Here is a 72,089-nt window from a genome sequence, read left to right as displayed (position 1 = left end):
GCCCCTTTTAAGCCACCCAGTGATCTCAGATTACTTCATCCAGCTATACTAATCGTCAACAACAGGTGTGTTCGGAGAACCGGATTAGCGAGCTCAAAGTTACCGCGATGATTTGATCTTGGATGTGTCATTTGATCTTGGATGTAGTAAGCGAGGTACGAAGAACGGGCCCCATCTCCTCTGTTTATCAGTGATTGTTTGACCTTGAGGTCCTTTTATGATGCTATTTTCCTATGTTGCTGTTGTGCATTTGTAGTCGTCCCCCCCCCCAAAAGGTGTGGTGTGAGTAAACAAGGAATCGGTCATAATGTGTTTCAATGGTACAATGGTGTTTGTCACAGACTTACAAGAGCTCAGACTTTATATACATAAATAAAAAAAGCCAAAAGTATACTTCTTTAATTTTATTTATATTCAATTTTTAAGCATAGCAAAGCATCTCTTTTTGTGACAGATGGATGTCAATTGTTCCCTTCTTACTAATTTAACTGACATAAATTAGGTTCTTCTTAGATTTCACTACAAAAAGGCTGCCTAAGATATTTATAATTTAGAAATGATATTTCATTAAACAGGACATAAAAAAGATTCATTTTTCCATTGTGTTTCTGGCAGGCTTCATAGATCTGTTTCTTTCTAAGAAACATCATGAGATACTTGGTTCTTCAAATCCAATAAAATTGGAAGTATTATGACCTTACCCGCGACTTCCCAAACAGACACAACCACAGTGTCGGGCTTTTAACAGCGGGAGCCCGTTACACCAGGCCGAGCCTTCCGTCTGCCAATCACAGCCGAGCCCCTGCACAGGTGAATTGGCATATGCAAATTCAGAAACCACGCATAAACAACACACGCATGTAACAGAAGGCTTTTATTCAGTTTGAGGTTGTTGCTTCTGAGATGATTTGCCATACATCCAGATCAGTTATGATAGAGTATACAATTCGTGGTAGGAGGAGGGCTCTTTCATTTTCATTTCATTTTCATTTTTTCATTTTATTTATTTATTTCACACTTGGTACAATAGTTCAAACAAACCAACCACACTTTCTATCAATAAAACACTACAACCATGTGTGAAAAGGAGCAGGAAGAAGAAAAATATTCTTATTAAACCCTGCCCCCTATCTACAATCCAACTTATATTACAAGTGGGCACCAAAAATCAGAGAACAAACTAACATTAACATTTATCTCCGGTCCTACCACAAACCAAACAACAAATTTACCATCAAAATATACAAATTTACAATCAGAATATACCACTCCACATGGTAACAAGGAGAAAAATAAAATTAAAATAAATAAAACAAAAAATTATAATGGATCCTTCATCAATGAACTCCAATTTCATTCACATTCTTCATATTGAGTTATCGTTTTAAGCATATAACACTTTTTAAAACAATATAAATTTATACAATTCTTTAAATTATAATGAAGAGAGTTCCACAGTCGTATACCCCTAACCGTTGGACTCATTAACCTTTGTGTAGTCCTAGCTAACTGATGCTTAAAATAAAATTTCCTTCGGCTGTCTTCTCCCCCCGAACACAATAAAAATACTCTTTGTAACTTAAAGGGCAAAATATTATTTTTAGCCTTAAACATAATTAAGTGTCCGTAATTTCACTAAATCTCCTAATTTTAATAATTTCGATTTTATAAATAATTTATTTGTATGTTCTCTATATTTCACATTATGAATCATTTGTATCACTTTCTTCTGTAATAAGTTTAGAGGTTTTATAGTATTCTCATATGTATTTCCCCAGACTTCAATACAATAACTAAAATATGAGAAAAACAATGAAAAATATAAAATGCGCATTGTTTTATAGTCTAATAAATCTCTTACATTTCCCAAAATATAAATATTTTTAACCATCTTCTTTCTAATATACTCAATATGTGATTTCCACGTCAAATTTTCATCTACTATTACACCCAAAAAACGAAATTCAGTAACTCTTTCAATCAATTCTCCATCAATGGACATAATGACTTCATCCTCCTTTACACGATTGCCAAATATCATGAATTTCGTTTTTGTCAGATTCAAAGATAATTTATTTACATCAAACCATATTTTCAATCTTAACATCTCAGAAGTCATAATTTCAACCAAATCTTTCAAATTCTCTCCAGAGCAATAAAAATTTGTGTCATCTGCAAATAAAATAGAATTTAACCTTTTTGATACGTCACAAATATCATTAATATATAAATTAAAAAGTTTAGGTCCCAAAATAGAACCTTGAGGAACGCCACATACAATCTTCAATCTTTCAGAGGTGTTACCGAGATAATGCACATATTGCGACCTATTTTCTAAATAACTCCTTAACCAGGGCTCTTTAAATGTTTAGAGATGATCAACTATGTAATCAAAGTCACATTGAACTATATTAAACACTTGATTAAACACTCTGGATCATATCGGTTATACCAGCGGTCCCCAACCTTTTTTGCACCACGGACCGGTTTATGTCCGACAATATTTTTATGGACCGGCCTTTAAGGTGTCGCGACCTGTCTTTAGGTCTGTGTGTTTGTTTATACTAACCAACCCATGGAGCCTTTTGCTGTATCGCTGTTTTCAATTGTTTCCGTTCCCTCACTCCCAGCGGGTCGCATCAGGCTGCCCCTCCCTGACTATCAGATCCCATCTTATCATAATGACCTTACAGGGAGTGCAGAATTATTAGGCAAATGAGTATTTTGTCCACATCATCCTCTTCATGCATGTTGTCTTACTCCAAGCTGTATAGGCTCAAAAGCCTACTACCAATTAAGCATATTAGGTGATGTGCATCTCTGTAATGAGAAGGGGTGTGGTCTAATGACATCAACACCCTATATCAGGTGTGCATAATTATTAGGCAACTTCCTTTCCTTTGGCAAAATGGGTCAAAAGAAGGACTTGACAGGCTCAGAAAAGTCAAAAATAGTGAGATATCTTGCAGAGGGATGCAGCAGTCTTAAAATTGCAAAGCTTCTGAAGCGTGATCATCGAACAATCAAGCGTTTCATTCAAAATAGTCAACAGGGTCGCAAGAAGTGTGTGGAAAAACCAAGGCGCAAAATAACTGCCCATGAACTGAGAAAAGTCAAGCGTGCAGCTGCCAAGATGCCACTTGCCACCAGTTTGGCCATATTTCAGAGCTGCAACATCACTGGAGTGCCCAAAAGCACAAGGTGTGCAATACTCAGAGACATGGCCAAGGTAAGAAAGGCTGAAAGACGACCACCACTGAACAAGACACAAGCTGAAACGTCAAGACTGGGCCAAGAAATATCTCAAGACTGATTTTTCTAAGGTTTTATGGACTGATGAAATGAGAGTGAGTCTTGATGGGCCAGATGGATGGGCCCGTGGCTGGATTGGTAAAGGGCAGAGAGCTCCAGTCCGACTCAGACGCCAGCAAGGTAGAGGTGGAGTACTGGTTTGGGCTGGTATCATCAAAGATGAGCTTGTGGGGCCTTTTCGGGTTGAGGATGGAGTCAAGCTCAACTCCCAGTCCTACTGCCAGTTTCTGGAAGACACCTTCTTCAAGCAGTGGTACAGGAAGAAGTCTGCATCCTTCAAGAAAAACATGATTTTCATGCAGGACAATGCTCCATCACACGCGTCCAAGTACTCCACAGCGTGGCTGGCAAGAAAGGGTATAAAAGAAGAAAAACTAATGACATGGCCTCCTTGTTCACCTGATCTGAACCCCATTGAGAACCTGTGGTCCATCATCAAATGTGAGAGTTACAAGGAGGGAAAACAGTACACCTCTCTGAACAGTGTCTGGGAGGCTGTGGTTGCTGCTGCACGCAATGTTGATGGTGAACAGATCAAAACACTGACAGAATCCATGGATAGCAGGCTTTTGAGTGTCCTTGCAAAGAAAGGTGGCTATATTGGTCGCTGATTTGTTTTTGAATGTCAGAAATGTATATTTGTGAATGTGGAGATGTTATATTGGTTTCACTGGTAAAAATAAATAATTGAAATGGGTATATTTGTTTTTTGTTAAGTTGCCTAATAATTATGCACAGTAATAGTCACCTGCACACACAGATATCCCCCTAAAATAGCTAAAACTAAAAACTACTTCCAAAAACATTCAGCTTTGATATTAATGAGTTTTTTGGGTTCATTGAGAACATGGTTGTTCAATAACAAAATTATTCCTCAAAAATACAACTTGCCTAATAATTCTGCACTCCCTGTATAGTACTGCATCACACCATTTTAGCACTTTGCAGAGCCTTATGTTTTCACAACTTTTAAAATTTGGGTTCAAAATTTCCTTTTTGCTAAAACATAGTTAGGGCTGGATCAGGTGACCCTGAATCCTCCCTTAGTTATGCTGTAATAGGTCAAGGCTGCTGGGGATTCCCATAATGCACCATTTCTTCTTCAGTCACCTTTCCCACTCATTGTGTGTTAGACCTCTCGGCATTGAATCATTACTTGTTATTAATCTCAGTCTCTCTTCCATAGCAGGTCTTTTGTCCTGTCTTCCGTAGGGCTGGGTATCGTCGCTGATTTCTAGGTTTCTTCCTGTTAAAAGGAAGTTTTTCCTTCCCATTATCGCCAAAGTGTTTGCTCATAGAGGGGTCATATGATTATTGTTTATTATATTTATTGATTATTATCAACAAAAAGCACGTGCATCATTTGTTGCTGCAAGTGATTTTTAATGCAATTTTTGCAAAGTTATATGTGGAAGGAAACCGTGACCTAGGACAAGCTGAATGCAGAAGATGCGAGTACAATTCCTCCGGTTTCATATGCCAAAAAGAATTATTATGCTAGCCTATGTTTTTGCAATTCTACCAGCATTTAAAAATAGTTGTGTGTCCGCGTGACCAGTCATAAAGGGTTAAAAGCAAACACCTGAAACACTGGCAACAGATCAAGGGCTATTTGAGAAAGTACCAGAGTACACAATGCACTGCGCAAAACAGTTTGGAGGGGAGGAAATTGGTTGCACTACTGCTCTACTTTAGAGAAACCTTCCAGCAAGTAAGATGCCGATTTCATACAGACGTAGGCCTGAGATTCATCATAACCAAACAAGGGAGACCCTTGGCTAAAGGTGATGCTGCTGTTGATAACAAAGTTTAAACTCTGGACAAGCCACCAACTGTTGACTCACCAAAACAGACTGCCTGCTAGTGGTATTCTCCATTTGCGCTAGTATTACAGTACAGTTACCATCACCAACAAATGGGTCGCAGATTTTCATAATAAGCGACCAAGGGAAACTCATGACTGAACCTCAGCTGAACTTTCTCAAAACTGCATTGTATACATTTTATTTATTATTTAAATTGAATTTTTGTAATACTAAGGTTCCACATATCACTGTAGTAGTGGGCCATTAATCAGTGGGACACCACTAGGAAACCTGTATGTGTGGAGGTTTCCAGCCAGAGTTGCAACAAGACTTCCAGTAACATTTCTGTTGCAGACTACATTCTCAGGACACCGACAGGCTCAGTCACAATGACTGATGCCAGATGTTACTAGACCATGATCTAGTATCACTATTATTGGGCCATTTTTAGAAAGCCACAAACCTAAAGAATCAGTGATTGCATCCAAAAAAGTAGAAAGGTGCACAACTCTGCACTGTAATATTGGGTTCAAGTTGATAAAGTTGGTGGTGTGAGGCCCTGGCGGACCATTCCTTGTCTACCAAAACTAGTGATTGGGACATGTAATGTCACCTCTCTGGTAGGGAAGGAGCCAGAGTTAGTGCGTGAGGTTTAGATATGGCACCACCAAATGGTGGAAACTAGAGGTTAAGGGAGCAACCAGGCTGAAGGAGTCCTATTGGGACTGGAGAGATTCTCTCAGCTGGCTTGGGAATGCCTGTGTGTTCCCCTGGACAAGCTAGAGGTGGTAGCAGGGGAGAGGAAGGTCTGGGCTTCTCTGCTTAGGCTACTACCCCTGTGACCTGGCCAAAGATAAGCAGAAGAAGATGGTTGTAATTTAGTAACTGCAGCCAAGAGAAAACTAATGTCTTAACCCAAATTCTCTATCAGAATAAAAGTGACAACCTGGTTTGATCTATGGAGATAAACCACTTCAACATAGCAGGAGCTTGGCTCATAATGAAATGTACATAAAAACGACAAAACAAAAACTTAATAGGAAGAAACCTCCAGCAGAAGAAAAGTTTTAACTTTTAAACTACATTTTGAACACTGTTTAAACTACATCTTTCCACTGTTTTAATAGCTCACAAGTAAGTAAGAGTTATGAATAGCAAAGCATGTTTGTGAGGCTGTGGCTTGACATTTAATGTTTATAGAATACCACATGCGAATACCTAGTGTATTATCCAAGTGTTTTGGCAGCAGAACACTTGAAGCTGCAGACCTGTGACCACACAGCCATACTTGAGCAGTCACCTGAAACACTGGCAGTCAACCAAGAGATGTTCCAGGAGGCACCAGAGTGCATGTTGTACTGCTGGAAACAGTTTGTTGAGGCAGTGATTGTCAGTTCACCAAAACAGACTTTCCACCATAAATGCAGTATTACCACTAGCAACCAAACATCACATGTTGCCATGCTATTTTTTCAAGAACTGCCTAAAGAACACTTTACTGTACAAGTAACCTGCTAATTCTACAACAGAATAATGGCACTGACAGTGGAAAATGGAAACAAGGCCACATGTGTGCTTCAAAAATATTTTGCCTGCAAAACGCACTGAGCTGCAGGCATGCCTTCTGCCAGGACTGCGTGACTAAAATAATGGTGGTTGCCCAGAATCAAGGATCCATCGTTTGTCCTCGCTGCTGTTAAGCCACTATTCTTAATGAACAGAAGGAAGCTGATGAGACTCTGGCAGCAGATGAAGGCCAGACACAGGTGCCTCTTCCTCTCCCCATGGGAGATTTTCAGATAGCACCACACACCTCCACAGGTGCTGTGTAGCATGGAGGTAACTGGATGTCACCGTACGAGAGGAATTTCTCAGCAAGGCGCTGAAAAGACAAGGGGCCAGTAGGTAAAGTGGTTGCCCCATGATCGGAAGGTCAGGGGTTCGAATCCACTGATACCGTCCATACACTGCTCCCCGGGCGCTGCACTGGTGGCTGCCCACTGCTCAGTAACACATACACATTGTATTATAAGATAGTTACCACATGTGGATCACATATATTCACCAGAAACAGCCAAGGGAGACACACCACAGATGGCAAGACAACTGTCAATATAACCGAAGACGACGCTCAGGAGTGTACGACGCATCAGCTCACCTGCAGAGGATTTATCTTCCTACTAGTGCTGATATGTTTGGCATGCAGAGGCACCATCTTGTGATGGCGTCGAGAGCCCCCATAATCTGTTTAGGACTTGAGACTCTCAGTGAACAAACTGTCACCTACAAGAATGAGTCTCAGGTTTTTATAATCAGCGACCAACTGAAACCCACGACACACAACAATACTGCTGTCACTATTCCTGAGGCTGTCGTGTCACTAAATGAGACTGCATTTGCCTGGTAGTGGTGATTTATTCACGCTGGCATGGCTTCAGACAATTTAAGGTAATGTGAAAAACAAGATTACAAAATATCCAGTTTGTTGTGAATCCCTCTAGAATGAAGGATTCAACCATGTTTTACCAGACATCAGGCCAAATGATGACCTGTGTGCTCAGAATGCGTTTTGCTCTCCCTTACAACTCCCTGGTCAACATGCTGGTGAACATCAGTGGTCCATATGAAACAGTGAGCCCTCTCTTATTACAGCCATAAAGACACCAGAAGCACTCAAGTTTCTTACAGCAGACAGCTCACATGAAGAACTGACACAGGAGTATCACATTGTGGCACTGGTGCAGTTAATAAGTCCAGTATTGAAAAAAACCAAACAAAAAACTGAGAATGAAACCCTGCCAAACCCTCCGACTGCTCCATAGAACTGTTTGGTTTTCCAAGTTGGCTCCAAGTCTTAACAGTTTTGAATATTTAAAGCAATGTAGTTTTCAGGAAGTAGCCAGAACAAATTAAGGCTTAAAATAGTGATGTGACGTTCTGTATCGAAGCTTCATAGCTTGTGTCGCGTAATGGAGGGGGCGTTTCCACGACGCGCATAACGAGGCTTGCTTCATTTATGGGGGGGGGATATGAAAATGATGACCTCTGAAGCCTCGCTGTCCGGCTGGTTCAGGAAGTGGTTCGAACTTTGCCGCGAGCTATGACAGCGATATAAACCCCTCAGACTTCATTCAAAATGTGGGTGTTTGATGGAGAGTTGCGGTTAGTGAGAGTTTGGAGGTTTAGGAGAGTGAGGAGAGAAAGTCAGGAGAGAATGGAGCCAGCTAAGAAGAGGAGGATGTCCTCCCCTGTGTGGGAACATTTTGATCTTATTCCTCCCAACAAGGTATGTAAATTTCTACAGAAGATGTATTTTAATACTGATGGTGCAATACAATTTATGTTAAGCTGTCTTTACTTTTGTACAAGGTGAAGTGTTTGCTATGTGCCAGGGAGCTGGGATATAACAACAACACCTCATCCATGCTTAGGCACTACAGAGCTTTGCATGAGAATAAGGGGGACACCGATTGTGGAGCAAGACCAGGTGAGCCATCAAATGCTATAATATAGGATGCCGTAATGTTACTAAATGATATAACAATATTATACAACTGTAATAAGTTACGTGTGTGATATTTATATTTGTGCTTTGTTCTCCTGAGGAAAGACAATAAAAAAAACAATCTCAAATAGATGAAGACCTGGTTAGCATGGTGATTGAGGACTCCCAGCCATTTAGCATTGTGGAGGACAAAGGATTTAAAAGATTTGTTAAATCATTAAATCCTAGCTATGTTCTCCCCACTAAAAAGGTCATAAAAGCAGTGGAAATTTAGCTTTTACAAAATAAAATGTGAACAGGCAGGACTGAGGCGCAAAGCCTCAGTGTGTAGCTACACTACACACTGCTTCACAGCCACGTTGTACTTTTAAACAAGATGTTTTTTTCTTTCCTTTAGGCCCTGAAAGTCATGGTGGAGGCCAGGTACCAGGAGATGAAGGAGAAAGCTAAGGCCAGCATTGAGAAGGCAGCAGCTGTGAGTCTGACATCAGATATGTGGACCTCCATCAACACAGAGGCCTATCTTGCAGTCACCTGCCATTTTGTTGATGAGTCCAGCACATTAAACACCGTTGTTTTAGGAGTGCAATATTTTCCTAATGCAAACACTGCAGAAAATATTGCACAAGTGAAAGGCTCACTCATGACAGAGGGGCCGATGGCGCGATATGGCAGCCTCGCCTCTGTCAGTCTGCCCCAGGGCAGCTGTGGCTAAAACCGTAGCTTGCCTCCTCCAGTGTATGAATGTGAGCGTGAATGAATAATGGCATTATATAGCGCTTTTCAAGGCACCCAAAGCGCTTTACAAATCCAATCCATCATTATTATTATAAATATTGGAAGGCTGGAGGACCCCCTTAAATACTGGCAGAGACAAAAATATGTCTATCCTCACTTATATAAGTTAGCACTGACATACTTGTCCTGCCTCATCTGTGCCCTGTGAGGGAGTGTTTTCAAAAGCAGGGGAAATATTGTCCAAAAAAGGAAAAGAAATGGGCTACGACCTGCCACAGTGGAGAAACTGTTGTTTTTAAATAAAAACCAATGATGTGTCCCCTAAACACTAATCACTGTCCATACCCCAACCACACCTCACAGTAAATGATCATTTCCAAATAAACATTTTCCATACTGCCAGTATAAATATACACAGTATACTACCATCACTACAATATACACAGTATACTGCCATCACTACAATATACATGTTTTACACACTCCTTTTGTTGTTGACATTTACAGGCTGTGTGCAAAATGCCACACTCTTCAAATTCATGCCAACTAATATTTTTATATCCAGTAGATGTCCTACTAGAGCAAATGAAGCTTCAAGACGCTTTGCGCTGGGGTGAAGCGATTGGATGAAAAGCTTCAGTGCTTCATGAAGCTTCATCTGCCCATCACTAGTTTAAAAGCCCACTGAGCCCAAGCTCCATGACTAACAATCCCATTTCCTAACTAGTCTCAACCCTAGTCTTCAGACAGATACTTGTGGTGGGTACTTATGCACTGATTCCACCAGAGCCAAAAGGCAACCAGAAACTGGCAACCTTCTGGTAACCAGGGAAGTGCTCCCAAGACACTGTCTTTAGCCACGTTCTCCATCGCAATAAAGGGAAAACAAGCTGGTTGATCTCCTATTGCGGTCAACCACTTCAGCCTAGAAGAGGAGCTTGGCTCATGTATAATATAGTGTACTCACTAATAGAAAACGTCACAAGCCTTTTGACAAAGAGCTTTGCAAACCAATTAAAATAAGGACTACAGGCAGAGATGTCAAAAGCAGAAATATTGACAAACGCAAAAAAGTCAAGACACATTATGGTCAAAAGCGGTCAAGACCAGAGCAACTTTTCTTGATATTTCTAAAGGACAAACCAAAATGGTCGTTATAAGTAAATAAAACTCAAACCTTACTGAATGAATTGAAGATTGAAGTGGAGATACCAGACATACCAGTCCACACAAGAGCTTGACTGAAACAAACCAGAATCAATTCTAAACTAAACCACCAACCCCACCAAAGAAAGCTGAAGTCACACCAACTGAGAAGAGACAGCAGTGAAGACATGATCCAGCTTTTAAAGCCTGAAGGCTCAGGTGAACTGGATTAACTGATGACCATCCAATTTCAGCTAATTACCCTCCAGAGTTTGAAGAGTGGGAGGGGCTCCACACTGAGGTTCATTTATACATAAAACCAAAAGAATTAAGTTCTCCTCCCAGTGTATTAAAAAATTACATTTTTAATGAGCTCACTTGTTATTTTTTAATCAACTAATTTTCATAGTTTTGATTATTATTCATCTTATAATGGCAGTATTTCAATCTTTTAAACCTGTTTAAGTTTAAAAATATATATTTAAATCAAAAGACTAAATGTGTTTTGCTTCTTTATAAAAATTAACATTTATCACATTTTCACAGGTTAATTCTGACCAGTCATAACAGTCCATTTCACACACATCTTTATATCATCCTCTGCTGAGCAACTTCTGAACCATGAAGAAACTTTCCTTAACTTCAAACTGCTCTGGATGACAATTGTGAAGAAACAGGTCACCTGTATATAATAGGTGGGTTTTTCTAGCTTTTCTTTTTGCTGTATAAAGATTTTCCTCATTGCTGCACAAAATGTAACGATTATAGTGAGGATGACGTCACTTAATGTTGCAAATAATATTTTCAATTAAAAGTAGAAAAAAAACAAATTACAGAACAGATGGAGTCAGAGTTGAAAAATTTCTGCCTGTTTTATTTTCTGATTAAAAAGCAGAAGCAGTTTTTATTGAGATATTTGAATGGATTTACAGCAGAGTGTGCTGCTCTCTCTCTGCTGATAAGATTAAATGGAGCTCACCCACCAGTCTCCGTCTCTCACTTTCATCAATATGATCACAATCATTTGGATAATATATTTACAAATTATTTATATATGTATACATTTTATTTATTTGATTGCACTTTTGATTCCAGTGTTTCATTGATTGACGGGTTTAAGGGTATTGCTTTCTCTTACATATTCGCGTGTAATAGAAGCACAAGTATCGAAAACATTACAACTTTAAACAAGCAACATATAGAGTACAAAGTGCAGCAATACTTAGCTATAAGGCGGCTATTTGTTTACATATTTTGTTGGCTACATAATTCATAAAACAAAGAACGTTCAAAGGTTTTCTTTAATAAAAAAAAAAGCCTTTAATAAAAAAATGTAAAATTATAAGATGAAAACAAAAAATAAAATAAATACACTGTTAGTTTTTCTGACAGTTTCTTGTGGGCGCTTCTGTTTCATCTGCAGATCCTCTGGCAGGAGACTGTTTCTATCTGCAGATGCATCGATCCAATGTTAGAAACCTTACAGCTGCACATCTATTACACACCTGAATGTCTTGTTAATGTTGAGGCCTCTCTGTATATTTTGTTAAAGTTTACTGCTACAATGAAGTGGTCCAACAATAAAACTCAATGAAAATGTCCCTTTAAGGAAACAACCAAACTACACGTTAAAGGTAGCATGATGCAGAGAGAAGACACTCTTCATGGTCTCAACTGATTAAACCTCTCCTTCAACTGTGTACATCCAACACAACACACGGACTCTGGGAGCTGTTATAGGAAGTGATTCTACTCGAAAACAGAAAAAACTATGCAGCATATAAAATAATGCTAAATCTTACCGCTATCACAATGTGAGACAGTGTCTGTCCTCACAGTGGAACATAAAAAAAAACAACAAAAAAAAAAAAACATCAGGTCTGGAGATCTCTCCAGGTGCCTCGAAATCATCCATGCCAAAGATAGATAAACAATCAGCACTACCAGGCAAAAGAGGCCTCCACAGATGAGCTGATACGCCGTACACCCCGGAGCATGTTCTTTGGTTATTTTGACAGTAGTACTGTCGTCTGTGGTCTGTCTGCCTTGCCTGTTTCCAGTGGAAATATGTGACACACTTGCAGTAACTGTCTGTTCAGCGCCTTGCTGAGAAATCTCTCTCAGGTGCGGTGACACCCAGTTACCTCCATGGCACACATCACCTGTGGAGGTGTGCGGTGCTAACTGAAAACAATCCATAGGAAGAAGAAGAGGGGCCTCCGGTGTGTGGCCTTCATCTGCTGCCAGGTTCTCGCCATCTTCCTTCTGCTCATCACGATTAGTGGGGTGACGGCAGAGAGGACAAACGATGGATCCTTCACTCTGGGCGACCACCAGTATTTTACTCAGGCAGTACTGGCACAGGACATACCTGCAGACCAATGTGCTTTTTGCAGCGAAAATATTTTCAAAGCACATGGAGCACTCCTGTGAGGCCTCGTGTCTGTTTTCCTGTGTCAGAGCCATTTTGCTGTTCTAGAATTTGTAGGTCACCTGTACACTGCAGTGCTCTTCAAGTTCTTCTGTTCTCAGCACAAGACTTTCTGTCCTTTTAAAGTGTATAGGGAGCAGGGGCCTGTACAAAGTGTTGGGAAGGGGTGGCACCGCCCCCACCCACAACCACCCTCCCAAATCCGATGTCTTGACTTGGTGACCCCCTAAAATTCACTAAAATTCTAAAATCATAAATAACACAATGTTTTGCAATTCATTTTTCTAAATCAAATCTTTTAAAAAACATTACATATTTAGAAGAAGGTTCCCCCTGAAATGCTTGAAAATGGTTCAGTCCAACCTCTAACCCCAAACACAGGTGTATGAGTTGAGCAGGTATCTCTGGTAGTGAACCCTCAAAGGTTATCAATGTTTTTTGTACCTGAATCTGTTCGTACTTTAATCAATCAATCCTTTATTTGTCACATGCAAATATAGCAGTCCCTCTGAATATGGATATGAACAAATGACAGCCTAGCTGCCTATAGGACTTTAAACACAAGTCTTTAAAATAAATTCAGCAACTACTAGTGCTATTAATAACAATAACAGTTATAATTATCATTGCCTTTCGGTCATTATTTATGGTTTTCCAAAGCACCATAAGTCACAAAATGCTTAGAATTACATCGAACTGGGTTTTAGCTTCTGCTGCCAAAATCTATCAGCTTACACATATTCCATTATCCCTTATCTGATTTTGTCATATCTTAAATGTTCGTATGTTTTATTAGAAAAAAATACATATATTATTGCTGGATGTCATCACAGTATAATTTGTTGGTGTCATCTCAAGATGCAGGGTATCAGGATATTTTTTTCTTTTCATTGAGTTTCATTAAGTTTCTCATGTTGGGCTTTAGGCTCCATGGTCTTTATCCTCCACATGGAGTTTTTTTTTCTCTTGTAGTCTGTTAGCTGTCTTTATTTAACCTTTGATTCCAAACTATTTTTGTTTGTTTCGATTTTTTAACTTGAAACACTGTAAGTGTCTCAGGGGAAAAGCCTAGCTGGACCGGCCGGACAGATAGAATCACATCACATAGAATCACATTAATCCTTCCCAACTGCTTGTCTATGGACTGTGGGAGAAATCCAGATGGTGGATTCCAGCCAAGGACTTTCTTGCTGTGCGACAGCAAGACCATTTTCCCCCCAAGAAATGTCCCCTTCTACTGCTGTAATGTTATGGTAACTTTCTCAGCTAATGCAGGTCAGCATACACATTAGTGCTGGAACTGGACTTGCTTAAGTTTCAGGTTTTACGTGAATAGTGAGGCACAGATCCAAGAGATGGTCATCTGTGAGTCTTAGACCCACCCAGCATTGATATGGATTGTTTTGCTAACCTACAGCAGGTCTATCTGGATAATCAAACATCTTGGTGGAGGTGTGAGAACTGCACTAAATAGAAATGACTGTCCCACTTTTCGTATAGATTTTTTGCTGTTGTTTTGTTTACTTCAGTTGAGACATTTTGTCCTAAAATACCTGAGGTTTTTATTGTTTTTTAGATGCAATGTTTATTTTTTTTGTTGTTTTTACCTAAATGTACTTTTTTTTGGGGTCGTTTTTAAGAAACACTTACTTTGTGATTCACAAATGTTTTCCATAACAAAGGTAATGGCTGCATTGGCCGTCAGGTAGGTGCAGTTTGGTTTGTGGGTAAAGGAGAATTATGCTAAGATTTTACACTCAGTTTCATACACAGTCTGGAAAAACTCTTACTAGCTATTACTGTTTTTCAGCTCTGTGGTTCCCTCTACTCTAAATCTGAGTAAGTCCTATTTTTATGTTCGGGTTAGACTTCAGAGTGGTAATCCACAGGAACCCACTAATATTAAAGATACTTTGACACTGTTCAGCTGTCTTCATACACTTCTTCTAATATTATTTTTAACATTGCATTCACTTCTAGTGAACTTTTCGCATTTTGTCATCACACCCCACCCCAAGCCCCAGGGTGGAGGCCAGAACCCCTCCTTAAACAGGTCCTGTTAGTTTAAGTTGGGACAGTATGAAGTATGTCTAAATTAACCTCAGTATGAAGCTCTTTCCATGTGTTTCATACTGTGGAGGACAATTAGCTGAAATTGCATGGTCATCAGTTAATACAGTTCACCTGACTCTCCAGGCTTTCAATGCCTGCTGAGTCAGAACGGTGTTCCCTGCTCTTTCTTCTTCATTAGTGTGACATCAACCTTCTTTTAGGAGTTTGGTAGTTTAGTTTTGAGTTGCTTGTGTTTTATTTGAATGTAGCCCTTGTGTGGACTCCTGTTACCTTTGTCATTTTGAAATACATGGTAGCTCTACTTGTGTCTTTAGTTCTGTCAGCATGTTTACAACTTGACTTACTGGGAACATGAAAAGCAAACTCTGCAGTTCCCTGAATGGCCATGTGTGGTTTCCAGAAATGAATGTTGGGATAGATTATAAAAGATGAATGTACATAGTTCTGCACCTGAAAAGAGAAGGCTAATCAGGTTACTCCTGTGACTGCAAAAACAACTCCAGCTGCTCAAAGTTAATGAGAAAACTGCCCTTATCTCACCTTACATCTACTCTCATCTACTCTACTTTTCTTAGGGAGGTGCTCGTCTCATGTTATGCCAACTTTCTCATTCGTTGCAGTCTCTCATCTACTCCTTGTGTCCCCAAGAACTGTCTGTGACAAACACTATTGTAAAATAAGAACACTCAGCCACTTAAGGAAAATTTAAGCAAATTATTACCACTGATTTCTTCTTTAGACAAGAAATATTCACACCACCTTTTTTTGGAAACACAAATTAATGTGCGACCTCATGCTGGTATGCAGTTGTCTGAATGAAATGAACAACAGAAACAGGGAGGAAAGAGGAAAATAACATAATAAAGGGACCTGTTTTACAAGTCAGCGTTCCCCCTCCACATCTAAGGGATTACTTCATCACCTGCAGCCAGTGTCAAGACTCACCGACACCCTGAATAATACCTCAGGGTTAATGACCACAGTGCCTCACCAGTCAGGTAAAACCTGAAACTTAAGTCCAGTTCCAGCACTAAGTTATACAGTGACCTGCACAACTGAGTAATCCAAAATAACAATTCAACAGTTGTAATAAGAGGCCATGTTTGGGCTCAGAAGCTGATGCTATACAAAAATGAATGAATGAATGACAAATTTCTATTCAGTGATAAAGATAAACAATATTATCTGACACATTACTTGTTTAACCCTCTGGGGTCCAGGGTTTCATTGGCTGTTTTTCACTACTTTTGATTTTACCTTTGTATTTCTCCTTTAAAAACTATTTACCTTGACTGTTTTGACTTTAAAAACCACAAACATGTTTAACGAATCATTTTTATAACTTGAAATATAAATTTTAAATTAACTTTTTTTTTTTTACTGATTTTGCAAACAGCAAAGGTTGATGAAACTATTTACCTAAAAATGCAGCCAGTGCTTCAGGTGGTTATTTTTTTTACAATTTCAAACCACTAAGCTAGTAAAATAAAATTACAGAACAATTAGGTGTCACAATAAGTTGCCACACAAATTATTTGTGCCATTTCAAAAAAGAGTTTCTGTCCATGACAAAACAGAAGAGCACATCACAGGGATGAAACCTGCAGTGCTGACAACACTCAGCATTTACATTGCAATCTGCCTTTGGTGGCTTTTGGCTAGCAACTGTGACATTCAGTAGTGCCCTCATTGTTTTAATACACAAAACAAAACAAACAACCACACTACACACTAACTACACTCTAAACACGCTAAATGTCACAAATCTCTCTCATCTCAAAACTTTTTCAGTTGGTTAGCATGGAAGCGGGGTGGGGAGGTGGGGATTCTCGTAAGCACAGAGTTCTTGTGAACACTGTCCTTAGAAAAAGCAGTCTATAGTTTATATAGTTTAATGTCTGCACTTTAAATACAAGTTTAAATGAATCTTAAATTGGTCATGTGATTTGGACGTGCTGGCATTAAATAATCTAGCTAGGCTAGCCCCTTGAGGGGACACTACCAAATACTGGTTATTGAGACCAGTGTTGCCAACTCCTCAGTAAGGAAAATCGCTATTGGTTGTCCTAAAAGTCGCTAGAAGTCGCTAAATGACGTCATCGCCTAATGTGCATAATTGGTCATGCTAATATAATTGTAACCTATGTTGTTGGAGAGAGAAATAACATCGTGGAAGAGACATAAAGTGAGTAAAAAACGTCCTAAATGCATTTAGAGTTTATTTAGAACTACAAATTAAATTTCTTTTAGCAATTATTGTTTTTTTTTAATGTCACAATTCCAACCATGCTCCTTTACCCGGGCTTGGACTGGCAAAAGTGATCCGAAATAGGCACTCTGGTGGAGTTACTTTCTGTGTGTGTGTTTATAAGTAGTTTTAAACCTTGTGATCCACAAAACAGCATAAGAGTAAAAGAGTAAAAGAAGAACTGACTGTGTTACAGCACCCGCTGCTTGTTGAGAGTAAAAGCGATACGCGCTTTCACGTCTTTTTTTAGCGACTTTTTTAAGAAAAAAAGTCGCTAGGGGGTCTGAAAACTCGCTAAATATAGCAACAAAGTCGCTAAGCTGGCAACACTGATTGAGACTCATACCACTGTCTTTAGAGGTGGGGGTTGGACTGAACCATTTTTAGGAATACGAGGGGGCTAGCTTCTTTTAAAAATTATTTTTTAAATATATTTTTATCAGCATAAATGTTGTAAATGCAAAAAATAATGTTAAACATTTTATGATTTCATTCAATTTTATTTGGACACCAGTGCGAGGCATCAGATTTAGTGGGGGGTTATGTGTGGGTAGTGCCACCCCGTGCCACAACTTTGTACAGGCCCCTGCTCCACCACACACTTTAAAAGGACAGAAAGCCGCGTGCTGTGAACAGAGCTTGGAGAACACTTTACTGTACTAGTAATCAGCTGATTTTACGACAGAATAATGGCACTGGCAGCAGAAAATAGACACGAGGCCCCACAGGAGTGTCCTGTGTGCTTCGAAAATGTTTTGCTTGCAAAACGCACTCTAAGCTGCAGGCACGTCTTTTGCCAGGACTGCCTGAGTAAAATAATGGTAGTCGCCCGGAGTCGAGGATCCATCATTTGTCCACTCTGCCGTCAAGCCACTTATCTTAACAAAGAGAACCAAGCTGGAGAGACCCTGGCTGCAGATGTGGACACCACACAGGAGGTGGCTCTTCCTCTCTCGATGGGGTATCTTGTGATGGCGTCGAGGGCCTCCATAGTCGGTTTGTTGCATGGAGGAAATTGGATGATGCATCATTTGAGGAGACTTTCTCGCCGAACCAGCGAGCAAACGGTCACCTACAGGAATGGGTCTCAGGTTTTTATAATTAGCGACCAAGTGAGACCAACGACATGCAGCGATACTGCTGTCGGTATTCCTGAGGCTGAACCTCCGGAGTGTACGGAGTGTCGGGTCACCAAATCCGACTGTATTTGCCTGGTAGTAGTGATTTGTTTGATCGCACTGGTGTTGCTTCTGGTGAGGCACCTATGAGGATGTGCAGACTCCAACATCCATTCTCAGGACTGACACGTTGCCTCACTTTGTGATAACGGTAAGACTTTATTATTTACTATGCTCTGTAGTTTTGTTTTGGTTTTTTTTTCGTTTCTTTTCCCTGTTGCGTCTGACTTGTTGGAAGTACACAGTTGAAAGGAGAGAGTTAATGAGCTGAGTCAGCTCGTGCCGACTTTAACTTGTAGCTTGGTCTCGTCCCTCAGACATTTTGTTATAACATTGTTTCTGTCTGCAGATGCATCAATCCAGTCTCCTTTCAGAGGACCTGTGAATGGGAAGCCCCACAACGAGCTGCTATCAGGAAAACCGACGATTATTTATTATGTGTATATTATGTTTTATATTTTATAGTTTGACTTTTTCCAGTAATGACTGGAAAAAGGAGGAAAAATGTTTAGAATGTTTCTTTTCATTGTTTTATGAATCACTGTGGCCAACAACGTAATTTTGAAAACTACAGAGTCACTTTATAAATAAGCATTGCTGCACTTTGTATTTTATATATTGCTTGTTTATACTTTTCTACAGTTGGTCAAGACTAAAGATTTTAGAACTCCTGTTTTGTGTGTTTATACGATGTTATAAATACAAACAATAATAATTTGCATAAATGGCTTATGCAAAGAAGAAGTTACACACACACACACACACACACACACACACACACACACACACACTTTAATCAAAGCTGTCTGTGTGTCTATACACAATACACACACCTGTAGTCAATCATTTTCAGTTTGGTACCCTGCACCCCTAATCTGATTAGTTGGATTAACCATTGTAGTGTCTAATGAATAATCACAGATTTTAATATAATGCAACAGTTTTATAGGAATTTGTATTTATTTTTACCATCTCCACTATTCTTCATGGCAGTGGTTAAAACTTCAGTCATCACAGAAAACATCACACCTCAAAACCACCTAAGCCACAGCCACCAGATGTCTAACTCCTGTTGGGACAGATTATTAAACTTTGGATGGCTTTGAGGCAACTTGTGATTTGGTGCTATATGAATAATACTGAATTGGATGCACATAGTTCTGCACCTAGAAAAATGAAGTTGATCAAATATTTCCAATAGTAAGCAGAGTAACTCTTGTGCCTACAAACACAACTCGCTTGTATAGAAGTCTATGGGTAAATTTCCACAGACATCACACATCATGCCCATGATGTATTTGTTAAATCTTCCCATTGTGTTCTCAAGAACTGCACACACAGAAGAGCTGTTGTGTTTTTTTTTCTTTGAGCCATTTTAAAGCCACATGGCTGTACCATCACTCATATTGTATTGTTTAAATGTCGTACACGCATGTATGTGATCATTTAAGTTTTAAATATAAACATTTTCATCTCAAGCCAGCCTTTTTATGTTGTTTTTGCGTTTGTTTTTTTCAGTTAAAAGTTAACAATTATTTTTTAGACTATATAAAAAGCCACATGCCTTATATGCAAAAGTATATTTACATGAGAAAATTTACACTAAATGAAATCAAATTTGCAAATTTGATGACCTGACAATGGTACATGGCAGGAGGAACTATCACACATGAATAACTAAAGATAAACAGGTCATGTTTTACAAGGGGCTCCTGCCTCCACCCTTGGGCTTGGGGGTGGGGTGTGATGTAGGAATGTGAAAGATTCACTAGCAGTGAATGCAATGCTGGAAATTATCTTGGAAAACTTGCATGAATTTAAGACTCTTGAACGCCATGCTGTACCATAATCCAGGATTACATGATAGGTGGCAAACCCCCCCCACAAATATTCTTATGAGGTTTACCAAAAGGGCTAGGATAAAATTAGATCAGCTGAGTTACAGTTGGCAGGAATTGTTTTACAAGGTGGTTCTCTCCTCCACCCCAGGGGGACTGCTTTGTCACTTCCACCCATGGGGCCTGAGGGTGGGGGAAGGTGAAGGAATATGAACTGTAACAGATGCATGAGAGTACTATTCCTAAGCACGTTTTTTTATTTTGTTTCTTGTTTGCTTTTATTTGTCCTCTTTCTGTTTATGTTATACCTTACCTAGACAGACCTGATTATGGTTGCCCATATGATTCATATCAAAACTAGGTGGTGTCAAAGACTCATGCAGGGCCTGAATGGTTCTTTACATTGGTTCTCTACCTGTGCCCCACCAGTCAGGTGAAACTTGAAACTTAACTCCAGTTCCAGCAGTAATTTATTCAGTAACTTGAATGGCTGAGAATCTCCAAAGACAGTCACTAAAAACAGTATAATATATATTTCTAACAGTATTAGGAAGAGAACATCTTTGGATTGTAAAGCTCTAAGGTTATAAGCAAGATTTATTTTTTTAGTCATAAAAATAACAATTGTAATAAACTAAAAGCACTTGAAAATCAGAGTGAGTTATGGCTTTAATTGGGATTTTAATTAACACTTTAAAAAGTCAACCAGGTTGGTTACAATTTTAAATGTGCTTTATTTTAATAGAATGAAGATAATCTAAGATAAAAGGTCAGCCCTCTAAAGGAATACTACCAGAAATACCTGCTCAACAACACTCACACCATTGTGTAAGGCTTGGGGGTTGGTAGGCAGCGGACTAAACTAATTTGAAGTCTGTGAGGAGCATCATCTTATATATATCAAATGTTACATGTGTTTGATTAGCACGAGTGTTTTAAAGGGAAAATACAATTTTTTTTAGTATTACATAGTTGTTTTGATTTTTTGAGGGACACAGGGTTGAGACAGTTAGGGGTATACTGACTAGCTCCCACCCACGGTGGTACCCCGTACTGAAACTTGATAGAGACCGTTGGTCCTGCACACACAGACTAAAAGGGCAGAGAGATCTTGCTAAGAAAAGAATTTGGGGAGCACTTCACTGTAGCAGCAGTAACCTGAAACTTGTTCTTGGTCATACAGCTTCAGCAGAAGCACAATAAAGGAGAGCAATGGCTGATGACGCTGCTGATATAGATCAGCTTGAACCACAGCCCAGCCAAATCCACAGTGACTCTCAGGTTACTGGGCTAGACTTTCTCTTGATGCTACTGGAGATTTTGGCTATTTTGCTATCAACCATTTGTCATTCGTTTGATGGATATTTTGGCTGCTTCCAACTTTCAGATACCGAAGCACCAGAGAAGTTAGCGCAGATTGTGATAATGGTAAGGCTCTTTTATTCATTTATTTATTTAATCACTACATTTATTGTGCTCTGTATTTTTAAGTAATCACGAACAAAAAAATTTGATGTAACTTAAATAGTGTGGCTGTTTGTCTCAAAGATGAAGCAGGGGGGGTTTTAATTGTTTGGAAAGTTCATTCTGGAAGTTAGTAAAATAATAAGAGAGCTTTTTATGATGTTTATTAAATGTGAAATTGTAAGTTTTCTTATGTTGTTTCTGGTTCTTTGTAGATGCATTAATAAAATACCCTGCCAGAGGTCGTGCAGACAAAACAGAAACGCCCACAACAAGCTGCAGCTGCTGATTCTTCAGTGTTTCTTCTGCTGACAAGTTTCCAGCACACCAGGATATTTTGTGTCTATACTTTTGTATTATAGCCTACAGACTTCCTCAGTAAGATCTACAAATGCTGACAGTAATTTGTTTCTTAATGTATTAACAAATGGCCTTGTAGTGTAGTTGTTTACACATTGCCACTTTGATTCTGAGAGAACCTTTGGGCTTACATCTGGAAGGGGATCTAGTATAAAAATCTGCCAAATAAAACATCTGGAATGGGCTGTTGTGATAATCCTTTGTGTACAAGATAGAAGCTGAAACTCATTTACAAAAGATCGGAAAGTATTACAGTACAGAACCTAATAGAGGCCAGTAATTATAACTACCCAAGATCCAAATGGTTGGAGGAGCCCTTGGAAACCTGGAATGAAGAGTTTGTATCTGTTTGCCATTTTTATTTCTAAATAATTGAGACCCAAATAAGGTGCCTGAATAAATCTGGTGTGTGACTGCACTTTGATTAAAATAAATTATTAAAAAATACTGGAGCCTTTCTTTGATCAATCATCCAAAGTTAGGCAAAATGGTTTAGTCCACCTCACACTCCACTAGCCTTTGCAGCACAGCTAATTTAATCCTAATAATCCTGACAATTTTCTTAGGGATTAATAAAGTATTCTGATTCTGATTCTAAATGTTATTCAAAGCAAACATTTGTATCAATAGCATTTTCAGCTGAAAGTTCAGCAGCAGTGGCATCAAGCAGCACAGAGCTTTATTGTATGTTGAACCAGTGGTTCTTAACCCTTTCATGCATGAATTATGACAACCTCAATCCGTATTTTTTTCTTAAGTATTTCTATTCATCTTTAGGCATTAAAAAAAAGATTTTTGAACTTCATTTTTTAAACATGTACTTTTCAAAGAGTTTTTTTACATGTTCACTTATGTGGACAACTGGCTGACCACTGTGTGGCAGGGTATGGAGTGACACCTCAGTGTCCAGTGTAGTGGTTTGTGTGCAAGTATACCATCGACACTGGCACAAATACAAGAAAACAGCCTTTGAATAGCTGTCCACAGTAGTGACCACTATGCGTTAAAGGGTTAAAAGTTGTGCTGTGAGATAAGCGGAGCAATTTGAGGAAGCCACCATGTTTATTTATCTTTAGCTAGTTCTAATTAAACACTGTTGGGTAGCATACTGACATAACATATCTTTATAATTCCAGTATCTGCAAGAGCCCATACTCACGTGTTTGAAACCATCAAAGGTTTCAGCACTGATAGAAAAGCCACTCCTGTCCTTTATGTGGAATATCTGCTGCAAGTGACTCAGGTGCTTCTTGTCTCTTGATGGCTATAATATACCAGCAGTGAGGGCTTACTTTGCTGCAGTATGATGATGGCTACCAGGATGTTGTAATGGAGAGCATTACATTAATGCGTGCCCTAAACACATTCTTAGCACGCTGGACATTGTGTGTTGTCCTGGCTGTTTTTACCTCTATTACAGTGCAGCATCTTGCATTCAACCTTGTGCTTTGGCTACAGAAACTGGTTCTCTCTGGGTTTGTGGTCTTGTAAAAAAAAAAAAGGCTTGTTAACATATAATGGTAATGAGCAAAGGGAGATTTTGACTTTCTCATTGTCTCTTTTGAAGCACCAGTTAGTATGGCTGAGCCTTACCATTGTCAGTGTGAGCAAACCTGTCTCCATGTTTTGTCTCTGACCCTTGCTGGGTAATTTGCTGGGCCTATTTTGACACTATGGGTTTTGACCAGGCAGCGGAGCTTGTCTGCAGATCACAATGTCTTTCGTGCAAAAAAACAAACAAAAAAACAAACAAACAAACAAACAAAAAAACAGATTCTGAGCATACAGGATATTGTCTGCCATAATTTTAAACTGGTAAACAGCAATGTTGTCGTGTTTATGGTACATGTTCAGTAGCTGGGGAAGAAACATTTACGGCATATTGAACATTCTTGAGTCCCTTTGGCTATCTTCAGTATAAATTGCCTGCAGTATTGATACTATTTCCTTCAGCCTTGTACTTGTTTGGGTACAGCTATTGGTTCTTTCTGGATTTATGTTCTTCTTAAAATGGATTTCAATAATATAAAAATGGAGATAATCAGTCATGGTGGTATCTCTGAAAGCACCAATCATAATTCGGTCTTACTGTTGTTGGTGTGGGCAAAAATCTTGTATCTCAAGATCTGTCTTGCGAATGGACACTGGAAGTCTGCACCCAGGACATCCTCTAAACTGGTTTACCAAAAGCCATGCTAGCACAAAAACTCCTACCATAGAGAGGTTTAACTGTGGAGAGGAACAGAGAATGAGTCGGACATTGTTTTAGCAAAATTACATACAAACTGAATATTGATTCAGCTGGGTGCCATAATCCCAGCAATACAACAAGAATGCGTTTCGGCACCAAAGGAATTTAGATTTGTAGACATGCTTTTGGCTATGATTGTCTCATCAAAATGCTGGTGGCCATTCATAGCCATGAAGGCATCACAATTTTTCTGTGCTGTCTGCTAACATCTCATTTTCAAGTGTCAATCACCTTACACACTTACAATAAATTAAGGTCTACCCAGCAGGTGTCGACCTTGACGTGTGATGACTGATGCACTCTGAGCACAGTCAATGCTTGAAACTTTGGCTAGTGAGCCTTGTGTAGTTATTACTGCACAGGGGTGGTAAGTGGCCTCTTTTTACACTCCCTGCTTCCACTGAGTTCAGATGATTTCAGGGGACACATAATGGGTCATCTGGTTGAGAATTTACTTCTGAGTCCCATTTGATGTTGCAAATCAAGCATCATCTAAACAGGAACAACAAATCCAGGCAAATGGAAAAGTAGACTTTCATTACTAAGAAAAATATAACTGTCCTTACTTAATGATTGCTTCAAATGCTTGTGAAATCATAAGTTTACATCATACTGCACTGCCCTCTTCTGTTTTAGGAGGATCCTATCATTTTTAGGACAGTGATATCTGAAAAATATCTGAATGCAGAGTACTTGATGTTTTAAGATGGAGAGAAATCATATAACAAATACAAGTGCAGACAAGTATTTGTTATATTTTATGACTACATTAATGTCAAGTTTGTAGTAAAGAGGTTTTTGAAAAGATTTGAAGATCATGAATCATAAACTATAGTAAATAGCTTTCTTTCTTCTAGGAATGAATCTGACTCAGTATGCAAAGTTACTTTGTGAAAACATCCGTTAACATGATTGAAGTTCAATTTATATATATTTTAAAATACATCTATTTACAGATAAGTTCAAAGTAAAAGATGTCAAGGTGAAATGTTCCCAGTCCCACTTTTCCACCTGAAACCTTGCATTTTTTTCCATCATAATTCCTCTTCTGTTCCTGTTGCTCTGTTTTTTCTACTCTGCTTACCATGCTCGTCTTTATACATCTCCATTAGATATTGTTCATTAAATTCTGTACATCAGTGCCAATTTAGACAGGTTCGTTAATGAGTTAAGCTATGCCCTCTACAGGATGTCCCTGGTAGTGACATATTTCTGACACATTTTTTTATGCCAGCGACCAAGTTAAAAGTATGCCAGTAAATACATTTAAACCTTATTACTGTTCATATTCTGTGCCTTCACAACATGGTTTGAGTTCATTTTGACCTAGGCTAAAAACTCCCCCCCGTCAAATCCCCTCAGATTTTGAACTACAGATCTGTTTAGGATGTCTATAAAGCCGTGTCTGTGTGTGTGTCTGTGTATATAATAAATGGATGATTAATCTTTAATGGTTTCAAGAGCAGTGCAATTTTTTAAAGGCTTTACAATTCATTTTTAGACAAAGCAACAACTACTATTACTATCATTTCAATCTAACTTATTTAAGAATAAATGGATTCTGATTTGGTAGCCTGGGATCAGTCTGCCAGGACCTCCACTCCTGGCTGCCGCCTGGCTCACATTGCACCCGACCCTACGGTGCCTCCTGCAGGTGGTGGGCCTGCAGGATGATGGGCCCATGTCCCTTTTTCGGGCTGTGCCCGGCCAGGCCCCATGGACTGAGGCCCGACCACCAGACGCTCGCCCTCGGGCACCCTCCCCGGGCCTGGCTCCAGGGCGGGGTCCCGGTAACCCTATCCCGGGCAGGGTGAACTGTTCCCTCGATGGTCTTTTCATAGGGGTCTTCTGAATCGCTCTTTGTCTGGTCCCTCACCCAGGACCAATTTGCCATGGGAGACCCTACGAGGGGGCAGAAGCCCCCAGACAACATAGCTCCTGGCATCCCTGGGACACACAAACCCCTCCACCACGATAAGGTAGCGATTCGCGGAGGGGAGGAGGCCCTAAGGCAGACCCAGGACACGCTGGAGAGATTATATCTCTGGCCTGGGAACGCCTGGGTGTTCCCCCTCATAAGCTGGAGGAGGTGGCTGGGAAGAGGGAGGTCTGGGCTTCTCTGCTTGGGCTGCTGCCCCTGCGACTTGGCCCCGGAGAAGCAGAAGAGAATGGATGGATGGATGGATTCTGATTTCTTTTATTTTTATTTAATTTATTTTCTTACATTATGCTTGCATGTGGAAAGCACAAATGCCAACAGATGGGCACATAATCGATTCTGGCATTTACACAGTATTTCAAGACTTAATGACCATTTTAGCGCTTTTATCTACGAGTTGCACTTTAATATGCATGCTCATATGCATGACCAATTTACCTCTGGACTCTGGGAAGAAGCCATACAAAGTCTACAGAGGAAGGACCCTGCTGGTATTTAACCAAGAAATCACCTTACCGTGATGTGATGGTGCTAACCACTCTACTACCGTAGATCACATCTCCGGGTCAAGACACCCTCTAACCTCTGTATGACCTCTGTTGCTTATAAGCAACACTGTTTGTAGATTCACCCATGACCCTTGAAAACCAGCAAATTTCTTTGCCGGAACCCATTGAAAAAAAAGTTTCAAGCTTCATCTAAAGCCCCAATTTCCTTCATTTAATACTTACTGGATCTAAAAAGCTTTCAAATAGATGCTGTTTAAATTTGACCCAGAATAGTCTCATTCTGGCTGAAAGAATAACAGAGTTTTTGCTGCTGTCAAATATCAAAACAGGTTAAACCTGACCCAAACACAATTTGTTAACTGTCTTCTCTGAGGACAAACTTGCTTGACCAGTATGTGCATGTATGTCGTTCACTGACACGTATGTGCACTGACATGAATGAACAAATCCACAAACTCAGTAAAATACACTATACCTCCCAGATGCAACAAATATCTGTGCATAAATTGCAGTATATTCTATTGAGTTTTGAATAGCTTGAATAGCATTGCATAGATCTGTATTTTGGTTAAATTCAACTTAATTCAATTCAGTTTTATTTATATAGCCTTGAAAGTTGCCTTGAAACACAGGACTTAGCAGTCCTTTGTCATGGGTCACTCATTTGAGACTAATAAACACCACATTTCAGCCAGCTATGAAGTTTGGAAAGAAATTTTGGAAAGAATTAATGACCATTTAATGGTACTGATTGGGAGTGATTGTTAAAATACATACAATCAGTGTAAGTTAAAAATTGTAAACATCAGTGTATCATCATACATTGTGTTTTTTGCAGTGTTTTTTTTTACCTAATGACATCAAACTTTTAAGGTACAGCAGACTCAAGACCTCATACAGTTGAAAGAACACTTGAAAAAAGCAGTTTTTGATCCTTAACTTTATTAGCATCAGAAGTAACTCCCTGTTTCACTCATATCCTGTGCCATAAATACACAGCAGTCAGTTCTATGACACTAAAACACCCAAAAATCAGAGAAAACTAAGCATGGTGGGATTTCATTTGTGGTCCCTGGTCCAGTTTAAAAACAAAGAAAGTCTTGAGGAAAGAGGACAGTTAGGTGGACACACAATGTTTTGACTGCTATGAATATCTTTCAGGTACAGGAACATTCCTGATCTGCAGACATGCCCTCTGTTACAAATGCTTGGCCAAAATGATTGGGACCACAATTATCCATGACAAGAAACAAAATCATGTTGTGTTTACATTTGTCAAGGAAGGGGAAGGACCTGTTGTGCCTGAAGCAGACAACATGTCAGATGGAGGTCTCTGGAGGAGCTTGGAGGACCAGAGGTCTGGGTTTAAATAAGGGAAGTTGAATCTGCGCCTTACCTGGGTGCAATAATAAACTGCGTGCATGACCTGATTTTAGCATTAGTAGTGCTGCTTCTGATCTTCTTATAAGGATGGCCTGCATGCGGTGTGAGGACACTGTTCTAGGTTCTAGTTTCAGGACATGAAACACAAAATATACTATGGAGAACAATAGAAGACCTGGCAAGCACTCAGTTTTTAAAGTTGGCACACCATGTGACAATGGTAAGAGGCTACATTTCATTTTCTATAACACAATGAATGCTGAGGCAGTATATGTTATTGTTGTTTTAAAACATGTTGTATTTGTCTAAATTCAAATGAACAAAAGTACAGTGTGTACATTTTATCCACATTTTGCATGGCTGGGTTGCTAATGTGGCTGGGAATATTTCATTAAGTTATGTTTGCTGTGAACTTGAATTTCATAAAGATATTTCCATGCAATAACCAGGCCAGACTTCGGGGGTGGGGTGCCCTCGGCCTCTCGGCCTGGGGCTCGGTCACTCAGGCGCAGCTGGCTGCCGGCGGAGCTCACGGGCACGTCACTGCAACCCCCCTGGCTTCTGCTCCGCGGCTGCTGGGTGACCCCTCATCTGGGACTCTCCTCAGCTCTTTCTGGGATAGTGACGCGGCTGCCCCTCTGTTGGTCTTCCTTGGTCTCTTGTGTTCTGGGGGCCTCTGGATGTCTGGAGTTTTGATCTCCTCCATACCTGCTTCATGCCCTGGAGGACGGGGCAGTGGGCCCCCACACCCTCTAGCAGATCATTACATGAAGGAACCTTTTAAAAAAACAAGCGCGTCCATGCTCACAGATGTACACACGGGTGCTCACACACACAAACTACACCCTTTTTGGCTCCTACCTCAAAGCACACTGTGCGCTGTCGATCTTACGTGCTGCACAATAATGTTTAATATTTAGTATTTACTGTCATATTCCCATATATCATTGTGATGTTGTTTATTCTATTACTCTCGTTTTCTTCTGCTTGTTTTCTCTTTTTCTTTCTCAACAGGTGATCCAGGTGATCGATATATGTATTTTTTGTCTGCTTATTCTGTTGGTTTTTGTTTTTTGCCCTTTTTCCCCGTCCCTCTTCTCAGCTGTTTTTCTTTCCCTCTTTCTTTCTCCCCTTTCTTTCCCCCAGTCAAGTCTGTCCCGTATTCAGCAAGTGAAAATAAAATAAACAATAAAAGGTGAATCAGATGGACCATTACGGCAAGGCTGGGATGGTCAGTTTGATAAAGTAAATCCATTGGGCATCTTTCTTCGCCTTTAGACAATAATTCTGATGGCAAAAGAGCCAAACGGGACAGGCAAAAAAAATAAATAACCAGGCCAGACCAGTTTAAAATGTGAAAAATAACCATTGGCATGGAAGCATCAGTTTTCTATCAGATTTTCCCTTTTTTAAAAAACTATAAATAATGTTATCCAGACTAAAGTTTGTATTATTGTTTACTGCAGACAACAGATGTGCCTCACAACAAGTAAACAATAAAATGTTGCGTGCCATTTCCGCTACTGGCAAACTGCCAGTACAGCCAGTCTTTGTGTCTAGATTTTGTATTCCACACACACACACACACACACACACACACACACACACACACACACTTAATAAACCTTACAAACACTGATACATTTTTTAAAAGCAAAAAACAACTTATTTCATTTTTACTTCAAAGGATTTAACTTAAAAATCCAACTTTTCGTCAAAATACCGTAATAGTTTTGTGATTTTCAAAAAACATTCTTCAGTATTTGGATTTAAAAACTACTTTTGAATTAAACGTAAGCATCTCTTAATGCGTAATTATAGCTAAAAACTTACAAAGCACCATTAGCATGGCAGATATATTTGCCTTATAATGAAACACGCACTTTGTTCATTAGATGCTGCTTTACTTTTCTACTTAAAAAGTACAAATCCTGCATTCAATGTCCGACTTAAGTTAAAAAAAAGTATTACCCTATAATGATACCTTAAGAACTTGAGATAGTATATTTTATGATGGACAGCATATTCAGTATATATTGCAGCTGGATCTAGTTTATATTCTGATCTGTGGCTTAGATACATTCATACAGCAAAATGTATATATCTCAAAATAAGGTATCAAAGCTTTTCAATACTTGAGTACAGTGTACATTATTTCTCTCTAATATACCCACTTCATGCCAGCAAAGTATGGGAAGAATCCTATTTTAATTAAAATGTTTGTATCTCCATGTGTTTCTGAGGAGGAAAGAAAGCCCCATAATGTTTTTCCTGACAAGCTAATATGTTCAACTTACATCTGAAAGGCCTGAGAATGGCAGTGCTTTATATCGTGTGTTTTGTTAGTCACACTGAGAAGTAACTGTGTTGTATCCGTTTCATGACTGACTGGACTGACATAAAGTTTAATGATTTTCTTTCTAAAGTTTGTATCAAGTGCGTCAGGTTCAATGACCTTTGACCCCTTGCAGTAAAAGCAGAGAAGAAAAATACATTACATTTTTTTCCCTAGCCATATGTAATGGGAATAAATATAGTTATCAGCCTGTGTTGTTAGACTGATTGCATGCTTATTTGTGTCATTAGCCGATATTGTAGTTCAGAACATTCAAAGATGTTTCTACAATAATCATAACAGATACTGCAGTTTCACTTTGATAATCTTTGATAATTAAAGAGAAAAAGACACATATACACAGTTCTCCTCTCAAATGGTTTAATTTATGTAAATATTCTATGTCTAAAAAACACACAGTATGAACATGTTCACTTTTTGCTGTCAATACTTTAAGACTATTTCTCTTGTATAATCACAAATTTATTCTCAATGTGAGACCATCTATCAATATGGAAGCCACTAACAGGGTATATTATCTAAAAGATAACCTAATACTTTTTAATATTACCATTAAGAAGTCAAATATATCTGAAAGGAAGAACCCTCTGCAGGTTGTAACTTGTAGGACTGGCTCAGCAACCAACCAACCCAGAGACTGACAGAAACTAGGAGTGTACGGGTTTCCCAGTATGGTGGTGATAACGGCACAGCTCATTGTCAAAATGAGTCTTTGCATTTGTCATGAGGCTCCACCTGCACTGTCATATACAAGTGTTTTAACAGTTTGCTCAAAGTTTAACCTTAAACTTAGTGTATTTTTTTAAAATATCATTTGCAAGTATGTGTGTTTTTTAAGTTCTATCATCTCATTTTTTCTGCAAAAAAAATAAAAAAAATAAACCAAGGTCAAGTTCATATTAAATGTACCATTTCGACTTTCTTTTTTGGACAAATGCAGACAAACTAAACAATCGTGAGATCGGGGTTGAATGTGCAGCTTGGCTTTGCGCACAAAGGTATTTGCTGCTGCTTGGAAACAGGGTGTTGAACAACAAACAGGGTAACACAACTAAAGTTAGCAGCTCTGACAGCAAAGTGATTGTTTTCTTCAGCTTTTTAACAGTTCAATGACGTTACTGCTTCCACTTTTATTATGTGTGCCTATGCCAAGAGGCACACATATTACTATTCCTCGGATTTATTATTCTTATTATTATTATTATTATTTTCCTTTTTCCGCCTGAAATTTTGCAGTGTATCTCGACCCGCAGTTTTTGGACAAGCTTCATATATGTTACCTCATTTTGTGCGGCTGGATCTGGAATGGTGTGCTATGACTTTTGGTGTTTATGAATATTATAGTTTTTTAAATATTAATATTTTAGTGAAAATTTTCCCGCGCTCCTCTGCCAAACAGTTTTGACAATAGGGGTACATATGTTACATCATTTTGTGCGGCTGGAGCTGGGCTAGTATGGTGTGACTTTTGGTGTTTATAACTTTTATAGTTTTTGAAATATTTAGATTTTAGTGCAAATTTAGGCCAATTTCTAGGCTCCTGAGAAAGATTCTGCTTTTGGCACCATAGAAACAGACTTCATTTGTGGTGTCTTGGCTCTCTCTAGTGGTATACCGGGAGTAGTACAGCCGAAAAGATTTTATCCTTGTGTTGAAAACTCCATATCCCACAATTCATAGCACGCCTCTACAGAGTGAACAATGGCGGCCACCACTTCGTTTTATATGTCTTTTATTCGTGTTTCTAGGTCACAAAATAAACTTTTAAGATATTTTCAGGCGAGAATGTAGGTGTGTAAACTTCAAATATCTGCTTGTTTTATCAAGACATCCCATATTTAGCGACAGTGCTCTGACTACGTCGGTCCTGCCTGACAGCTAGCCGGCTACCTAGCTAGCTGCCGCACTTGGCTGCAAATGGATAGCGAGGGGACTCTCTCTGTCGTTTCACCTCCCCGGTCTCTCGCAAATGCTCGCATAGAATCGGAGTTACAGCTGGATGTGGAAAAAATAACTGAGTTGTTTGGTGGTGCTATAACGCGGAGCTACAACAGTGGGCAGCTATCCACCGGTGTATGACAGAAAGGACATGCCGCGACCGCCGATCGACCGGTGTTTGCTAACGCGGAGGTCAATCATGGATCAGGGAAAGCGAAGGCAGGAGCGTGAGGTGAACTGAATTTCAGGTAAGAAGTTATGACCTGCACTCTATTTGGGTCAGATATAAACCGAGTTTAGGTGTAGTTTATTTAGCAGCAGTTCTCTTATGTGTTGCTGATAGCCGGCTAGCTAGCTAGCGCCGCTAGCATAGTTAGCTAGCACCGCTAGCGACCCTTCGTGAAAAAGCACCCAGGCTTGGCTTATATTGAGGCGGGTGAAACTCGTGTCAGCACCCGGTCGCTCGCCGACAGTATGTGTTTTAGCTGGACTTATTTTTCGTTTATATGGACCGATGATTTATTTATTTATTCATTTTAGTAACGGTATAAACAGTGAAAGGTGGTGGATTGGCCAGATGTAAACTTCAAATATCTGCTCGTGTTACCAAGACATCCCATATTAGCTCTGATGTTTTCGGTGCCTGCAAAGAGCTAGACAGGTAGCTAGCTAACCCGAGCTGGCTGTCTTTTTGACTCAGGGTCATAGCTGGACTTATTTTTCGTTTTTATGAGCCGATGAGGGTTTTTTTTTTAGTAACGGTACAAACAGTGAAAGGCGGTGGATTGTCCAGATGCTGGTCGATGTGGAAAAAATAACTGAGTTGTTTGGTAGTCGCTGACGCGGAGCTACAACCGAGGGCAGCTATCCACCGGTGTGTGTCAGAAAGAACATGCGGGGAACGAGGCGGCGAGGCGACCGCCGATCGACCGGTGGTAGATCGTGGATCAGGGAAACCGAAGGCAGGAGAAGCAGGCGGCTGCCGGTCGGAGCGTGAGGTGAACTGAATTTCAGGTAAGAAGTTATGACCTGCACTCTATTTGGGTCAGATATAAACCGAGTTTAGGTGTAGTTTATTTTCGTTGTGCTGACTTTTTACAATCAGTTATAATAACTCGTACTGCGTGGTAGCTAGCACGATGGAGTTTCTATACAGCTGTGTGCCCGCTAAGTTACTGATGTTGAACTTTATGACAGCCTCCCCTGTCATTCTCTCGCCTGTTCAAACTTCAGTCATGAAACTGATCAATGATCGGCTTTTCTCTCTTGTTTGTTTATCGCGCTAAACAACAGCAGCACGTTTAAGCTTGATCAGCTGTTGTTAGAATTCATTTGATTTTAATTTCTAGTATCAGCTGATGTTTGCTGGAGCCACAGCTGTAGAAGCGGCTGGTCGAAACCAGGAGATGACCTTACTGAATCATCAGAGCTGAACTGGTGATGGAGAAACAGGTTTACCTTTTTTTTAGGTGACATGAATGAGTTGAAGGGAAGTTATGAACTGTTTCTGAGAGAAATAAACACCAAGCTCCTTTTTTTATTTAGCTGACAGCTGGTAACTGTGCAGGGGCGGATCTAGCAAAGCTTTTGCCAGGGGGCCAGGTAGGGCATTAACAGAGAAAGGTGGACACAAAGATATACTTTTCTTTCTTACTCTCATACAGGGAGTGCAGAATTATTAGGCAAGTTGTATTTTTGAGGAATAATTTTATTATTGAACAACAACCATGTTCTCAATGAACCCAAAAAACACATTAATATCAAAGCTGAATGTTTTCGGAAGTAGTTTTTAGTTTGTGTTTAGGGGGATATCTGTGTGTGCAGGTGACTATTACTGTGCATAATTATTAGGCAACTTAACAAAAAACAAATATATACCCATTTCAATTATTTATTTTTACCAGTGAAACCAATATAACATCTCCACATTCACAAATATACATTTCTGACATTCAAAAACAAAACAAAAACAAATCAGCGACCAATATAGCCACCTTTCTTTGCAAGGACACTCAAAAGCCTGCCATCCATGGATTCTGTCAGTGTTTTGATCTGTTCACCATCAACATTGCGTGCAGCAGCAACCACAGCCTCCCAGACACTGTTCAGAGAGGTGTACTGTTTTCCCTCCTTGTAAATCTCACATTTGATGATGGACCACAGGTTCTCAATGGGGTTCAGATCAGGTGAACAAGGAGGCCATGTCATTAGTTTTTCTTCTTTTAAACCCTTTCTTGCCAGCCACGCTGTGGAGTACTTGGACGCGTGTGATGGAGCATTGTCCTGCATGAAAATCATGTTTTTCTTGAAGGATGCAGACTTCTTCCTGTACCACTGCTTGAAGAAGGTGTCTTCCAGAAACTTGCAGTAGGACTGGGAGTTGAGCTTGACGCCATCCTCAACCCGAAAAGGCCCCACAAGCTCACCTTTGATGATACCAGCCCAAACCAGTACTCCACCTCCACCTTGCTGGCGTCTGAGTGGGACTGGAGCTCTCTGCCCTTTACCAATCCAGCCACGGGCCCATCCATCTGGCCCATCAAGACTCACTCTCATTTCATCAGTCCATAAAACCTTAGAAAAATCAGTCTTGAGATATTTCTTGGCCCAGTCTTGACGTTTCAGCTTGTGTGTCTTGTTCAGTGGTGGTCGTCTTTCAGCCTTTCTTACCTTGGCCATGTCTCTGAGTATTGCACACCTTGTGCTTTTGAGGCACTCCAGTGATGTTGCAGCTCTGAAATATGGCCAAACTGGTGGCAAGTGGCATCTTGGCAGCTGCACGCTTGACTTTTCTCAGTTCATGGGCAGTTATTTTGCCCCTTGGTTTTTCCACACGCTTCTTGCGACCCTGTTGACTATTTTGAATGAAACGCTTGATTGTTCGATGATCACGCTTCAGAAGCTTTGCAATTTTAAGACTGCTGCATGCCTCTGCAAGATATCTCACTATTTTTGACTTTTCTGAGCCTGTCAAGTCCTTCTTTTGACCCATTTTGCCAAAGGAAAGGAAGTTGCCTAATAATTATGCACACCTGATATAGGGTGTTGATGTCATTAGACCATACCCCTTCTCATTACAGAGATGCACATCACCTAATATGCTTAATTGGTAGTAGGCTTTCGAGCCTATACAGCTTGGAGTAAGACAACATGCATGAAGGGGATGATGTGGACAAAATACTCATTTGCCTAATAATTCTGCACTCCCTGTATAAAATATTTAGCTTTTATTAAATAGTTATCTGAATCTTACAACCAAAGTTTGTATAATAATACACAAGATTGGCTGTAGACCATTGTTCATCATTCAGAACACTGTGTAAAAATAACAAAAAACAAAAAGTGAATGCAAAAGTGCATAAATATTTATTTTACGTGTTTGATATGTGTGGCGGGGTGTGGTCTGCAGTGCCGCTGCAGGGGAGGTGGACCCACCTGAGGGGCATCTGCAATCACACCTCTCGGGCGTAGTCTGTGCTCTCTCGGCTGTTTTTTGGGTGTGTGTCGGGCTGTGAGTTGAAAAGCTACAGCTGGCTGGGAGGGTACACCAACCATGTGTGAAAAGTGGTCCATAACGTACTGGTTCAAAGTGTGTTCGTGCAAACATTGTCGGGGTCTGCCGTGGTACAGAGGGACTTCTGCTTATGAACCTGTGTGCACAGCGTCTGCAAATCGGGGCTGTACAAAGTGACCTCATCTTTACCCAAAACTGTAAGCTGTCATCTGTGAGGCGCGAGCGGTGTTTGTTTTTACCATAATTCATGGTGGAGAATGGCTGCTCTTCTGAGTTTTGCTGTCTGTAGCCGTATGAATGGAAAACTACACAGATTAGCAGCGGCATAGGCACACATAAAATTTCTTCTGAAATTTTCGCTTTCTAGTTGGATTTACCATCTATGGGCTGTGATATGTGGTTCTCTAGCAGGTTGAACATGTTAGACAGGATTGCAGAACAAAAGGTTTTACTGTTTGAGGCTTCTCTAAGATAAAGACTTGCTTGGCAATTCTCGCTAAAGGACAAGTCACGTGTATAAACCTTTCCATAGAATCAAGGAAAGAAACTGATAACATCTTGAAAATCCTCACTCCAACTAAAGCACTTCACTCCATTTTCAGTAATTCTGGACACTGAATACAACCAATTGCGTTTTCTTCTTTAAATGTCAGTAAGTTACTCAATACCGGCACTTTGACCGAGGCATGCGGATCGCTGGGCTACATCAGCACAATCCAGGGAAAAACCGAAGCTGTCACTGCGAGTAAAACAAACAAAGACAGCAGGCAGAACAGCCATCCGGTTGTCGTGCAAATCCTACGCCTGCGCTGGGGGCGAGCCACAGATATTACAACACCGGGCGCATCTCCTTCAGTCATGGGTCGCCCTTGGGCGCTTATGATGAATATCTGGGATCCCTTTTGGCAGGGGCTGATCCGCTTCTGTCGGCGAGCTCGCTCAGAAAAGCTTCTAAAGCAGCGAGTGATACAGTAAACTTCACTCGGTAAACTGTCTCCTGAGGCGCGCCGTGCGCTCTGCTGCTGTCCCACCGGCAAAGGGAGAGGTACCTTCAGGGTCTGCCGCTCTTTCGGATCATTATCGGCCGCGAGTGACTTCAGCGCTTCATTTTGTTTTTCGATGAATGTAAGATGTCGGCAGATCGGGCAAACGATCGTGTTTCTGATATTTCCATCACTGTTGATGGTCACCAGTGTTTTGACTAGACAGTCGTGGCAGAAAACATGTCCGCAGCTTAAAGTTCGTTCGGCCCCGGAAAGATACTCGTAACATACCGGGCATTCTGGTCCGTCGTCCTGGCTTTCGTCCTTATAGAGTGCCATACTTCCAGTGTGAACTTAATACAGAGAGCATGAAAAGCTAGACTTTGCTTACCCGTTGAGGAAAAGCTCCAAGTTCTTTCTCTTCGATACAACTCTCTTACTTTTAACTGTGGGTGGAGCAGAGGCGTGCATAAACGTGTGGCACAGGGTGGCAGTAATCCTTAAATGGCCTTACCTCCAAATAAATGAAACATGTTAAAATAATTTTTTTTAAAGTTTAATCATAGTCTTTTGACTAAAACATAATTTAGCTTTAGTCATAATTTAGACATCAATTCTTTTATCTTTACTCTAGTTTTAGTCAAATTAGTGCCATATTATAGCAGACTAAATCTAAAGTTGAATCAGTTGACTAAAATATAAAGTTTTGTTTGCACTTGATTGGATCGCTTTCAAACTTGTCCCGCCTTTCTCCAAAACTTAATTAGCTCTGATTGGATCTCTTTTTCTTCAATGATAAAAGCATCAAGATATTTCATCATAGTTTTTGCTCACTTGTTTTTATTCGGTTATCATGTTGTTTTTGTCAGGGAAAAAAAGGTTGTTTGCGAAAACTATGCAAGGAAAGTTACTGGTCAACAAAATTAGTACTGAAAAGGAGAGAGATGACCTCCCCAAGGGCTTCACTGGCTTCACTCAAATTTGAGTTAAAAACGAAACAGGGCGGAGTGAGTTGTCTATCAGTCAGGAGGTCATTATAATGAAGCCCGAGATCCCCCTGATGCATCCATGAATGTGCATGTGAATGTGAGGTATAGAAAAAAGTGCTTGTATATGTTTGTGATTGGGTAAATGTGACTTGTTAGTAAAAAATGCTTTGACTGATCAGTTTGAGTAGAGAAGAGCTATGCAAGTACCAGTCCATTTACCAGAAAAAGTGACATTGATGTGAACAAAAAAACATAACAACCCATTTTTCCTCTCTCCAACATCAGGCAAACAGGTGCCTAATATTAGCCATCACGATCACCCCAATCATGTGACCAACAACAAAAAATATTACAAAGTGAACTTAACCAAAATATAACTTCCACTAGCATCACATTATGTACTTTGTTTGAAATTTAGCACTAGTAAACTTAACTAGCACAGCAGTGACCATAACATGAAAAAGTGCGGCAAGGAGTCAAAGCTTGAACAGTGGCAGTGGACTTGTTAGCATAGCATGCTGTAAGAATGCAAAAGTTAACCAGCAGCTTATTCTTATGTGTTGTTACTGAAATAAAGATGTTTCAGTCATTTGTAATATTTTGCATATAATTTTATATAACTTTTTTCTTGTTGGTAATAATAGTGCTGCCATATTATTTAAAATAATAATGAAGAGTTGGAGGGGCTACCTGTCAGTTTTTAGCTGGTCCCATAACAGATTCCAGAATTACCGCTGGTTGATAGAGCGGTTGTGCATAGTTTGCATGGTGTCCATTTCTTTTTTGATAGCATAGCTGTCATTCATTATCATCAAACTGTTACAGCCCAGGGATGGGGTCTAATAGAATAATGTAGTAGAGAAATATGCACTAGAAAAGTAGAAAAACTAACATGGACGTGCCTCAATTGCAATTACTTGAATAGGAACCTTAAAATTGTAATTAGGTAAAGAACTTTTATAAATATTCACTTTATAAATAACAAGACGTACATCAAATAAAACCCACGTTTACCAGGTGAGATTATTACAAATGTAGAGTTTAATATATATATTTCTTTCTGACATTCTGATAAGGATTGCAGGTAGGCTTCACAGTACACACTGTGTTCCACTTGATATGCTAAGCAGAGGAAGGGGCGGGACGGGTGGGCTTGACAAGCAGCAGGTTTTTTTTGTACATTAGTAGTGAAAGCAGAAGGAGGCAGTACATCCACAGACAACGTCTACTCCTCCACCGTATTGCTCTGAAACCCACAAAGGACCATTTGTCTTAACGATCCACATTCTCTAGAGTCCATCTACAGGCCTAGAGTTTAATCACGGTCCTTACAATCCATAAAGAAAATTGTGATCGACAGAAAACATGGATTATCAAAACACTATCTAAGCGCATGCATGAAACACATTTTCACATTTTACTTCTTTTTTTTTTTTTGCTTTTCTTTCACACCACCCTCTCACCCACGCACGCACACACACACACATGCACACACACACAAAAAAATGCAAACAAACTGGGCTTTACTTTTTCAACATACTTGGTGATGAGGTGAGTTAGGAAATATAGGCCAACTTAAGTTAAAATGATAAATCTATGCAACTTTGGTGCAACTGATGAATATGCACTTGAAATCTGCTGTTACTTTACTTATATTTCTTTTTAACACTTATGATTATGGGGAAGGATACAGATTTTTTCCCTTGTTTGGCAACATAATAATTACAGCTATATATGACTGCATGCTTTTAGGTGGCTCCAAGTTCCAGTAATGATTCACAAAAACCTTACAGTTATGCTGCTCCGTACTGGTAATATTACATGCCATAAGGCCCTAATCAACCTTCTGTCCAATATTAACTCTTACTTGCCCTGTAAGGTATTACAAAATCAGATAGCCTGCTATATGAGATCTGAGTCAGTCACATTCAGAAACAAACCTGCCTCCTTGTATAAATGTATGGATCCAGCACAGAAAATCAATTCGTCTAGCACACATTAATTATGTCTATAGTTCCAAAATAACAACCGGCATGAGGGCACTTGCAATTGTCATACAATTACCACAACTATCAATATAATCAACATCACTAAAATCTTCATAAACAAAGTCCATTGAGAACACACACTGAGGCATACAATAGATTACTTCTGGAGAGAGAATAATCTAGAAATTATTTTGGCAGAGATTAATTCACACATAAAATAATAATTATAATAATCAAAAAGGCTTTCAAATGAAATTAATGGCTTATTTCTGCAGGTTTGGGAAGGGTGACTTTGACCACTTTTTGGACTCTCGTGGATGAGTAAACACTGTAATTGCACTTTAACTGGCAAAGTTATTGTCCTTGGAATCTTTGAAGGGAATAATACTACCACTGCAGCATCTGTTACAAGATACATTTGTATCATTAATTGTCTAAAAATAACAGAAAAGGGCAATTATTTCAAGTTTGAACGTGTGCCGATTTTACTACTAACAACAGCAGTTTAGGGGATAAATGTGTCCTCATTATGAATTCATTAAATGGCCCGTGCAAACAAATCATTTACTCGAACAAAAACAGAAGAGAAGATGGCATCTGTGTGCAACTCCTTCGTCCTTTAGCATGCCTGAAGTCAAAGCTTAGGAGGAAGAATTAGAAAGACCACGATTGATTTTTTTTTCTTTAAGCAGAAAAAAACATTCTGCATTTCTGCTGCAGCATCATAGTTACCTGGTGTTAAAGTGAAAAAATTAGGACTCTACAGTAAACCTGTTCATTGTGTGTTGGGACAAAAATAACATCAAATTTTTAATCATTACATTTTCTACACAATAAATATCAGCACATATATCATTATTATATATTCAAGATATGCATTTTACATATAGTTTTCCTCTCAGCTTATATACATCAGTTTATGTACAGTCTTTGTATTTACACAAGGGGTCAAAGGTCACTGAACCTGAAGCACTTGAAACAAAGTTAAAAGAGAAAGACATACGAACCTAAAGGCAGTGTAGTCATCCATCCGTTATCACTCACTGTTACAGCACTGGGGTGGGATCTAAAGTTACTTTTCGGTGTGAACAACAACAGTAACACTCGCACAAAATAAAGCACTGCCATTCTCAGGCCCTTGGTAAGAAGCAGGTCGATCGATATTGGCTTGTCATGCAAACACGTCGTGGTGCTTTCTTCCTAAATAAATAATGGATGCAAGAAGTACAAAAAGTTGAATTACAATAACATTCTTCTCTTACTGTGCTGGTATAAAGTGAGTTAAAGTGAGTTCACCTAAAGGTAAATTTCAGACAGAGAACTGCAGCTGTACTTGCGACAGAAGAGGGGAATTTTAAATGGGGAGTGGCACTAAGAAAAACAACGTTAAATGTTACTCTGGCATGCAAAGCCTGTCTCCGGGGCTCCGCATATTCCTAATGTGCACAAAGCTTGAATACCCTGTGAGCAATAAAACCAGACTACGCTCTCGCTCCGTGTTTCCGTTTCACCCTGAGGATGGGCTTTGCTCCAAACCATGTCAGGCTCTGAGTTTCCCTAACCGAATATTGTACAACTTGCAAATATCATATTGCAATTTGATTGCATGTTCTAATAAGGCAAAAAGAAAATTGAAAACACAGAAATACAGACCACTGCATTAAACGACAAAGCAAAGCTATAAAAAGAAATTAGAAAAAAAAAATCTTCTTAATGCAATACTCATCTAAATTCCAGTCTTTCCTCCTAAAGGCAACTGTTCCTCCACTATGGCATTTTGGTGTGTTTTTTTTTTTTCTTTTGGTAGTAGTAGTCACACTAATTTACTAGCAAGCAGTTGGAAAAGTTCAGTTTGTTTGCAGCCTGTAGCAGATGTGAGGGAGGGTTCATTTTCTGGTTGGCACTGGTGCGGCCAGTGTGTTTCCATCGGGCCTTGGCGGAGACAGTTAAAGAGTATGTACAGCCATAGGGGTTCTGGAAAATGATGCCTATGGGTGATAGGTCATAGAGTGGTGCTCTGGGGCTCCTCCTCAGGCACACCATCCCCCTCTGGATCTGTCACTGCCATGGACCTCCTGCAGGGGGCACCGCTGAACTCATCGATGAGGCTGTCCAGATTGACATTGATGGAGGGGATTTCATAATTGAAGATATCTAATGGTGAGGATGGGAAAGGTGAGTATGGTGAGCAGAATAGTGGGGATGGCGATAATGAGCACCGGGAAAAGGAGGAGGAGGAGGAGAGGGCAATATGACAATGAAAATGGAGTGTAAAAATGAAAGAGAGCAGAAATAATATTAATTGTTTTGAGTCTGAACTCATGGTAAGCGGCATATGATCGAAGGAATCAGTAGATTACGTGTGCTTCACATTCTACAGTGTGGTGCTGATTATGTCAATAAACTTGGTAGGCTAGTGTAGCATGTCTCAGCCTTTTGTGTCTTTTGAGACAGGAAGAACAGATATTCTGTCAGATAAAATACAATAACAAGTCAAAATGACTGCACAGTGACAAATTACATGTTTACAACAGTGGACAGATAAACATCAAGGAGGCAACAGGATGTGTGTGGAACTCTCTGGAAAGAAAATGGCACCAAGACACCAAGTGGGCTTAAAGTAAGAATGGAGATCTCTAGAGGACTGAAAGTAGTATTTGCTGTAAATATAGATACTCTTACGTGCCGCTCCATTTAATGGAAGCGGCAGATCCAAACAGAGACGGATGGCTACTCCTGTGTCGGAATGAGATGGAGTGTGGCAGTGTAGTAAGAGGAAGCAGAGGTTATAAAAAGCGATGAACCTGCCAAAGGAGGAGTGGGGGTTACCTGTGACCCCCCTGATACTAGTGGCAGGGGCGTTGGAGATGTCTGCCAGCATAGGGCTGGGAATGGGGAACAAAAGGAAAGGGGCTTTAAGATGAAACCGTTGTAAGCAATGGCATCTGCAATGTGAGCGCAGTGTGATGCACTCTGGGAAGTCCTTAAGCCGTGCATTATTGGTTGAAGACAGTGCAAGGAAAGTACAGCCAACCTGCTAAAAAAAGGACGGGGATTATGATTGAGCATTACAGGGTAGGTATGTTTGAGGCAGGCTGCAGGAGACCCCAGAGGCATCCACGGTACGAGGCCAGGCAGTGAGATGGAGTATATGGGGCGGGGGCGGTCTGGCTTACCCTAAAAGTCCCCCTCACACTTAGCCCACACTGAATCCCTGGCCTCACACAGCTGCAAAGTACACAATAGTAGCAGGGGGAACAAGAGAATGATAAATATAACAAAGTGACAGAATCACTGGTGTATATATATTGACAGAGCACCTCAGTTTGAGAACATCATATTGTAGCTTTATCATTGGGTTTGTCTGGCTAGGTTTCCACTCCTGCTACCCAGTAAGAGATGCTAGACTGGTGTGAACTGTGTAAGCCTCTGACCTACCTCTGCCAAGTGGGGGTCTGGGTAACACAGATAAACAGAGAGCACATGATGAATCTAATGGCAACTTTCATACAAGCAGGACGAGCTATGCTTCTCTGATGTTTCCACACATTACCCAGAAACATCATCACATAACACAAGCAATGAATACATTGGTCAAGAGATTTCCTTACTACAGTAGCACAAGAAATGCTAAAATTTACATTTTCTTATTCTCAGGCATCTGTGTCTAAAAGGCAACTTGTATTCATTCAGACATTTGTTTGGGAGCAGTCAAGTTAAGGGGACAGGTTTGTCTACAGTGACAGGTTCTACAGAGTCCTACACTCGTCCACCGTCTCCATTGGACAGAGCCACAGCGAGTCTGAGAGAGGGCCGCTGCAGCCCCACCTGTGGGGGTGGCGGTGGGGGTGTTGTTGCCAAGGGTTGTTGTTTACCTGTAGACATGCTCTCCCCAGGAGACAGTCCATCCAGGAGGCCCTGCTCCATGGGCTGAGGAACTGGGGCCACAGGTGGGCCAGTTAGCCCCGGAGGGGCTATAGGTGGCTGAGGAGGGGGCAGGCTGGGTCTCTGCCTGGGCTTAGGGGCAGGCCGCGACTTGGTGAGTGTCCCCGTCAGGGAAGGCGGGGACGAAAGAGAGTGGGGTGTACCCAGTGGGGTCTGCCCAGGGGAGGACGGTGGTACTTGACCTGGAGGACATGCCAGTCCATAAGGGGAAGGGGTGCTAGGAGGTGTAGGGGACAGGCTGACTGGTGACGGCTGACCTGTGGACTGGTCAGACATCCCTCCAGACTGGCCGTATGGGACCTTAGGAGGCACGGGAGCCAACTTCTTGGAGCCTGTTAACACACACCATAGTCATATTAAAGTTACCTGTGGAAATATGAGCAAGACATGTTTAAAACTTCAATGTCAATGTCAATGAAAGCACATATTACTGAGGCACTGACCTTTGCGCAGGGTGTGTGGACTGTGCTCTGTGGAGTGGGGAGACTGGCTGCTGCTTTGAGGACTACTGCTTGGGGGTACTGTCGGACCTGCGACCTGGATGGCTTTGTGTCCAATTACAGGGGAAAGCTCTTTACTCTTCAATGAACTGAAAAAAGATACATATATATTAGTATGTGAACATATAAACATATAAACAGTGAGTGTTTTGGACTCATCGCAGTCTACATGTACAACTATTTACAGTCACTACACCATCATCACCATCATAAACATGGCTGCTTCCACTGTTAACAACATTTTTCTCATCTCAAGGAAAGCAGTTCAAAATAACTGTTTGTTATTTTTTTTAACAGATTTACAAAAATTTGGTGCACAATATTCTGTATGGATGCAGATACTTTCAATCCCCCTGCAACAAAAGCTACTTCTGGGTGTTTCCTTATTCACAAGGGGTTGCCACAGCAGGTAGCTCTACATATTTGATTTGGCAGATTTTTACAGCAGATGCCCTTCCTGATGCATCCCCGGAGGATTTCTGTCTCCCCCTTGAAATGAACCATGGCTCTGTTGCTTGGCAAATGTGTAAACCACTAGACTATAGAAAATAATAAGACAAACACTTCAAAAAATAATTGAGCAATACCAGTATATTGACTAGATATATGCTAAGAAACTCAATTACTGGGATGTGACATTCATTTTCATGAGTGATTAACAACAGAAAAATTCCAGCTGAGCTTGCAGAACATTTGCCAGATTTAGTAAACAACAGAGTGTGAATACGGATTGAATGTGTCTTTGGACAGTGACAATACACTCAAAATAGATGAGAGACACTTCATGCAACTAGATATGACTGACAAAGTCTTAACTGAGTACAAAAATGAACCGAAGTCGAGTGACTCTAAATAAACTGCATGAACAACAAGAAAAAATAATTGCTTATATCTGATAAGAAACTTTGTTTTACATGACCCATTTGAATACCACCTCCCACCACCACCACCACAAGCAAGAAAAACAACAGACAAACAAACAAAAAATAACACCAGTTTTGTAGAAATGCCATTTAAAGTTGCCGTCTAATTAAATGGTATTCGTTTGAGTTGTACATCTTCAGCAAACAAAGACTTCCGAACCACAGGCCATCAGCTTTCCAATCACAGGATAGAGGTGTTCAAAACCAAGTTCTGACCACTGAAAGAGATTTGGTGTAATGATTCACAGCGTCCTGTTTAGTAGTAGCACCAAAGACTTCTGAGTCAAGAAACTATCAGAGGCAAAACTGTAAAACTCAGCACTTTGGGTCCAGCTGGAGGTACTGCACTGTTAGGGTTCCCATTTTGCTAATCTCATAAATCCTTAAAATTCTTAAAAAAAAAAAACGAAGAGGTTTTTCATGTACTGTGTGCTGGTTAGAAGAAAAACTGCAGCAGACTTGACAATAAATACATTTCTATTCTAGTTCAAAGCCATTCTTTGTGTATTTATCATCTACTCAATAACAGCAACAAACTGAGTGCTATATAAGCCAGTAACATCCTTGGTTGCTAAGCAACCCAGCTGACAGGCATCCTGAGACAACCTGTGTGTTACAGAATCTCAGCTATGCAATTTCACGGGAGAGGTAATAAAAAAAGAAAAAAAGAAAAAAGAAAAAATATGCGCCAGCGAGCTAAAGGAGAAATACAGCTGCCACTCTGTGATGCATCCATAGTGGCCAGGCGTGTGTTGTATTTACCTAGTCAGCCTGGGGGTCCTCTCTCTCTGGCACAGGGGCAGGCAGCCCACGGCGGGGCGGGGGCACGGATGAAGGGAGGCTAGGGGGGTTGCCAAGGCTCTGGTCATGACGGGTTAGTACCAAGGGGGTTTTGACGTAGAGGGGCGAAGCATTAGTGTCTTGTGGGGGGGCATGCGACATGTCACCAGGCGGGCTGTGCTTGGGGAAGTGAAGACAGCTAGGTTTGGGGTTCGAATTGATGTCAAGTGACGAAGAGGAGGAGGAAGAAGAGGAGGAAGGGGGAGGGACGGGGGGAGTGAAGCCAGACCAGCGCATTGGGGGTGGGGTGAGCCAGGCGGCTGGGACTCTGGACCTGGTGCCACAGGGCGAGCGCAGGGTGGGGGTTTGGGATAGAAGTGGTGGGGGCAGTGTGGCACATAGAAGTGGGGTAAGGGGGGGTGGACGGTCCTCCCCTGGGGGCGGGTGGGCATGAGAGGTGTCCGGCCGATTGGGTGACACGTTGTCTGAGCTGTAGATATTAAGAGAATAGACAGCACAAAAGAAACAGCTCTATTGACTGAACAGGGAAACGCACTGGAGCGATATAGGATAAGCTGTTTGGATGATTAAGGTGTGTTAGTGTGTTAGTCAGTTCGAAGCCAAAACCAGTAGGCAAAAAAAAAGTGCTGCATCTTGCGGTGGGCAGTGGGTACACAGTCAGCTTATTGCAAATACAAAGACAAGCACAAAGAAATAGCAAAGAAAATTAAGTTTCGTTGTGAAAGAAAAAATGATACAGTGTGTAGGACTCCCTCTGTGATCACCTTGTGTCTGCACACTGCATAGAGCTGTGAGGATCCTTCTCTGGAACCAAAGTGCTGGTCTGCAGCTTTCAGTAATACCAAGTTGAGTTGATGACTGAAACTCTCCTCACTGCTGGATATGGAAGCCCTACCCGCCTTAATCCTAAATGACTTGTTTGCATCACAGGTCCTGCAGTCAGCCCAGGGCAGTGTGAAACAGACACAAAACCCTTTCAAAGGCTGAAAGAGCCACAGGAAATGGGGGGGAAAGACAGCCAAGCCAGAAGCCATAATATTTCTTGTCTGCCACATAGGCAGAGCCGGTGACCATGAGGTGATTACTCATGTGTTTAATTGTGATAATGATACCAAAGAAATTGTGAAATCAGTCTGCGTGTCAACAGAAAAATAAATAATTCACGACCAAAGCTGAGAAAGCCAAGCCACAACAATGGGATACTGGATAGATTAGCATGCTCGCAACAACTAGCAGGTTGAAGCTTTGCGTCACGTAGATAAACAAAACTTGTTTATACAGTATTAGGACTAAAATCCTTCAGATTTGAAAAAAAAAAATGTTTTTTTTTTGGGCAAATTTTACCCACAGTGACCTGACAAACGGACACAAGGACAACTCTAAGAATGTGTGATGTCTGAAAACAAATTCAAAACAGAATGCAACATGAACATGTTGAGGGAGATACTCCAAAAAAAAAGATGGAAGCATTGCATATGAATGGAAGCATGGTTAACATGGCCAAGAACCAGTGCAAGATGATGGTGATGATAGTGATGACAATAAAAACGAACATGGGTGGATGCATGGAGAAGCGAGGGCCAGGGTCTCCACGGTGACTTACCAAACCCTTTCTCCAAGTGGAGGTGTGGCAGACGGAGAGATGGCAAGCTCTCCGGGCTGCTCGGGGATGAGTGTGTCTGCAGGGGAGCCGGGGCCTTGCATTCCTGGAGGAGTGGAGGAAGCCTTACGCGCCAGGGTGGATGAACCCTTACGAGACACCCAGGAGGTATCCATAACCCTGACGCCCATACTGGAGACAAAAACATGTACAGACTCATGTGTGACATCAGCAAAACTCATGTGAGGCAAGTGGGGATAGTAAGGAAAGAAGTCGTGGGAAGAAGGAATGATACAATACCTTTGTATCTTCCTAATGCTGCGTTAGTAAGGGAGAAGAGAGGCAAAAGTGACATGAGGTCATAAGTAATGCAGACAAGGGTCACAAAATGTTTAATATTTGATATGAAGCAATGATTATGGCAGGGAGATGAGATAAACAGTAGAGGGAACAGTAAAGGGATTCAGAGAGAAAGTCAGGTCATATAACCAGTATGTGCTAATCTGCTGAATGCCATTTAGAGGGTTATTTCTTCCAATTAAACCTTTATAGTCTAAGAAAAGCTCAGGCTTCTCCCCCACATTGAATAGTTGCTTAAACAAATTTAGACTGATGCCTTTAATGTTACATCCTTTGTATTCACTTGATTGGGGTGTTTTGTTCAAGGTGTTGGTTCTAATTTCTCCAGTGATATTCCACCGTCTCGGTGAATGAGTCACGCCAGGTGACGTGCTAGCCAGACTGTGAATGAGGAGTTGGGTGTGGGAGGATGGGATTGGAGAAATATTTCCTCTAGAAGAAAAAGAAGATAACAGCTCTCCATCAGAAACCTGTTGCCATAGAGACCATGCCATTCAAACTTATTCAGCCCTACGTATTTAAATGAGGGCAGTTTTCAGGCTTCTCTTGATGAATCCTGATAATTAAAGGTACACCTGTATATATTACTGTGAGATAAGATATTTAACAAGATACTGATTTCTGTGCTGCTTATGAAGGCTTCTGACTCATTCGAATGAAAACTTTAGATCGGAGGATCTTAATGTGCAAACGCTGCTCTCCTCAAATGTAAGAATTCAGTATCAGTTGCCTGAGAAGAGGCGTGGGTGGAAAGAGAGAGACTGAAGGAGAGTGAGAGGTGGGTAGCAGAAGTGAGCACCTGGCATCATACCCATCTTTCTTGTAAAACTCCAGCATCATGTTGTCAGTGGCGACACTCAGTGGGCGTCGGCTCTGATCGTGCTGCTGCTTGCGATCGGATTGGTCCATGTCTGGTGAGGGCATAGAGCTGTAGTTGGAGTTGTGGTTGGTGTGGATCGGGCTTCCATAGCTGCCTGTCAAGTTGAACTCAATCTCTGAGGCAGAAGCAGACACACCATCAGCATGTAGTCTATTATACTTACAGTAATGTTTAGAATTGTGTGCATTTTGAGTACACACAATTACTCCAAAAACCACAGTTAGTATGAAGAACTGAAATTATTATAATAAAATTAAGATTAGGCCAAGCAACGAATACAGTACTAAAATGACATTTTAATGCTCTTTTTTAGCATGTAGAAGTCTACAGAGAACAGCTAATCAATAACAGTTAATCTACAATTTAAGTCACATGCTGCGACATCAGCATTGCACTGTGCTGTGAATCAGTGTATAATGGTAGTTGATACACCAACCGGGTGCTGCTGTCCAAATCCACAAAAATGAAAAAAAAAAGAAGATGTATACATATAAATATCACCAGAGCGAGTTTCTTGCAATCCCTTCAACATACAGAAATATGAAACATTAGTGGTTCTTTTATTTCTGAAGCGTGACGAAAAACAGGCATTACCTGCTGTATTGCTGTATGGTGTTTGTTTGTATTATTATTGTCTTGTATTATCAGGCTGGGGAGAATAGCCGTGCAACCATATGATTTCTGAGATGTTTGCATGATTATGACATGCAAAACTATGTCCATTTGAATAAAGCTAAACACTTTTTTGTTCTGGGCAATTTTTTTTATCATCTCAGATCCCCTAATTGTTACTTACAATGATAGAATTTAAACAAAAAAACAGATAAGATGCCCAGCGCAGTTACAATTTTACATACATAGTGTGTAATCCCCACCTCCAGGGAAGAACCAGTCAGCATGCTGGATGATGGGTTCGATGATGCCAACAATCTGTAGGGACACGGTCGTCATCATCTCTGTCATGTTCCTGGATAGAGCAGACAAGTGAGCTATAGCATAGTCACTCAATCATTGGTTTAAATCCAAAGAATAAAATTATCCGTTGCTTTAAGAATACATACGGTTCATTGTGTGTCCAGAGCAAGTTTGGTCCAAGGACAATAGCCATGTTACCAGGAGTCATCTTGTTAGCATCCTGATACTCACTCAGCTTGGCTAAGAATTTGATCAAATATCTGTAGGATTGGATAAAATTAACTGTGCATTTTAAAAGTATAGCCCACTGTTTTTTGTTAGACGTGACATGTCTGCTTGTACCATTTACTGATTATAAAGTAAAAAAAAAATAATGATAGCAGCAATATCAGACGTGCCACCTACAGCCAGTAAATAAGACTGTAAAACTGTATGAGTTATTGCCTGCAGGAGGTACAACTACGAGACATTACAGTAATTTCCTTGTCAGTGATCATTGTGCTGATCCTGCTGTTAATATTATTTCCTGTAGGTGGCACAAGTTGAGCAGATATTTGTAGAAATGAAAGGATTTCACCCGGATTTTCACTTGGATGTGGTTCAGTTTTGTTTCTACATACTTTCCCAGTTTTTGATCTCCTAATGTTTTGTTTATGGTAGTAAGGCTACACTGAAACGTGTGCGATCCTGCAAATCAATCTGCAGAAAATCAGGGAAAGAAACTGACCTGAAATTGTTTAAGTTGTCTGTGGGGAGTTTTTCACATGTTGCCATCAGCGCCTGTAGTCTCTTGTCCATGTCTTGAATGCTGAGGAAATATAAAGTCATTACGGTTTACTGTTGCTCCACTTCTTTATAAATGTCATCATTTTTCTTTTTGACAGTTAGGGGCCCTGTACTAACACGCTGAACTGATTTCTATTTTTAATCACTGCCAATGGCACAATTTGAGAAAATACTCTTAAGAGTACAGCGACTCACTTGGAGGCTTGAATCCATTCATCATAAAGTTCAGTGGTCATCAGTGGATCTGGGAGCTCACGAAGGTATGATTTCAGGGCCCCTGTGGGATTTTAAAAAAAAGGACAGCGTAAAAACTGGTCAGCTCTTTGAAAGAAGTGGAGGGTTGTTTTCTCTCTACTGGCGAGGCCATGCTCCATATCTCTACTCCCCTCTAGCAGGCCCTCATAGCTAGTGCATCTGCCAAAGTCAGACAGCTCAACACAGATTTCATGCTAATATGTGAAATGGACAGCAATATCTGAAGAGAAAGCTCTTGGGAAAATAACGCTAAGGAAGACATTTTCCAAAGAACCGCATTTGCAAAGTGCATTATGTCCAAAAAAAGACTGCAAACACTTCAGCTTTTTACAAATGAACTTTTGATCATGGAGTTAAAATAATTGGCTGTTTACAATTTAGCCTCTAACAATTACAGAGAGTTGGGATTGTTGTTATGGAAATGTGCTTTGAACAATGCATTTATGTGGGCGTAGTTCACCTGCGATGGCATGTGGATCGGAGGAGTACTCCTGCACATCAAGAACTCCACAGTCCAGAGACGCTTTCAGCTTCTTGAGCTTGGAGGCTGATGGAGCCACTCTAAAGAGGCCCTACAGCCCCCACACAGGAAACACGTGATGTTTAATTATCACATCTAACACATCTGAGCAGGAACACAACGCAGGATTTGAATATTTCCATTAAATGTTAATTATGAAGACACTCAAATAGACTGGCCGGTGTACAACAAACAAAATAAAACCAAAATAAGAACACCGAAAATGGACAAGTGATTCATGTATATGTGTGTTTCTTCTACCTCCTCTTGCATGCCGCACTCTAGCAACATGGTGACACAGGCTTCGATGGGGAAGGCAATCTCTCTCCCACTTATACTCAGGTGTTCCTCCAGGGACTTGCCAAACGACGGCTTCTCCACCCACGCCTCTGCAATACCAAACAGTGCCCAGAATCACACATGGATAAAAACAACCCTATGCATCATGTCTTTTGTCTAGCAATCATAAATTAACCATTAATTAAATATCAAGGTGCATAACTGTTCCTTAATTACATTGTTATGTAACATGCCAGGCCTATTAGTTTATTCTTTACTGATCATCTTGGTATTGCTTCGGGTACAGAAATGGAGCAGATCTCAACACAAACACACACACATAGCTCTCGTCACAATGCATGACTCACCTTGGTGAGCTTTAATCTGGGGTAGGACACTATGAAGAATCTCTAATGACTTCCTGTGATATTCTGCCTGCGTTTCTATCAGCTACAGAGGAGAGCAGGGGAAAATAAAATATAAGATAATGCACCAAACAATTATGATTTTAACGTCATCTTCAGTGTTTACTACAGCTTGTGCTTAAATGCAAAAAAAATCTGATTCTTATCAGCCGCAATGTTAAAATGCCCGGCAGGTTAAGACAGCAACACTCATCGTCTTATTCATTCATTCATTGACACGTAGTACTCATCGCTGCGCACCAAGCACACCCGACAGTTCAGGCAATGACACGCCCTGAAGGCAGTGGCTTCAACCAGCAGGACAATGCTCGCCGCTAAATAACAAAACCCGCTCAGGAATGGTTTTATGCAACACAACAAAGACACCAAGGCATTGACCTAACCGAGCCTCCTAGAGTCCTAGTCTGGTCGAGCACCCACAGGATGTGCCAGAGAAGGCCTGATCACAAAGGAGCCAAAATATCAAGTTTTAATGCCACATGTCCTATCCATGCCCCAGCAGGTTAGAAGTGACAACATGAGTGGGACCTCCATGATATGAAGCAATTGTGTAGCTCCCATATTTAATGTTGTTGGTGTAAATGAACTCTTACACCAAAGACAAAAAATAAAACAATTTGCCAATTTGATGACATATTTGACTTACCGTCTGGAAGTAGTTTGCATAGTCTATTTCTTTGGCCATGAAATTGTACATATCTGCTGACAACTGATCCTGAAAAAGAAAAATCGTCTTAGGGAAATGATCTCACTAACGTCATAGATAGAACTTTAATATCATTCCATGACTGTGGCCCATTTGTGTCTGATTCATGTGCAAGTGTTATAAATCAAAGAGGAGAGCAAAAGTAGCTGGAGGAAGGCATGATATACACGTAGCTCTGATCGTTGACTCACTCTGCAAATCTCCATCCGATTGGCTGTCTCCTCCATCTCCTCTCTTAGGGACTCAGACTTGGCACCGGGCTGCAGAGTGCTGGGGTGACTGGATGACTTGGATGACTGTTGATATCTGTGGGTAGACGAAACAATTGCCCCTGCTTTAGACATTCCAAGTTTTTATTTTAGCAATACACTAAACACAGCAGGTTTTAGCCTCACTGTTTGAACACTGTTCACCTTGTTCGTGCTGAGTCCATGTCCAGGACAAGTTTAGCTAAGTGCTTCCTCTGTTTCTGGATATTAGGAATGTCCACCTGAAAAAAAATCCAAGGAGTTAATATGAAAACAGTCAACTCATTATACCTTTTTTTCTGCTAATAGCAATGGAAATGAAAACACCAAAATGCAACTTTTAACTGGGGCATTAAAATAACACTATCTGCTCACCTCCGCAAGTACATAAAGAGGCTCCACCACATCTCTCTCTATCTGGTACTCAAACTGAATGAGTTCCTGGGCCAGCTTCTCCTCTGTCTCCCCACAGAGCTTCAGCATTTTTCTGTTGGTGAGAGCCAAGCACAAAGTCATAAGCAATCAAATACAATTAAAATGCACACAAGGACAATAAGGACAGAGAAGAATTCAGCTGCCAAATCTGTAATTAAAGATGACTCTGTGTGTGTGTGAGTTAAGCACAGGCGTATTAGTAGTCACTAACCCCAGGAGAGAGTCTTCCCCCAACACTGCAGCCCCTTCTTCCATGCATTGTGCCAGGATGGTAAGCGGTAATTTTTTCTGATGGTACATAGAAATAACGTTACACACACTTCTTCTACTTCACAACAGTTGCCCGCAAGACTGACGCCCGTACTCACAGAAGGTGACTTTACAGATCTCTTCTCCATATCAGTCCCCTGCTGACCCTGCAGGCAGGCATTCAGTTTTTTGTGAGTGCTGTGTGACACTTGCTTGACCAGATCTAGGCGTTTCTCCACCTGGGAAAGCACACGCAGACCAGATGAATGTGCTTACATGCACACGTGTACCCTCACAGATGCAACACAACTGTCAGCTCTAATGCAGCATCATGAATCAGCGCCTGCTCTCTCTTCACAGTACATACTGATGGTAAACCTGTGATATTTACTCTCAGTAAAATTATACTTCTTAAATTAAGAAGTAGGATAGAAGAAGTCAAACATTATGCATTATAGTTAAGCCTTTCTATGATTCACTTGGATCCAGTTGCACTTAACTCTAACACACAAACACTATATATATATAACTCTATGCAAAAGAAAATGGGAAATGAAAATATGCAAACTTTATTTTAAAAAAGGCAAGCTTTCTTGCCATTTCTTTAATTAGTCTTCAGGAATAGTTCTCCGGGCTTCTTGAAGGACATTTAGAGCTCTTATTTGAATTTTGGCTGGTTTTTGTTTTGTTCTGTGTTGAGATAATAAAACATTTAACTTCAATATGAAGTTGTTGCCAATCAGATGCTTTCCAGTTGGTATTTCATAGTGGATAAAACTCTGATGGTATTTTCTGTGTTCATAATTCCATCACCATGTTTTACAGATGACTATAGACACTCAATGTCATTTCACAGTCATTGAACATTTAGTTCAATTCAGTTCAATTTTATTCACAAAAAAGTCACCTTAAGGCACTTTATATTGTAGGGTAAATGACGCCCTTTGAGCAAACACTTGGCAACAGTGGGAAGGAAGAACTCCCTTTTAACAGGAAGAAACGTCTGGCAGAACCAGGTTCAGGGAAGGGCAGCTCTCAGCCCTGACTGATTGGGCATGATGGGAGGAAAACAAACAAACAAATAAAGAAACAAAAAAAGAAATCCTCTGAAAATGGTCATGTTTGAGGACTTGACTGAAAATAATTGCGAAAGCAGCCAATGTCCAAAGACAAAATAAAAATAAAAGACACTTCGGAAAGCTGGCAGAACTTTGGCTCAAGTGCACTTTAAAAAAAGTACAGAATATATAGTAATCAAAGTACATTGTTCCCATTGTACCATGTGGTGATTTTGATGGACATTATTTTTGGTGTTTAATAATCATTATCAATTTATTACAGACTACTAATAATTCACTGCTGTTCACAGGTGCACATACATACACACTCTGACATCACAGCTCCCATACACATCTACAGCTCACCTGTAGAAGGTCTTCGCTCAACACCTCTGTTTTTTCTGCCCTGTAAAGATAAAAAAAACCCAAACATATATATTAATACGTAATCACTTAAATCTTATTTGATACTAGTATTCTTAAATCCACAGAAACATGATTGCATGTGGCAGTTTTTTCAGTATGTAGGGAACGATATGGGAATCGCTTCTAGACTAATAAAACATTACTGCAAAGTAGCAGAAATTCTTGGAAAATGTTCATTCATCATCTTTCCTATGCAGAGCTTATTAAATTTCATATATTAAACACTGCAATCAAGAAAGAGAAGCAAGCTTTCTCACTTGGAAAATAACCCATGGTTTAAAGTATTTGGCTTCTTTCTTCCTTGTATTATTTTATGTTATTTTTTTGTTTTCTGATGAAAACAAGTGAAAGAAATTATTGCACAACGCACACAAAGAATTACAAAGCTTTGGTCTGCCCTTCATTGGGTAGGCGGGATCTTCCATATACACACAGAACAGCTGCCAAAATCACACAGTTTCTGATTCACACAGGAGAAATAACATCAGACATGCTACCTTTTTAAGTTCTTGATGACATGCCAGTTTAGTTTTGAATAATTTAGCACACTTTACAAGTCTTGCATGTCTTTCCCAAAATGCTGTGGGTATAGAAGGCTCATTTACCAATGTGGCAATGCTCCAAAATTTATAGGCCACATGCACACCTGTCTCTTTGGTGTATGTCGGTGAGTGTGTGCAAGAATGCAAGTGTCTGTGAGGCTGTCTCTTTGAGTCATCGTCTTCAAAAATACATAACAACAGCACATTAAAGCCGCCGATTCAAATGTGTTAATTCCCACTGCATCACATCCTACTAAAAATCCAGCAGATGGGGACTGAGCCAAAGACTGAAGGAAAGGGCTGCAGAGCAGATGAAGCAGATAAAGCTACTCATCCGGAGAAGTGAAAGAGCCATTAGTTCAGAAAAGAGCAAACCACTGGATTTTACAAATACATAGTGTCAGCTCAGTTCAATCAGCTTTCATTTTATGACTTTAGTCAGCAAGGACATTTTCCATATAGCTTAGCATGCTGTTTATGATCCTATAAGAAAAGACAGAATAGCCACTTGTCTCCTAAGAATAATTTTATTGTCCATTTTCTTTTTTGTGGTAAACTATTACAGAATTTGACACCAACCAAACTTCAATGCATGCAATATATAAACAATATATAAAGAATACCTAACGTGGAGGATAACATATGCTTTCTGCCAAGAAACAGGGATCGGGCAGACCATCTGACCTCCTAAAATGAGGCATTTTCAGATCCCCAGCAGAACACAGTTACTCGGGACTTCCCTTCCTGTACGCACAGCCTCTTCCTGTGATTGTGCCCAGACTATGCCCATGCCAACTGCAAATAATGAATCTTAAATAATCTTGGCAACGCAAATTATATAAAGGACCTTTGTTTGTGCAATAGTTCTCACGAGCCAGGGGGAAATAAGTCAGAAGCATATTACCAAAATGCTGTTTTCATGTATGTTACCAAACAGGCAACATAACAGCTCTCTAAAACTGTTGCTAAAAAGAGGCAGAATATGAAATGACTAAAAAGTGTCTAATGTTGACATGCAGTTGTTTACACATATCCCAAGCACTGTTACCAACAACAGAAAGCTGAACTATTGAGGCATTAGCATCTCTAGCCTCAGAGAAAAAAAAAATGTGAGCATGGAGCCATGGGAACTGGGTCAAATCATGTACCAGTGGATCTAATCACAGCCAGCCTCTCGGAAAACTGCTCTACTCAATGAGCTAGGAGGCAAAATACAGGAAATGTGTGTGTGCATGTCTAAGAGAGAGCGACAGAAAGATAGCAAAGCAAGAGATTTCTGGCGTGATTTATAAGGATAACTGCGATCGCAGATTGCAGATTACATGACAAAGGGAGGACAAAAATAACCCAAGCAGTGCACTAAAGTTTGGCACAGTTCTGCTGAACACTCCACCAGACAAAAAAACTCTGAAATGCCATGGTTTAGGAAACAACTCCCCATGCATTAGGTAGTAGCTCTGCATTGTCACTTCCACTGTCTATTAGAGGCTGATCAGCTGACTGGATTTGTTGTTTAAAAGGAGGCAATAACAATTTAAATCATAGACATCTTGCATCCTCAAGGACCGCAAGCGGTGTGGCTATTATGACCTAGACATCAAACAGATTGGAGCCTATCTTCAAAGGCAGCACTGTCTTGTTCTATGAGTTTGTTTGTTATCAGAGAGTGGCATTTCCTCTTAGGAAAGCAGCATCACACATAATCTTGCTGCGAAGATGCAGAGAAAAAGCAGCATTGTCGAGGCATGAAAACTGGGGGGGACTGAAGTCTCTTGGCCCTACCGAACCTGATGTAAGTCTAGCTTCAGGGACAGCTTAGAGGTGAGGAGAGATGTTCTTCTCAGCAAATATCGTGCAAAGTGAGACCTGGGAGGAAAATAAAGACGTGGGAGAGTTGGCAGCCTCGCGGGTGGTATGCTCATGGAGGGATGGGGAGACGTTGCCAGGTTTATGCCAACCATCTGCCACTATGCAGGCATTCCTTTACCTGGAACTGGTGATGACTCAATACAAACACGTGCACAGGCATCTAAAAATATGCAGGCAAATGAAGTAATGTTTAAATTGCAGACATTTATCACAGTCTTGCATGCAAAATGTAACACTGGTGAAAAGGACTTCAAATCGGAGCAATGCAAACATGAACGATCCCAGAGAGCGGAGGAAGATAAATGAGTTGACACAATATTTGCGCAAGATGATCAGCTGCCAGAATGACAAACTTTTTCTACATCTGGGAGGAACATTAGCAAAGAGCTGACATGAATAAAAGTCTAGGTAAGGTCTGTTTAGGACGTATTTGTAATGTTTCAGAGATTATAAGTCATTGTATTTCTGTTAAGTTGCAGTTAAAATGTTAAAAGTGCATCTATATATTTTTATCTCAAGCTGTGTTAATGTTGGACAGCTGCATCGTTAGCCCCCCAGCACTGAGCATGGTTTATGAAAGCATGAATAATCCATGCTGACATAATCAAAATGCGAATAAAGAAGCATCCGCTGTCTAGAACATATTGCATTGGTAGCAAGCCAATTGTTGGCTGTTGCTGACTTTCAGTCCGTCTGAGATTCAGCTGAACAAAAAGGAAAAAAAAGGTCATTATCTGGTTTGCTCACACTGCTAGCATGGCTAACAAAGGCCCCTACTCTGAGGCCTGGAAGAGCTACACTGGATGCTAGGTCTTGTACTGCTAGGGGTGGGTAGTGGAGCAGAATGGTGGCCCTGGGCCTCAGCAGGGCATTGCACACCCTGGAGCGCTGGCATGAGATCCACAGTCAGTTACATACATACACACAAGCAATGACACACACAAAAACCCACAACGGTGTTTATGCCTGAGATCCTCCGTGAATATTTCTCCACTGATTGCTTTTTGTTTTCTCTAGACCTGCATCGTGCATCTAGAGGCCCAGTTGGTTTCTACCCAAACGATGAGGCGGGGCAGGCGATGGGATACGGGGTTACTAAAACAGAAAAACCCACTTACTGTAGTTGTCCACTAAACTAGGTCACAGTTCTGTCAAGTATGCAACTGTGAGCACATACATGCACACAGGCATGCGCATATACACACACGTCCAGAGAAGGAGTGAATGAAAGAGTGAGTGAGAGCCTGCAGTGTTCAGTAATGTTTCACTGGAAACACAAGCACTGAGTTAGCTCTAATAACTTTATTCATGGTGCGCTGAATAATTTCGACAAAAAGGCGCGCAGCAATGTGGCTTAACTGTGTTTTTACACTTGTCATCTGCTCAAAGACACACACACACACACACACACACACACACACACACACACACACACACACACACACACAGAGCAGCTAAATGACTTCAAATGCAAGCAAACAATAACCTAAGACAAAGCAACAAAGGTCAAAACAATCTTTTACTTAGAAACAAATCCTTTTTTTGTTAAAACTATAAATTTCTTCACCATTTTGGGAAATGTAACATGTGCACTGGCAGAGCCAAACGAATGTGATGAAACGGCTAATACTAAATGAGCGTTTCTAGGCAACCAAAGCAAAGGAACGACTATATTTGCTGTGCACAAAAAAAAGGAGCTGGAGAATGATCTTTTATGATTAAACAGCAAAGGGGGAAAAAAGAGGTAAATAAAACAGAAAGTTGTTATTAGTAGATCAGTGCTTCCTGTTCTGAGCCTATTGACATTCTTGAATGGACGGAAGTGAGCATGCTGAAAGGGAGTCACCCGTCTCCTTAACTGAATGCACAGTTTCTTTTTAACAATGCCAAGCTTGTCCAGTTCATTTATAGCAGTTTAGTACTAAGAATTATGTACTAGAGAACTTTATGTACAGTGGTATCATAAATTTAGCCTTTAGTGATTCTTCTCTGCATCCCTGTTGGAGACGATATCATGAGCAACAGCCTGGGTCAACCCTAATACTTTGACATGTCACGTCAAAATATTGATGCAGCAATGCTATTCTCTTGCAATCCAGTTATTGAGTAGCTCCATATGTTAATAAACAGTTAAACAGCTTCCCTGACTTTTGACTTGCTATTTTACGAGTTTTTGTGGGGGGGCTTCTCAGATAAATGAGGGTAAAGCGAATGGAAATTTAAATGAAGAAGAAGATATTCACAAGAGGAAAATGGTGGATGGTGGTGGAAAGCGAATCAGAGCTCTAATTAGCTCAACTGACACATTACTGGAATGAACAATAATGACATTACACACACACACACATGCTCACACTGACATTAAAGTGCAGTGAATAAATACACAATCCCTATTTTTTTGCCAATTTAGGGCAAATTACTTCAGTTACACAGATCTCATTATGTATCAGAGAAGATTGTCTTGTGATATATTGCAGAATTTTTGTGACACCATTATTATCATGTGAGTTCTTCTATTTGCCACCCTGCTGTGTACATGATCACTTGTACAGGAGCCAGGCTGATAGGGACAAAATGAAAATAAAACTCCACAGGAGAATCTGGATCTGATGGAATTAACCAATCTCCTTCAAAATTTTGCAAGTTGTGTTGTTTGTTCTTAAAACAAACAAACAAACAAACAAAAAAACTACTGAGTTTTTTAGTTGACCTTTAATACAGGGGCTCTTTAAGAGATTAGTCTTTTGAATGAATCAACACCAGTGACATGGAGAGGGAGAAACAGCGCTTCTGTCTGATATTACATCATCTCTCTTTTGATGGCTGAAATGGCCCCTTGACAAAGGCTCTTTATCTCTACCATACCCTGTAGTATGCTGTCTCTGAAAGGCACTGATGGGGATATGGGAGGGTTACAACCTAGTATAGAAGCACCGAACGGCATGAGATACTTCTTTAGCAACGGCTCTTGCATGATCTAGCACACGTTCCATGTTCAGCTAGAAATGACTACGAAAAAGACAATAAGAGCAGTGAATCAGATTGTGAATGCAACTTGCTCCAAGATTTATATGGTACCAACCCAGAGAATCAAGGCTAAGAGGAGGAACAGAGAGCCGAGAGGTGGGGGACAATGCATTTTCATGCAACAAGTTACCTACTGTCTCATGTTACCTGTCAGCGACCATATGCCCTTTTAGAGCCTGGCACACATTCTCACCAAGAGGTGTGAATGTGTTAATCTTGCACTGAATTTAAAAACAGGCACAGACACCTACTTCTTATTCTAACAGTAATTTGTTTTCAGTGTTAATATGGTCAGCTACATATTAGTGCTCAATGCTGTTTCTGCCCATTCCTCTCTCTACTTTTTACAGTGCAGTGAGAAAGTATTTGCCTCCTTGCTTATTTATTTTTGTGCATATTTGTCACACTTACATGTTTTAGATCATCAAACAAATTTCGGTAGAAGACAAACCCAACATAACTCAAGTAAATACAAAATGTATTGTTTTATATGATGATTTCATTTATTAGGGGAAAAAAACAACTTATCCATACCTACCTGACCCTGTGTAAAACAGTAATATGAGCCCTAATCATAATGACTTGTTGCACCACTCTTGGCAGCAAGAACTGCAATCATGTGTTTCTGATAACTGGCAATGAGTCTTTCACATCACTGTGGAGGAATTATGGCCCACTCTTCTTTGCAGAATTGTTTTAACTCAGCCACATTGGAGGGATTTCAAGCACGGACAGCCTGTTTAACTTTATATCTCAATCTAATATTAATACTAAACTTTGACTAGGTCACTCAAAAACCTTCATTTAGTTTTTTGAGCCATTCAAATGTGGACTTCCTGGTGTGTTTTAGATTGTCCTGCTACATAACCCGAGTGTGTTTGAGCTTCAGGGTATGAACTGATGACCAGACATTTAACTTCAGGATTTTCTGGTAGACAGCAGATTTCATGGTTCCATCAATTACATCAAGTCGACCATTTCCTAAAGCAACAAAGCAGCCCCAGAGCATCACACTGTTTGACCACCACCATGTTTGACTGTTGAGATGATGTTATTTTTATGAAATGCTGTATTAGTGTTACACCAGATATAACGGGACTGAAGCCTTCCAAAAATTTCAGCTTTTGTCTTGTCAGTCCAAAGAATATTTTGCCAAAAGTTTTGGGGTTCAAGATGTGTTTTTGGCAAATGTGAGGAAAGCTCTCATAAATGCTATTTGTACACAGTCTTTTTCTTATTGTTGAATTATGAACACAGACCTTAACTGAAACAGGTGTTTTGGTAGGCCGGCCAATCCTCAAAAGGTTCCCGTTTTCTCTATGTGTGGATAATGGCTCTCACCATGGCTCGCTGGAGTCCCATAGCCTGAGAAATAAACTCTCTCCAGATTGATAGTTGTCAGTGGATTTGTTTCTGATCTGTTCTTAAGTTTCTTTAGATCGGAGTATTATATGTTGCTTCTTGAGATCTTTTAGCCTGCTTTACTTTATCGGGCAGGTTCAATTTAAGTGATTTCTTGATTCAACAGGTTTGACAGGGAGCAGAGCTGGGTGTGAATAATAAGATCGAACTCAGTTTTTTAAAAGATTTGATTAATCACAGTTAATTATTGACTTAAAAAGGGGACACTTGCTTTCATATAGGGCCAGGTAGGTTTGGATAGTGTTTTTTCTTTAATAAATGAAATCATAATTTAAAAATAATACATTTTGTATTTACTTGGGTTATGTTGGTCTAATATTAAAAGCGGCCAAATACTTTTTCAGAGCACTGACACACGTATTTTGACAATGATTTCCACATGTCCTTCTTTCTTTCCCTTTGGTCCTTTAAATTTTTCTGTGGAGATTTTCCACACCCACAATCTGTAAATCGGCCTCCTGCGTGCTTAACAATAATTCATTCTCCTACTGCATCAGAAAAGAGATAGAAACAGAGTAAGAGACAATGCAGGAAAGAGAAAGCAGCCCACAAATGACTGCCATTTTCAGATAATTGCATTGTGGATTGGTGAGCTAGAAGGCACAAGTAAGAGGAATGCATCTATCATAGCTGTATTTGCGAACACCACAAAGGTGGCAGAAGCAGAGTGCAAAGATGGAATGTGGGTGTGTTAGGGAATGAGATAGTCCTGTTTTTTTTTGTGTTTTTTTTTATATCTATATGTAAATGTTACTGTGCAGCAAAACATATTCTTACAGACTTGAATCATGGAATCTTTTTAACAGTCTGTCCTAGACCTACATAGGACAGTGAGTTGGGAATAGGGAAATAGGTCAAGAGAAATGAAGGGTGGGAGCTGGCTGAACCAATATAATCTTTTGCTCGCTTCCTGTAAGGACACACACAAAAATTAGAATGTCTTTTTTTAGACAAACGCAAACACGAAAGTACAGGAGAGTTTTTATGGAGACTGAAATCTCAATTAAAGGTTAGTCCAAAAATAATACTTCAGGTCTCCTCCACTGTACCAAAACACATTTCTGTTAGCACTAAAGTATGCATGGCTGCACACCCTTTTGCTCCACAGAGGTAATTGGTCAAGCTGGTGATCACATGACATGGGTCTCACCAAGGCAAGCTGCAGCAGAAGCAGAAGCAGCAGCAGCAGCACCCGCCTTGGAGAGCCAGAGGGATGCTGACACAGCACACCTGAACACCAACCCCCAGCTGAAAGAAGACCTTCATTATAGACTTGCCATTACAAATGCCAATGCAAGACAAAAAGATGAGCAGATATAGTAAAAATCAGATATTAAATAGATAAGAGATATGAGTCTATTCTTAATAAAGAAACATGTGCATTAAATAAACTAAAGCGCAATTTTATTAATAAATCTTGTTTCTAAATAATAAAATTTAACTCTACATATTCTTAGTAACAGGACCTGTCACTGGTATTATCAAATCTAAAGAGAGCACTGAGGTTCAGGGGGACCAAAGGCCATACCCACAGAGAAACCCTGCTCCAGTCTGAGGATGGTTAAAGCTTGAGTCAGCAGAACAGTTAATCTGAAGCCTGTTTTCACTGTTTTGCTACTTTATTCTTTCCTATAGGAGCCCTGCATTGCTCACAGGACAAAACCAGCGGAATTAAAAGACAGCTCAGGGGTAAAGCTAAAGTAAGTCCATTTCACTTAATGTACTGTAGTATAGTATATCTTCTGCAAGAGCAGTGTGCAAGGAAGAGCAGCAAAATGATGTTGGCATGATAAGACTGTTTCTTGTGTAAATGCTTATACAAGTCCAATAAATCTGCACATTCGTGATATGTACACATTTTTCCCACTGATCCCACACTAACACTCTAAGGCATGTAGGTGCAAGAACACATGGATCCACACACAATGTATGCATCAAGCATACGTGTTTACTTCATTGGTGGTAATATCAAAAAACATTTATGCTGCATGATTTAATATAAGTAAGAGCTGTTTAAATTTAGCTCTTCAGATGAACCATGCATCAGTACCTCTATACACCTCTTGAAATCCTTCAAATTATAAGTGGTGGAGAAATGGCATAGTTACTGAATGGAGACACCTGCTCTTTTCTAGAGAAAGAAACCCCAAAACAAACAAAACATGATCGTCAAACCAGCATGATCGGGTCATTGGTTGCTAGAGTTGGTTCTTCCAATCTTGTGATCTATCTCCACGTGGCATAGCCAGTGTTTGACACTGTTCAAGGTCACCACAGGGTCAGATCCATTACTTCTTGATCCAAAGATCAAATCTCTGATTATGCTTTGAGAGTGGCAGTTCTTGTTATGGACCACTGTTATTATTAAGAGCCCAGCAGGGCTGTCCAGGGAGAGTCATGTTCCTCATTATCACTGTGGTACAAATAGACCAACTTAGCATGGTGCTGCTCTTAGTCAGCCCCAGAAAAGAGGTAATTTTCTACTTACACCAGCATCACTTGGACCATCGGCATTAAATAAGCTGTATAAGTGCACGTACACACGCATAAAAGGAAAAGTGCCATATCTTCTGTGGCCATCTGAAGTCCTCCAACCTGCTTGCCCACACACATATCCAGAATCACACCCACACACACAAACACTCTAATGAGTCACTAGAAGAAATTATTATAAAAAAGACTGCGGCTAGAAAAATCAGTATGACCTATGGGGAAAATGAAAATGATAGCACAAACACAGCCTGCAAGGTATGCCCCTCCTTTTGGGGGGGCATTGTAATAATAATAATGACCCACACCTCCTGCTCCTAATCCCCCACCCCACCCCCCTCCCACCCCCTTGCTGAGCAGAGAACACCTTCTGGCCCAGCGCTGCTTGACAAGCTGCTCTCCCTAAACAGAGAGGGTGGAGGAAGACTGATAAGCCCACTGGATCGGTGTAAAATGTCACAGAGCATCCATTTCTGAAGATGGGAATGGATTTCAGAACCATTCAGAAGCAGAGCAAGAACATGAAAGGAAACGGTGAGGACAGAGGTGGAAATCTGTCTTCAGAAACCCCTCATTTAGTTATTTTTAGGACCTTCAGTGGAATGGAAAGCCGTCCATTTAAACTGACACATATCATTCCAGAAGCGCATGAGGGAGATGCGGATCACGACCTTCAGGAATTCACGGAGTGGATAACTCACGCCTAAGAGGTGCTTCCCTCCTCACAGCTGATATCACTGCGTAATAAAAACATTGCGCCTTTTTCTCATTTTCCCCTCACGTCGCAGCCCACACTGCATCCGTCTGCATCACGTTCACCTATCGACAGGTTCGGTGACAGGAGTCTATTTTAATCACGACATAACTTGGCAATGTCATATTTGTCAAACTCCACCGATGATACTCTGTCATAAAAATTGGGTCGTCAGTATTTGATGGTCCGTGTCGCTTTGATTTTCTATATTTAACATATTTCCGTGGGCAGGTTGGAGCTATTGGGGCAATGCGCCTACACGCTGCCTATGCGGTAGCCTATTCCAGTTGGTATTACGCATAGAACACTTAGGGCGTTTTGAACATGCGGTATACACTATTCTTCAGTAAATAAGCAAAAAGCGCAAAAAGGGAAAAAAGGCAAATTAAAGAATGAAGGTCTATTTGCATTCATCCGATTCGCATCCAACTGGGGCCATGCAGGGGGGTTCTCCTCTCTTTGACTTGGCCAGTCGGGACAATAGCGCACGGAAACGGTTTCCTTACCTTCCCACCGTTTGGTTGGCGAGCTGTCGCATCCGATTGAATTGCTTCTTCATCTTGTATTTTCTGTGTTAACACCTACGAGGGGAAATATTCCGCATTACTTCTCACAATACATATCTCCATCCTCCACAGAGGTGCAGCACAAATTCCAATCTCCCATTCCCCCCCTTTCCCTCATCGCAAGCTGCCAGCGCCGAAGAAGTATTCCACGATTACATATTTTCAATTGATAGATATATGTATATTTTTTGCACATCTATATTTGCCCCATTGCCTGCGCAGGGATGCTGGACCAGTCCACCGCGCGTACACACACAGGCAGGGAGCGACAGCAGTGACAAGTAGCGGCTGCGCAGCAATGCAGTGTGGGAAATGTAGTGTATCTTTGGCTGACTCTTGAATAAAGACTATTCTTGCCGGTTCCTGTGAGCTATTAGGCTTAAACGGATCAAATGTGTATTCATTGTGATTGAATAATTATTTATTTATTATGTGTGTGTGCGTGTTTCTGTAGATATCAGTGGTCGCCTACACTGGTCCACTGAAAGCATGAAGGGAAGCCCAGTTAATTACTGATTGATTGGTGGATTGATTGAGAAAATTTTACTATTCATTTGTATTTTTATTTTTACCCTTATGGCAAAATAAGCTGCTACAGGAGTTTCAATAAGGAAACGTGCACTCAAACCTCCACTAATAGCTTAATTACTGTAAGTCAGCCTTGGCCACAACCCCATCTAGTGTCCATTATGTGCCAATGCATTGCCAATTCACCCTCTTTTTTGCATTTGCACAACATCCCCATCTAGTGTCATGTGTTTCCCAGTGCAATGTAACTACATGGCACATGTAGTATTAAGTTATAATATTAAGGGGGAAAAGTTAATTATTACGTGAAAAAACCGAAACGTTGACTGAAGTTCTTGTGCTCATAATGTAATTTTTAATGACAATAAGAATAACAGACATATTTCTGAAATATATTATCTGTCCTATAACTGGTTCGAGTGCAGAACTGAAAATATCAACTATGAAAGGGTCTTTTTATTTGTCTCCTTTGTGCAAGTTAAAAGTAAGGGCATAGGCTTTGTTGCATCTGTGTTATGGGCTCTTTGCTGCTTTTAGGGTAAGTCTCCAGAAGGGAGCAGTCTTGCTTTATAAACCACTTAAAATTTTCACAGCTGCAGTGTGAAATAACAGTGTTAGCATCATAACGTCTGGTATGTTCCCACATTCAAGCAAAAATGATGTGTGAGCTCAAATGTTTGGACTAGCTGGACTTGTCTTTTGTGCACGCTTGTCTGCTGAGTTTATCACATAAATCCAAAACTTGCGAATCTAAAATGCATATTTATTAGTCACAGTGTCATTGCTGCTTTTTTATTTATTGCATGATAGCACTGGGCAAACCTTTATTCAAGGAAAACACTGCTAACAATCGTGACTACAACCTACGACACATCATTTTGCATTTTTTTTTTCATGCTAAGAGAGTACTTATAAATGAAGCTATATGAAGCCTATGGATAGAGCTATCATAACAAAATATGTCCCTGCATGTCCAGTTCACAGCACAAAGCAGTTAAAACCTCTGACTAGGAGTGACGCCCTCTGGCTTAGTGTCATATGCCTTAATGGGCCAACAGGTGGGGTACACGCTGCTGCCATAAGGTTCAGAGGCCTCAGGGAGTAAATGATACAGAGAAATAGCTGTTTTCTGCCCTCATTAATCTCACATGTTGGAAATTGAGAAGGGCGGGGGAACCTTCAGCCTTGATCTCAACCTTTTGACCTTGTCAGATCATTTGTTTTCATTAGTCCGCACTCAGATGAACTGGCCAGTTCCAGTTCAGAAACCTACCCTGCCCCCCTAAAGAAGGGAGGATTCCTAAAAGTATCTCCAGGGGTCTTCTTGACTCTAGAGCCCCCAGCCCCCAAAACTTACTGCTCTAGAGAGTCTCTGGACACTTCTAAATCAGCGTGGATGATTCCTCACATCCGCTAAGCCTGTTTCAGAAACTCTTTCACCGGTAATCCCTGCACAATGAACAGTATGCCCTTGTGCAGAGAAACAGGAAGGGTGAACATAAACTTAAACTACATGGGAACTGTGTGGTGCATTTCACTGTTAAAGAAAACTATTAAAGAGCTCCCAGGTTTACAGTATTTTTGCAGCATACTTCACATTATGGCACAACGGGAAGAAAAAAATGAAGCCTTCATCTGGTCTCCTGCTGTTCGTGCCACTGAACGGGATGACTAAGTGTTCTTCCTCTCACTCTAATGCTCCTTTAGCTTGGCAGTTGGGGAGTAATTGGCTCCCAGTTTGTCTAATGAAGCCGTCTCTCAGGTCATGACCTGTCCACCTGATGACCCACTGCTGCTACTGATCTGTCCTCTGCACTTCGACAGTGACCCGGTAAGACGGATGCCCTGTGATTCGTTCACTAAGGCGTGGTATCATAGTCACTCCTGCAGAGCAACAGGACCTTCGCATGCAGTCAGTGGAGGTGTTAGGTCTTGCTGGAAATGAACTAGTGGCATGTGTTTGCTTTGTTCAAAACAAACAAAGGTAGGGCGTTAGGAAAGATCTAATGGCACGTTATGAGATCAGGTTAAAAGCTGCCCAGTCAACAAAGGCAAGATTGGTAGGATCGTCACGCTTGTGTTTTTATCTTCAGACAGTTAGCATCATATTACCCACATCAATTAGTCCAGGCGTGAGGAGTGGGATGCTACAAGCCTTTGGTCTTTCATTAAAGAGAACTAATATATTCATCAAGGAAGTGTGGATAAGGCAACAGGTAGACACAGTGGCCCCCCTTTTAAACAAGAAGAGTTTACCTATTTGGTAATCATTATGACCCTGTTGATAACTGATATACAGATCTGTGTCAAATTACTTTTAAAGGCCATTCTTTGGAGTTAATATATTTTACTTCTTGCCTCTCGGGTGTGGAAACAAAAAGTTCTGCACAGGCATTAACGTCAGCTTTTCAGGTAAGCCCGAGAGCTGAGGCCTGACTTTGTGGTGTGTCTTTAAAGGGTTACCTTGGGCCATAATGAGCCTCAGCAAGCCAAGCGCCAGGCCTAATGAAAACACTGTGACATCTGAGGGCGAAAAGGCATTACAGGTCTAAACTACAGGGGTTGTTTTAACATGCATCAAATGACAGAAAATGATGGTTATCACAAACACCTTTCAGACACACTAAATGCAGGTCTGCCAGCCAGTGGGCCTCGAGTCGAGAGAAACAAGCAGAGCGTTAAACTCTGACGGTGTGTTTGACATGCAACATATGAGAAAACATAAAAGTACTTTTTCTTTTATTTTGCTCTGGACAAAGCAGAAGATAACTGTGGCACTTTAGCAGAAAAACACATGGTTCTATTTATACAGCAAGGTGCGGACTAAGAAGATGGCGCTATCACGTCAGCTACGAAGGTGTTATCTTTCACAGCACATCACCTAGATCTTCTAGCATGGAACCCGCGCCGTATCGATGAAAATTAAACCCGAGAGCAGCAAATGAGCTAAAAACATGCAATTTTTCATCATCTCGGTTGGAAATAAACAGTCACTGTTGCAGTCGAGGTTTTCATCTGTGCAGAAAACCTCCCCAGAGAATTGCATTTCCACTTTGATACAAAAATAATGAGAAATGAGAAGTTAAACATAGATGACCAACAGTAATTAAAGATGTAAAAGACGCTATCGGGGTGATTCAACGTAAAAATAAATCTTGGCTACAACAGAAAGTTGTTCTTAAAGAAAATATTTAAATCCACTTTGCAGTTTTAAAATTGTCAAGTCATTACCCTCTTATCGTTTTGTTTTACTAAACTGACCATTACGTAAGTTTCTTAACCAATTGCCAGTTATAACAACCTAATATTATATAAAAGGACTTAAACCATCTTTTATCATTTAAACAGTTAGTGGTTCACCAGGGTGACAGGTCTTTGCCTTTGGCAAGCTCAATGATGTGTTTTACAGGAAGTTTTTGGCATGGTACACTTGGTCACCCTTTTTTTAATACCGACTCAATAACTGTGCTCGGGTGTGGTGAGTTGCAGCTGCGGTGTATTGTGAATGTATTTGTGATTGGAGTCTGCATGTACATACATGCAAGCACACGAAATGCAAGCTGGGTTTTGCTTGAAAGAGAGCCTGAATATGCACTAAATGTTGGTCTGTCTTCTCTGTTTAGGGGTTTAATATGTGGAAAAGTCTTGAGTCACCCCTCATTTGAACATTTTTCTATGTTTCCAAAGAGTCCAACTTTCTGGTCATTTTTAAAAAACTGGTCTTGAGTAATAGTTCTGCAAGCCACTTGTAAATCCTAATGAATGAAGCCTTAGCTTGACGTTCTTGACTGGTCCCCTCAAATAAATCCACACTTCCGAACAAACAGTCTCACAAGACTATTTATTAAACTTCACCGAGGCTCTTTACTTTGACACCGAGCTATTTACAAACATCGTGGCAGTGCTATGTTTCATCTTGAACGCTTATAAAACGATTAAAAATGATGCAAGGTGATGAGAGAGGTAAAAGGAAACTGTGAGGCTCTCTCAAATAAATGACATTTTATTATAATAATTATCCCACCTTGTTGAAAAATAACTAAGTTGTGCATGAACACTAAATACTGATCAGAATAATGAATTAGGAAATCAGTTTAACTCATTATGGTGTTCTTGGGAAATACAAAAAATGAAATTAACACAAATCTATTAAATATGAAAAAATGTGTTTAGGCTCCTATCAGTCATTTAAACATAATTCAGCTGAAGGGATGAACCAGTGTTGCGACTACTCAAAACAGACAAATTCACAAAGAACCAATTTTAAACTGCATCTTTTGGCACTTTGTTATTTGCAGCCTGTTAAAAAAAACACACACAATTTGTTCCATTTCTTTAGCTGAATCTTTGAAAAGTGCTCAAGATAAAACAATTTGACAAGCAGAAAATAGTATTTTTGTACCAACAAGGTGATTCGCAAACAGCTAAGGACACATGCTGTGCAGTGTGTCCTCTAAAAAATTGAGGATACTGAACAAGTGAAGGATGAAAGAAGTAGTGTCAGGCCTAAAAATCTATCCACAGCAGATGAACAGCGTTGGAAAGTCATGTCCAAAGAAACCGAGAGGAAAAAATCCAGCAAAAACCTGACACAGGACCTGAGAGATGAATCTGGCCTTTCATTTGATCAGTGTACTGTTCAATGAAGCCTCATCAAAAATGGTCTCAGTGAAAGGGTAACTGGATGCAGGACAGAAAAACACACAATGGTGCACTGTTAGTCATGGATTGGCTCCTCCAGAGAACAAACCAAAAAGCAGCAAACATCCAGAGAAGAGCTTTGAATGTCTTTCAAGAAGCCTGGACTTCTAATCCTAAAGACGACTTAAAGAAATTACAAGAAAGCTGCCTAAGACAGCTCAGGCTGTGTTGAAGAATAAAGGTTTCAAATATTGCTTTTGCAAACTATGCAAAATATAAAGAAATGAAGGGTTGTAAACAGGACTGTATACCTCTTGAAATGGATGAAGCTGAACTGGAAATCATGGGTGAGGTGGTACTGCTGTACTACTGTACCTGTGTGATGCTGGTGTTTTAGGAGCAAATGTCACATTATAGGCCTGTAAACTGAAACAGGAGGCCACTGTTACCCTCCCTTATTATATTTTCTTATTACATGTGTATGAAGGAGCAGTCCAGGTTCAAATGTGCAGTAGATGTTTAAAATGCAGGTTAGGAAAAGTTTCAGAGGGGCATGTGAAGTTTATATGTGCAGCTTGTTATCAGCTTAGATATGAACAGGTCATAAATCAAAATTTTAACATTAACAGAGTGATCTGTTTTAGAGAATTGGAGCATTTTCCTACTCATTATTATGAGAGAGACTGCAGCTGTAACGCCACACTTGGATATTGTTGCAGGTGGAGCTGGTTCATCGTTTACACAAAGATTTATCCCAGCAGATCACTCACACACGCACACCCACACAGACACAGAAGACTTTTGATATGAGACCAACACTCGGAAACCAAGGCCTTGAGGCAACCTTGGCATTTTATGGATCTGAAAGACAGATTGAGCTCAGATGGTTCAGGATTTATGATGCAAGGCGAGCAACCTGAGGGACAAGCCAACTCCTCCCTGTGCTGGCAGCCACTAGTGATAGAGAGATTTACAGTCGGGATATTACAGC

The 72,089-nt window shown here is 40.5% G+C and overlaps 2 protein-coding genes and 1 long non-coding RNA gene across 9 annotated transcripts; 1 reads left to right on the top strand and 2 right to left on the bottom strand.

Moving 5' to 3' along the window:
- Window positions 1-17,872: 17,872 nt before the first annotated feature.
- On the top strand, window positions 17,873-19,690 carry LOC102081860 (uncharacterized). Its single transcript, XR_266563.3, has 2 exons — window positions 17,873-18,587; window positions 18,786-19,690. It is a non-coding gene; the product is annotated as an uncharacterized LOC102081860 (long non-coding RNA).
- A 16,719-nt stretch (window positions 19,691-36,409) lies between these two features.
- On the bottom strand, window positions 36,410-37,584 carry LOC102081700 (RING finger protein 222). The gene has a single exon (XM_005454986.4). It carries the CDS (start codon window positions 37,308-37,310, stop codon window positions 36,690-36,692), a length of 621 nt encoding a protein of 206 aa, XP_005455043.1. The 5' UTR covers window positions 37,311-37,584; the 3' UTR covers window positions 36,410-36,689.
- A 2,297-nt stretch (window positions 37,585-39,881) lies between these two features.
- Window positions 39,882-66,203, bottom strand: arhgap44a (Rho GTPase activating protein 44a). 7 transcript variants are annotated; one of them, XM_019357866.2, is made up of 22 exons: window positions 65,870-66,203; window positions 55,200-55,239; window positions 53,895-54,014; window positions 53,738-53,814; window positions 53,467-53,578; window positions 53,257-53,333; window positions 53,035-53,149; window positions 52,784-52,852; window positions 52,081-52,162; window positions 51,695-51,822; window positions 51,374-51,485; window positions 50,854-50,935; window positions 50,600-50,680; window positions 50,019-50,132; window positions 49,833-49,924; window positions 48,877-49,072; window positions 48,018-48,035; window positions 47,721-47,909; window positions 44,337-44,482; window positions 43,824-44,225; window positions 43,125-43,176; window positions 41,971-42,102 (listed from the first exon to the last, which is right to left on the bottom strand). In XM_019357866.2, exons 1-21 carry the CDS (start codon window positions 65,920-65,922, stop codon window positions 43,169-43,171), a joined length of 2,313 nt encoding a protein of 770 aa, XP_019213411.1. In that variant the 5' UTR covers window positions 65,923-66,203; the 3' UTR covers window positions 41,971-42,102; window positions 43,125-43,168. The 7 variants fall into 7 exon arrangements, with proteins under 7 accessions (XP_019213408.1, XP_019213413.1, XP_005455042.1 ...); XM_019357870.2 differs by having other exon boundaries at window positions 44,151-44,225; XM_019357863.2 differs by lacking the exon at window positions 43,125-43,176 and having other exon boundaries at window positions 39,882-42,102.
- Window positions 66,204-72,089: the final 5,886 nt, after the last annotated feature.

The sequence above is a fragment of the Oreochromis niloticus genome, linkage group LG4, assembly GCF_001858045.2.
Source record: "Oreochromis niloticus isolate F11D_XX linkage group LG4, O_niloticus_UMD_NMBU, whole genome shotgun sequence".
Taxonomy (NCBI): domain Eukaryota; kingdom Metazoa; phylum Chordata; class Actinopteri; order Cichliformes; family Cichlidae; genus Oreochromis; species Oreochromis niloticus.
Note: the sequence above shows the minus strand (reverse complement) of the source record. Positions and strands in the feature narration are given on the sequence as shown.

What these genes read in the sequence shown, in the direction of transcription:
- arhgap44a (XM_019357863.2), bottom strand. Translation starts at nt 65,922, where the DNA reads ATGAAGAAGCAATTCAATCGGATGCGACAGCTCGCCAACCAAACGGTG. An exon ending in ATGCAAACTACTTCCAGACG is followed by an intron (nt 52,163 to 52,783) that starts GTAAGTCAAATA and finishes TCTCCTCTGTAG; the next exon opens with CTGATAGAAACGCAGGCAGA. An exon ending in GAATGGATTCAAGCCTCCAA is followed by an intron (nt 50,681 to 50,853) that starts GTGAGTCGCTGT and finishes ATATTTCCTCAG; the next exon opens with CATTCAAGACATGGACAAGA.
- LOC102081700 (XM_005454986.4), bottom strand. Translation starts at nt 37,310, where the DNA reads ATGGCACTCTATAAGGACGAAAGCCAGGACGACGGACCAGAATGCCCG.